The 72089-nt window shown below is 47.1% G+C and overlaps 1 protein-coding gene across 1 annotated transcript; it reads right to left on the bottom strand.

Annotated features, from left to right (window-relative positions):
* Window positions 1-43676: 43676 nt before the first annotated feature.
* Window positions 43677-71407, bottom strand: mtnr1ab (melatonin receptor 1A b). Its single transcript, XM_064972807.1, has 2 exons — window positions 70167-71407; window positions 43677-44559 (listed from the first exon to the last, which is right to left on the bottom strand). The coding sequence occupies exons 1-2, from the start codon at window positions 70351-70353 to the stop codon at window positions 43697-43699; spliced, it is 1050 nt and encodes a 349-aa protein (XP_064828879.1). The 5' UTR covers window positions 70354-71407; the 3' UTR covers window positions 43677-43696.
* Window positions 71408-72089: the final 682 nt, after the last annotated feature.

Genomic DNA, 72089 nt, shown 5'->3' with positions numbered 1-72089 from the left:
TTGGAGCGAGCGGTCGCATCTACACTTCGGTCCGCAGGTAGTATAACTTTTCATTACATTTCGTTATAGTACAACGGTTTGATTTGTCTAATCTTAGCAATTTCTTCTTAGCTAGCTACATAGCCGTCTTTGTATCAACGACAATTGCATAATTATCGTATTTCGTCGTCCTAACGTATCTGCCCAGCAGCTAGCTAAGCAGCTAGCTAACATCCACTGTCGACTAGCACTGTAGAAACTATTACACTCAACTGAACGACTCGATTAGCGTAGTGTCAGCTAGCTACATAGTTGTCTTCGCTGTCTTCGTATCCAAGATAATTGTGCAGTTTAGAGTGTGTAGACTTAGAGTGATTATCTTAATTTACCGAGGTTAGCTAGCCAGCTATTTGTCGTCCTTAACGTAGGAAATGCTGCTAGCTAGCTAGCCAACAGCTAGCCAACCTCTACCGAATTGAACTCCAACTACCCGGTCAACATTCCGCATCGCTCCACAGGTAGTATCACATTTTCATTTCACTTCATTACAGTACAACGGTTTGATTTGTTTGATCGTAGCTAGCCAGCTACATAGCCGTCTTTGTATCTAAGACAATTGTGTAGTCTAGAGCGATTTTCTAGGTTAGCTGGCCAGCTATTGTCGTTCTTTTAACGTAGCTAGCCAGCTAGCCCCCGAATAGCAGCACTGTAGTAACTATTACAGTACAACGGTTTGTTTTGTTTGATCGTAGCTAGCTAGCTACATAGCCGTCTTTGTATCTAAGACAATTGTGTAGCCTAGAGCGATTTTCTAGGTTAGCTAGCCAGCTATTGTCGTTCTTTTAAGGTAACGTAACGCAATCAACCTGCTAGCTAGCCAGCTAGCCCCCGAATAGCAGCACTGTAGAAACTATTACACTCGACGGAACGACTTGATTAGTGTAGTGTCAACATCGCAGCCACTACCAGCTAGCCTACTCCAGCAGTACTGTATCATTTCAATCATTTTAGTCAATAAGATTCTTGCTACGTAAGCTTAACTTTCTGAACATTCGAGACGTGTAGTCCACGTGTCATTCCAATCTCCTTTGCATTAGCGTAGCCTCTTCTGTACCCTGTCAACTATGTGTCTATCTATCCCTGTTCTCTCCTCTCTGCACAGACCATACAAACGCTCCACACCGCGTGGCCGCGGCCACCCTAATCTGGTGGTCCCAGCGCGCACGACCCACGTGGAGTTCCTGGTCTCCGGTAGCCTCTGGAACTGCCGATCTGCGGCCAACAAGGCAGAGTTCATCTCAGCCTATGCCTCCCTCCAGTCCCTCGACTTCCTGGCACTGACGGAAACATGGATCACCACAGATAACACTGCTACTCCTACTGCTCTCTCTTCGTCCGCCCACGTGTTCTCGCACACCCCGAGAGCTTCTGGTCAGCGGGGTGGTGGCACCGGGATCCTCATCTCTCCCAAGTGGTCATTCTCTCTCTCTCCCCTTACCCATCTATCTATCGCCTCCTTTGAAATCCATGCTGTCACAGTTACCAGCCCTTTCAAGCTTAACATCCTTATCATTTATCGCCCTCCAGGTTCCCTCGGAGAGTTCATCAATGAGCTTGATGCCTTGATAAGCTCCTTTCCTGAGGACGGCTCACCTCTCACAGTCCTGGGCGACTTTAACCTCCCCACGTCTACCTTTGACTCATTCCTCTCTGCCTCCTTCTTTCCACTCCTCTCCTCTTTTGACCTCACCCTCTCACCTTCCCCCTACTCACAAGGCAGGCAATACGCTTGACCTCATCTTTACTAGATGCTGTTCTTCCACTAACCTCATTGCAACTCCCCTCCAAGTCTCCGACCACTACCTTGTATCCTTTTCCCTCTCGCTCTCATCCAACACTTCCCACACTGCCCCTACTCGGATGGTATCGCGCCGTCCCAACCTTCGCTCTCTCTCCCCCGCTACTCTCTCCTCTTCCATCCTATCATCTCTTCCCTCTGCTCATACCTTCTCCAACCTTTCTCCTGATTCTGCCTCCTCAACCCTCCTCTCTTCCCTTTCTGCATCCTTTGACTCTCTATGTCCCCTATCCTCCAGGCCGGCTCGGTCCTCCCCTCCCGCTCCGTGGCTCGATGACTCATTGCGAGCTCACAGAACAGAGCTCCGGGCAGCCGAGCGGAAATGGAGGAAAACTCGCCTCCCTGCGGACCTGGCATCCTTTCACTCCCTCCTCTCTACATTTTCCTCCTCTGTCTCTGCTGCTAAAGCCACTTTCTACCACTCTAAATTCCAAGCATCTGCCTCTAACCCTAGGAAGCTCTTTGCCACCTTCTCCTCCCTCCTGAATCCTCCTCCCCCTCCCCCCCCTCCTCCCTCTCTGCAGATGACTTCGTCAACCATTTTGAAAAGAAGGTCGACGACATCCGATCCTCGTTTGCTAAGTCAAATGACACCGCTGGTTCTGCTCACACTGCCCTACCCTGTGCTCTGACCTCTTTCTCCCCTCTCTCCCAGATGAAATCTCGCTTCTTGTGACGGCCGGCCGCCCAACAACCTGCCCGCTTGACCCTATCCCCTCCTCTCTTCTCCAGACCATTTCCGGGGACCTTCTCCCTTACCTCACCTCGCTCATCAACTCATCCCTGACCGCTGGCTACGTCCCTTCTGTCTTCAAGAGAGCGAGAGTTGCACCCCTTCTGAAAAAACCTACACTCGATCCCTCCGATGTCAACAACTACAGACCAGTATCCCTTCTTTCTTTTCTTTCCAAAACTCTTGAACGTGCCGTCCTTGGCCAGCTCTCCCGCTATCTCTCTCAGAATGACCTTCTTGATCCAAATCAGTCAGGTTACAAGACTAGTCATTCAACTGAGACTGCTCTTCTCTGCATCACGGAGGCGCTCCGCACTGCTAAAGCTAACTCTCTCTCCTCTGCTCTCATCCTTCTAGACCTATCGGCTGCCTTCGATACTGTGAACCATCAGATCCTCCTCTCCACCCTCTCCGAGTTGGGCATCTCCGGCGCGGCCCACGCTTGGATTGCGTCCTACCTGACAGGTCGCTCCTACCAGGTGGCGTGGCGAGAATCTGTCTCCTCGCCACGCGCTCTCACCACTGGTGTCCCCCAGGGCTCTGTTCTAGGCCCTCTCCTATTCTCGCTATACACCAAGTCACTTGGCTCTGTCATAACCTCACATGGTCTCTCCTATCATTGCTATGCAGACGACACACAATTAATCTTCTCCTTTCCCCCTTCTGATGACCAGGTGGCGAATCGCATCTCTGCATGTCTGGCAGACATATCAGTGTGGATGACGGATCACCACCTCAAGCTGAACCTCGGCAAGACGGAGCTGCTCTTCCTCCCGGGGAAGGACTGCCCGTTCCATGATCTCACCATCACGGTTGACAACTCCATTGTGTCCTCCTCCCAGAGCGCTAAGAACCTTGGCGTGATCCTGGACAACACCCTGTCGTTCTCAACCAACATCATGGCGGTGGCCCGTTCCTGTAGGTTCATGCTCTACAACATCCGCAGAGTACGACCCTGCCTCACACAGGAAGCGGCGCAGGTCCTAATCCAGGCACTTGTCATCTCCCGTCTGGATTACTGCAACTCGCTGTTGGCTGGGCTCCCTGCCTGTGCCATTAAACCCCTACAACTCATCCAGAACGCCGCAGCCCGTCTGGTGTTCAACCTTCCCAAGTTCTCTCACGTCACCCCGCTCCTCCGCTCTCTCCACTGGCTTCCAGTTGAAGCTCGCATCCGCTACAAGACCATGGTGCTTGCCTACGGAGCTGTGAGGGGAACGGCACCGCAGTACCTCCAGTCTCTGATCAGGCCCTACACCCAAGCAAGGGCACTGCGTTCATCCACCTCTGGCCTGCTCGCCTCCCTACCATTGAGGGAGTACAGTTCCCGCTCAGCCCAGTCAAAACTGTTCGCTGCTCTGGCCCCCAATGGTGGAACAAACTCCCTCACGACGCCAGGAGAGCGGAGTCAATCACCACCTTCCGGAGACACCTGAAACCCCACCTCTTCAAGGAATACCTAGGATAGGATAAGTAATCCTTCTCACCACCCCCCTTAATGATTTAGATGCACTATTGTAAAGTGGCTGTTCCACTGGATGTCAGAAGGTGAATTCACCAATTTGTAAGTCGCTCTGGATAAGAGCGTCTGCTAAATGACTTAAATGTAATGTAAATGTATTTGGGCGAGCAGTGTCAGAGCGGCATAGACTAAGATACTGTAGAATAGGATAGAATACAGTACATGCATATGAGATGAATAATGCAAAATACTGTATGTAAACATTATTAAAGTGACTAGTGTTTCATTATTAAAGTGGCCAGTGATTTCAAGTCTATGTATATAGGGAAGCAGCCTCTAATGTGCTACTGATGGCTATTTAACAGTCTGATGGCCTTGAGATAGAAGCTGTTTTTCAGTCTCTCGGTCCCAGCTTTGATGCACCTGTACTGACCTCATCTTCTGGTTTGATAGTGGGATGAACAGGCAGTGGCTCTGGTGGTTATTGTCCTTGATGATGTTTTTGGCCTTCCTGTGACATCGGGTGCTGTAGGTGTCCTGGAGGTCAGGTAGTTTGCCCCCCCCCGGGCAGCCAGCATCACCCTCTGGAGGGCCCTGCGGTTGCGGGCGGTGCAGTTGCCGTACCAGGCGGTGATACAGCCTGACAGGATGCTCTCAAATGTGCATCTGTAAAAGTGTGTCAGGGTTTTAGGTGACAAGCCTAATTTCTTCAGCCTCCTGAGTTTGAAGAGGCACTGTTGTGCCTTCTTCACCACACTGTCTTTGTGAGTAGACCATTTCAATTTGTCAGTGATGTGTACGCCCAGGATCTTGAAGCTTTCCACCTTCTCCACTGCGGCCCTGTCGATGTGGATAGGGGGGTGCTCCCTCTGCTGTTACCTGAAGCTCCTTTGTTTTGTGGATGTTTGGTGAGAGGTTACTTTCCTGGCACCACACTCCCAGGGCCCTCACCTCCTCCCTGTAGGCTGTCTCGTCATTGTTGGTAATCAGGCCTACTACTGTTGTGTCATCTGCAAACTTGATGATTGAGTTGGAGGAGTGCGTGGCCACGCAGTCATGACTGAACAGGGAGTACATTAGGGGAATGAGCATTAATCCTTGTGGGGCCCCTGTGTTGAGGATCAGAGAAGTGAAGGTGTTGTATTCTGCCTTCACCACCTTGGGGTGGCCCGTCAGGAAGTCCAGGACCCAGTTGCACAGGGCGGGGTTCAGACCCAGGGCCTTGAGCTTAATGATGAGCTTGTAGGGTACTATGCTGTTGAATGCTGAGCTAGTGTCAATGAATAGCATTCTTACATAGGTATTCCTGTTGTCCAGATGGGATAGGGCAGTGTGTTGTGCGATGACAATTGCATCGTCTGTAGATCTATTGGGGCGATAAGCAAATTGAAGTGGGTCTAGGATGTCAGGTAGGGTAGAGGTGATATGATCCTTTACTAGTCTCTCAAAGCACTTCATGATGACAGAAGTTGACTGCTGCGGTGCAATAGTAATTTAGTTCAGTTACCTTTGCTTCCTTGGGTACAGGAACAATGGTGGACATGTAAAGCATGTGGGGACAGCAGACTGGGATAGGGAGATATTGAATACGTCCGTAAACACTCCAGCTGGTCTGCACATGCTCTGCGGACGCGGCTAGGGATGCCATCTGTAGTTACCTAAAAATAGTTAAACAAATCAAAATATATTTTAGATTCTTCAAAGTAGCCACCCTTTGCATTGATGACTTTGGACATTCCTGACTTTCTCTCAACAAGCTTCATGAGGAATGTTTTCCAACAGTCTTAAAGGAGTTCCCACATATGCTGAGCACTTGTTGGCTGCTTTTCCTTCACTCTGCGGTCCTACCCATCCCAAACCATCTCAATTGGGTTGAGGTCAGGTGACTGTGGAGGCCAGGTCATCTGATGCAGCACTCCATCACTCACCTTCTTGGTCAAATAACCCTTACACAGCCTGGAGGTGTATCTTGAGTCATTGTCCTGTTGATAAACAAATGATAGTCGCAAACCAGATGGGATGGCGTATCGCTGCAGAATGATGTGGTAGCCATGCTGGTTAAGTGTGCCTTGAATTCAAAATAAATCACAGACAGTGTCACCAGCAAAGCACCCCCACACCATCACACCTCCTCCTCCATGCGTCACGTGGGAACCACACATGCAGAGAATATCCGTTCACCTACCCTGCATCTCACAAAGACAAGGTAGTTGGAACCAAAAATCTCAAATTTGGACTCATCAGACCAAAGGACAGATTTCCACCAGTCTAATGTCCATTGCTCGTGTTTCTTGGCCCAGCAAGTCTCTTCTTATTGGTGTCATTTAGTAGTGGTTTCTTTCCAGCAATTTGACCATAAAGACCTGATTCATGCACTCTACTCTGAACAGTTGATGTCGAGATGTATCTGTTACCTGAAATCTGTGAAGCATTTATTTGGGCTGCAATCTGAGGCTGGTAACTCTAATGAACTTCTCCTCTGCAGCAGAGTAACTCTGAATCTTCCTTTCCTGTGGCGGTCCTCATGAGAGACAGTTTTATCATATGGCTGGATGGTTTTTGCAACTGCACTTGAAGAAACTCTTGAAAATTGACTGACCTTTATGTCTTAAAATTGACTGTCCTTCATGTCTTAAACAATTAAACAGTTATTTGAGCTGTTCTTGCCATAATATGGACTTGGTCTTTTACCAAATAGGTCTATCTTCTGTATACCACCCCTACCTTGTCACAACACAACTGATTGGCTCAAACGCATTAAGAAGGAAAGAAATTCCACAAATTAACTTTTAACAAGGCACATCTGTGACCTCAGACCATGATGGTTGTGGAATGGGATGGAATCTAATTGGATCCCTTACATTTCTTCAGATTGACCTCATCTGCCTCCCTGTGTCCCTGACAACAATATTGGACTCCTTTTCCTGATCCCATTTTAGGTGGCTGTTGTCTGCTTCACAAAAGGCATCCTATTTCATATATAGAGCACAACCCTATGGGCCCTGGTCAAATGATGTCCAGTATATAGGGAGCCATTTGCTACTCAACCGCGGGCTGCCCATGGCCTTTAGGAAGACTGGCCCCTGGTAATGGAATTACAAGACAAGGACTTAACAAATCAATATGGTTAATTTTGAAAAATTGGTCTGACCTCTTGCAGCAGGTGTCCAGGCTTCTTATTTTCTTTATTGCTTTTTTTGGTTACCTACAAACAAGCAAGATTTCTGGCTCTCACAGACCTGTGACTTCTTCTTTAAGAGGCTCCTCTGTACTCCACTCGTTACCTGTATTAATGGCACCTGTTTGAACTTGTTATCAGTATAAAAGACACCTGTCCACAACCTCAAACAGTCACACTCCAAACTCCACTATGGCCAAGACCAAAGAGCTGTCAAAGGACACCAGAAACTAAATTGTAGACGTGCACCAGGCTGGGAAGACTGAATCTGCAATAGGTAAGCAGCTTGGTTTGAAGAAATCAACTGTGATAGCAAATATTAGGAAATGGAAGACATACAAGACCACTGATAATCTCCCTCGATCTGGGGCTCCACGCAAGATCTCACCCCGTGGGGTCAAAATGATCACAAGAACGGTGAGTAAAAATCCCAGAACCACATGGGGGGACTTAGTGAATGACCTGCAGAGAGCTGGGACCAAAGTAACAAAGCCTACCATCAGTAAAACACAATGCCGCCAGGGACTCAAATCCTGCAGTGCCAGACGTGTCCCCCTGCTTAAGCCAGTACATGTCCAGGCCCATCTGAAGTTTGCTATAAAGCATTTGGAGGATAGAAGAAGATTGGGAGAATGTCATATGGTCAGATGAAACCAAAATATAACTTTTTGGTAAAAAAAACTCGTCGTGTTTGGAGGACAAAGAATGCTGAGTTGCATCCAAAGAACACCATACCTACTGTGAAGCATGGGGGTGGAAACATCATGCTTTGGGGCTGTTTTTCTGCAAAGGGACCAGGACGACTGATCCGTGTAAAGGAAAGAATGAATGGGGCCATGTATCATGAGATTTTGAGTGAAAACCTCCTTCCATCAGCAAGTGCATTGAAGATGAAACGTGGCTGGGTCTTTCAGCATGACAATGATCCCAAACACACCGCCCGGGCAACCAAGGAGTGGCTCCGTAAGAAGCATTTCAAGGTCCTGGAGTGGCCTAGCCAGTCTCCAGATCTCAACCCCATAGAAAATCTTTGGAGGGAGTTGAAAGTCTGTGTTGCCCAGCAACAGCCCCAAAACATCACTGCTCTAGAGTAGATCTACATGGAGGAATGGGCCAAAATACCAGCAACAGTGTGTGAAAACCTTGTGAAGACTTACAGAAAATGTTTGACCTCTGTCATTGCCAACAAAGGGTATATAACAGTATTGAGATAAACTTTTGTTATTGACCAAATACTTATTTTCCACCATAATGTGCAAATAAATTCATAAAAAATCCTACAATGTGATTTTCTGGAGAAAAAAAATCTCATTTTGGCTGTCATAGTTGAAATGTACCGATGATGAAAATTACAGGCCTCTCTCATATTTTTAAGTGGGAGAACTTGCACAATTGGTGGCTGACTAAATACTTTTTTGCCCCACTGTATATAGGACCATGTGACTTGCCCATGTGACCTGACCAATAAAACATCTGGGCTGTAGTTATTATACAGTATTTGCACATACCATAGTTTGTTGTACGGGGATCTGATAATTTTACTCATCGACTATGAAGAGCAGAAATCAGGGGTGAAGTTACTGGAGTAATCATGTCTCAGAATGCAGAGGGAGAGTGTGTGTGCGTTTGTGTGTTGAAGAGAACAGTGATGAGGATGGACATGATATCAACACAAGGAAATAGCTGTCTCACGACAACACCGTTAGACATGATAGAACAACAGCATGCTTTATATGAGGTTCCACAGAGACACTACTGCAAAAACTTGTTTACCAGATATTTCGGCTTCAGTTCTTTGAATTTCTTCAAACAAATCTTTCATATCTAACTATTCGCACTGAAACATAATCAAACACTGTTTGGGATTTTCACACATTGCAGCATTGGTACCGGTATTACATAAAACAAGAAACATTGAGTTAAAGCAAGCCTCTGCTGTGCAGAAGAGAAACAGTCCCCTGTGAACTAGGAGGCTCCTCTCTATATATATATCACTTCCCATTGAAAAGAGCATGTCTCAGATGAATGGCTTATAGGAAAGGAAAAACAAGGCTATTTTTAGACCTCACATTCATACATTTATGCATTTATATGAATCAGTTTGCTCTCCTGTCTTGCCTGTAGCAAATCTGCACATCCTTGGCTGGCTTGCCTACAATACATACAGGCTGATTGAATGGCAGTACATGTTTATTCGGATGAAAGGTAATCATTTGTGACAGGTTTAAGGACACCCGTGAACTGGGAGGGAGGAGGGCGGGGAGCAACATAGGCAGGCGCAGCAGGAAGTGTAACTGCCTCAGGGGCTTCTGAAACTATTAGGGGAAACCTGACAGACACTGGAGTCTATTCTCCAACATTAATTAGAGAGAGAGACTGCAGATCATGATGAGCAGAGAGATGCAAGGGATGAGAGAAGATGGTAATGCATACTTGTGGATGTGAATAGGTTCTCACATAAAATTAATCATATTTCTATTCAGAATTCATCAAAGAATGTGAATCTGTAACAGTTTCTTATCTACTAGCTTTTCATCTATATTTACTGATTGTCCATTGTAGTTTTAACAGAAGTACAGTATACACCCATGTACAACTAACAGCCAAAACAAAGGAAACAGCAAAATAAAGTGTCTTAATAGGCTGTTGGGCCACTATGAGCCAGAACAGCTTCAATGCACATGGCATAGATTCTACAAGTGTCTGGAACTCTATTGGAGGGATGAGACACCATTCTTCCATGAGAAATTCCATCATTTGGTGTGTTGTTGATGATGGTGGGAAACACTGTCTCAGGTGCCGCTCTAGAATCTCTCATAAGTGTTCAGTTGGTGAGAGATCTGGTCACTGAGACGGCCATGGCAGACACTGGAAGGCTTGCATAGTTTTCATGCTCATCAAACCATTCAGTGATTACTTCATGCCCTGTGGATGGGTCATTGCCATCCCATACCCATGGAAGCCAAAATAATGTCCTGCCCAGCATTTTTATACATGACCCTAAGCATGATGGGATGTTAATTGCTTAATTAACTCAGGAACCACACCTGTGTGGAAGCACCTGCTTTCAATATACTTTGTACCCCTCATTGTGTTTCCTTGATTTTGGCAGTTACATGTAAATTGTCTGTTATGATGTTGGATTGTTGGAATATGATCTCAGCTACACCATTGGTTTGGTTGCTAGGGATGAAGGGTGGTGGGGGTTCTATTTCTCGAATAAAGGTCTTTATCCAATCATGGAATGTTGCACTTCAACAGACACCCATCATAGAATTGTTTTTTTACCCGCTAAAATCTGTTTTTAACAACAAAAACATATTAAAAAATCTTAATAAAGGCTAACTGTTCTGAGGGTTAACCTGACTGGGAGCCAGATTGCAGCAGGGGGCAGTACACTGGCTGCTGGATCAGCTTGCATGGATGAGTGTTTTGTAACCACAGTGGAAAAGTTAATTCTCTGTGGGAGGGAATAACGTCCCATAGTGCCCTAACATGCAGTCATGAACTGTGATTTATTTAGATTCAGGTGATTGAAAAGTGATGGGCAATGATTTATTGAGACATGTACAGTGTGCTATACAGTAAATAAATTCAGTGTAATGGAAGGTATCTACAGTATATCAGTATAGCCCACAGAGTACAAACCTCTTCAGTTCTGGTCCCCTCCTCCTATAAGGCCAAAATCAAAGATTTGAAATTTCAGAGTCACACCGCCTCCCACTCCTCTCCCACACTGTTAACAGTTTGTCCATCCTCTGATCACTGAAAGGTATAGAAGTGCGTTGTGGGACTGGACAGGTACGGGTATGAGTATGGGTTCCCTCCCTTAGATGGATGATAACAATGAACCTCACCCACCCTGCATCACGTCTATCTGGATCCCCATATAATTTTTCAGTCACACACTAAACCTAAATATATTAGTAAGCAGCAGTTGACTTTGCAACAGGTGGAAATAAACTTGTCGATATAAGGCAGGAGGGAGGAATGACTGGGGTATGCTCTCCTCATTAAATGCACACCAACTTAATTTGCCATCCCAGAGGCCAGCGGATGGAGAGAGGCTGTGTCTCAGTTAATGGATGGAGAGAGGCTGTGTCTCAGTAAATGGATGGAGAGAGGCTGTGCCTCAGTTAGTGGATGGATGGATCAGTTAGTGGATGGAGAGGCTGTGTCTCAGTTAGTGGATGGAGAGAGGCTGTGGTTAGTGGATGGTCTCAGAGTGGATGGAGAGAGGCTGTGTCTCAGTGGATGGAGAGAGGCTGTGTCTCAGTGGATGGAGAGGGCTGTGTCTCAGTTAGTGGATGGAGAGAGGCTGTGTCTCAGTTAATGGATGGAGAGAGGCTGTGTCTCAGTATGGAGAGAGGCTGTGTATCAGTTAGTGGATGGAGAGAGGCTGTGTCTCAGTTAGTGGATGGAGAGAGGCTGTGTATGGAGAGAGAGGCTGTGTCTCAGTTAGGGATGGAGAGAGGCTGTCAGTTAGTGGATGGAGAGAGGCAGTTATGGATGGAGAGGGCTGTGTCTCAGTTAGTGGATGGAGAGAGGCTGTGTCTCAGTTAATGGATGGAGAGAGGCTGTGTCTCAGTTAGTGGATGGAGAGAGGCTGTGTCTCAGTTAGTGGATGGAGAGAGGCTGTGTCTCAGTTAGTGGATGGAGAGAGGCTGTGTATCAGTTAGTGGATGGAGAGAGGCTGTGTCAGTTAGTGGATGGAGAGAGGCTGTGTATCAGTTAGTGGATGGAGAGAGGCTGTGTATCAGTTAGTGGATGGAGAGAGGCTGTGTATCAGTTAGTGGATGGAGAGAGGCTGTGTCTCAGTTAGTGGATGGAGAGAGGCTGTGTCTCAGTTAATGGATGGAGAGAGGCTGTGTCTCAGTTAGTGGATGGAGAGAGGCTGTGTCTCAGTTAGTGGATGGAGAGAGGCTGTGTATCAGTTAGTGGATGGAGAGAGGCTGTGTATCAGTTAGTGGATGGAGAGAGGCTGTGTATCAGTTAGTGGATGGAGAGAGGCTGTGTCTCAGTTAGTGGATGGAGAGAGGCTGTGTATCAGTTAGTGGATGGAGAGAGGCTGTGTATCAGTTAGTGGATGGAGAGAGGCTGTGTCTCAGTTAGTGGATGGAGAGAGGCTGTGTATCAGTTAGTGGATGGAGAGAGGCTGTGTCTCAGTTAGTGGATGGAGAGAGGCTGTGTCTCAGTTAGTGGATGGAGAGAGGCTGTGTATCAGTTAGTGGATGGAGAGAGGCTGTGTATCAGTTAGTGGATGGAGAGAGGCTGTGTCTCAGTTAATGGATGGAGAGAGGCTGTGTCTCAGTTAGTGGATGGAGAGAGGCTGTGTCTCAGTTAATGGATGGAGAGAGGCTGTGTATCAGTTAGTGGATGGAGAGGATGGAGAGCTGTGTCTCAGTTAGTGGATGGAGAGAGGCTGTGTCTCAGTTAGTGGATGGAGAGAGGCTGTGTCTCAGTTAATGGATGGAGAGAGGCTGGTCTCAGTTAGTGGATGGAGAGAGGCTGTGTCTCAGTTAGTGGATGGAGAGAGGCTGTGTCTCAGTTAATGGATGGAGAGAGGCTGTGTCTCAGTTAGGATGGATGGAGAGTTAGGGATGGAGAGAGGCTGTGTCTCAGTTAGTGGATGGAGAGAGGCTGTGTCTCAGTTAGTGGATGGAGAGAGGCTGTGCCTCAGTTAATGGATGGAGAGAGGGTGTGTCTCAGTTAGTGGATGGACAGAGGCTGTGTCTCAGTTAGTGGATGGAGAGAGGCTGTGTCTCAGTTAGTGGATGGAGAGAGGCTGTGTCTCAGTTAGTGGATGGAGAGAGGCTGTGTCTCAGTTAGTGGATGGAGAGAGGCTGTGTATCAGTTAGTGGATGGAGAGAGGCTGTGTCTCAGTTAATGGATGGAGAGAGGCTGTGTCTCAGTTAGTGGATGGAGAGAGGCTGTGTATCAGTTAGTGGATGGAGAGAGGCTGTGTCTCAGTTAATGGATGGAGAGAGGCTGTGTCTCAGTTAATGGATGGAGAGAGGCTGTGTCTCAGTTAGTGGATGGAGAGAGGCTGTGTATCAGTTAGTGGATGGAGAGAGGCTGTGTCTCAGTTAATGGATGGAGAGAGGCTGTGTATCAGTTAGTAGATGGAGAGAGGCTGTGTCTCAGTTAGTGGATGGAGAGAGGCTGTGTATCAGTTAGTGGATGGAGAGAGGCTGTGTCTCAGTTAATGGATGGAGAGAGGCTGTGTATCAGTTAGTGGATGGAGAGAGGCTGTGTCTCAGTTAATGGATGGAGAGAGGCTGTGTCTCAGTTAATGGATGGAGAGAGGCTGTGTCTCAGTTAATGGATGGAGAGAGGCTGGATGGAGAGAGGCTGTGTCTCAGTTAATGGATGGAGAGAGGCTGTGTCTCAGTTAGTGGATGGAGAGAGGCTGTGTATCAGTTAGTGGATGGAGAGAGGCTGTGTCTCAGTTAGTGGATGGAGAGAGGCTGTGTCTCAGTTAGTGGATGGATATCAGTTAGTGGATGGAGAGAGGCTGTGTCTCAGTTAATGGATGGAGAGAGGCTGTGTCTCAGTTAATGGATGGAGAGAGGCTGTGTATCAGTTAGTGGATGAAGAGAGGCTGTGTCTCAGTTAATGGATGGAGAGAGGCTGTGTCTCAATTAATGGATGGAGAGAGGCTGTGTCTCAGTTAATGGATGGAGAGAGGCTGTGTCTCAGTTAATGGATGGAGAGAGGCTGTGTCTCAGTTAGTGGATGGACAGAGGCTGTGTATCAGTTAATGGATGGAGAGAGGCTGTGTATCAGTTAATGGATGGAGAGAGGCTGTGTCTCAGTTAGTGGATGGAGAGAGGCTGTGTCTCAGTTAGTGGATGGAGAGAGGCTGTGTCTCAGTTAGTGGATGGAGAGAGGCTGTGTATCAGTTAGTGGATGGAGAGAGGCTGTGTCTCAGTTAATGGATGGAGAGAGGCTGTGTATCAGTTAATGGATGGAGAGAGGCTGTGTCTCAGTTAATGGATGGAGAGAGGCTGTGTCTCAGTTAATGGATGGAGAGAGGCTGTGTCTCAGTTAATGGATGGAGAGATGCTGTGTATCAGTTAGTGGATGGAGAGAGGCTGTGTCTCAGTTAGTGGATGGAGAGAGGCTGTGTATCAGTTAGTGGATGAAGAGAGGCTGTGTCTCAGTTAATGGATGGAGAGAGGCTGTGTCTCAGTTAATGGATGGAGAGAGGCTGTGTCTCAGTTAATGGATGGAGAGAGGCTGTGTCTCAGTTAATGGATGGAGAGAGGCTGTGTCTCAGTTAGTGGATGGAGAGAGGCTGTGTATCAGTTAGTGGATGGAGAGAGGCTGTGTATCAGTCATGTGGATGGATGGAGAGGCTGTGTATCAGTTAGTGGATGGAGAGAGGTCTGTGTCTCAGTTAGTGGATGGAGAGAGGCTGTGTATCAGTTAGTGGATGGAGAGAGGCTGTGTCTCAGTTAATGGATGGAGAGAGGCTGTGTCTCAGTTAGTGGATGGAGAGAGGCTGTGTCTCAGTTAATGGATGGAGAGAGGCTGTGTCTCAGTTAGTGGATGGAGAGAGGCTGTGTCTCAGTTAATGGATGGAGAGAGGCTGTGTCTCAGTTAGTGGATGGAGAGAGGCTGTGTCTCAGTTAATGGATGGAGAGAGGCTGTGTCTCAGTTAGTGGATGGAGAGAGGCTGTGTCTCAGTTAATGGATGGAGAGAGGCTGTGTCTCAGTTAATGGATGGAGAGAGGCTGTGTATCAGTTAGTGGATGGAGAGAGGCTGTGTCTCAGTTAGTGGATGGAGAGAGGCTGTGTATCAGTTAGTGGATGGAGAGAGGCTGTGTATCAGTTAGTGGATGGAGAGAGGCTGTGTATCAGTTAGTGGATGGAGAGAGGCTGTGTCTCAGTTAATGGATGGAGAGAGGCTGTGTCTCAGTTAGTGGATGGAGAGAGGCTGTGTCTCAGTTAGTGGATGGAGAGAGGCTGTGTCTCAGTTAGTGGATGGAGAGAGGCTGTGTCTCAGTTAGTGGATGGAGAGAGGCTGTGTCTCAGTTAATGGATGGAGAGAGAATGTGTATCAGTTAGTGGATAGAGAGAGGCTGTGTCTCAGTTAGTGGATGGAGAGAGGCTGTGTCTCAGTTAGTGGATGGAGAGAGGCTGTGTATCAGTTAGTGGATGGAGAGAGGCTGTGTATCAGTCAGTGGATGGAGAGAGGCTGTGTCTCAGTTAATGGATGGAGAGAGGCTGTGTCTCAGTTAATGGATGGAGAGAGGCTGTGTATCAGTTAGTGGATGGAGAGAGGCTGTCTCAGTTAGTGGATGGAGAGAGGCTGTGTATCAGTTAATGGATGGAGAGAGGCTGTGTATCAGTTAATGGATGGAGAGAGGCTGTGTCTCAGTTAGTGGATGGAGAGAGGCTGTGTCTCAGTTAGTGGATGTAGAGAGGCTGTGTATCAGTTAGTGGATGGAGAGAGGCTGTGTATCAGTCAGTGGATGGAGAGAGGCTGTGTCTCAGTTGGAGTGTGTCTCAGATGGATGGAGAGGGCTGTGTCTCAGTTAGTGGATGTGGAGAGAGGCTGTGTCTCAGTTAGTGGATGGAGAGAGGCTGTGTCTCAGTTAGGATGGAGAGAGGCTGTGTCTCAGTTAGTGGATGGAGAGAGGCTGTGTCTCAGTTAGTGGATGGAGAGAGGCTGTGTATCAGTTAGTGGATGGAGAGAGGCTGTGTCTCAGTTAGTGGATGGAGAGAGGCTGTGTCTCAGTTAGTGGATGGAGAGAGGCTGTGTCTCAGTTAGTGGATGGAGAGAGGCTGTGTCTCAGTTAGTGGATGGAGAGAGGCTGTGTCTCAGTTAGTGGATGGAGAGAGGCTCAGTTAGTGGATGGAGAGAGGCTCAGTTAGTGGATGGAGAGAGGCTGTGTCTCAGTTAGTGGATGGAGAGAGGCTGTGTCTCAGTTAGTGGATGGAGAGATGCTGTGTCTCAGTTAGTGGATGGAGAGAGGCTGTGTCTCAGTTAGTGGATGGAGAGAGGCTGTGTATCAGTTAGTGGATGGAGAGAGGCTGTGTCTCAGTTAGTGGATGGAGAGAGGCTGTGTCTCAGTTAGTGGATGGAGAGAGGCTGTGTCTCAGTTAATGGATGGAGAGAGGCTGTGTCTCAGTTAGTGGATGGAGAGAGGCTGTGTATCAGTTAGTGGATGTAGAGAGGCTGTGTATCAGTTAGTGGATGGAGAGAGGCTGTGCCTCAGTTAATGGATGGAGAGAGGCTGTGTCTCAGTTAGTGGATGGAGAGAGGCTGTGTCTCAGTTAGTGGATGGAGAGAGGCTGTGCCTCAGTTAATGGATGGAGAGAGGCTGTGTATCAGTTAGTGGATGGAGAGAGGCTGTGTCTCAGTTAGTGGATGGAGAGAGGCTGTGTCTCAGTTAGTGGATGGAGAGAGGCTGTGTATCAGTTAGTGGATGGAGAGAGGCTGTGTCTCAGTTAATGGATGGAGAGAGGCTGTGTCTCAGTTAGTGGATGGAGAGAGGCTGTGTCTCAGTTAATGGATGGAGAGAGGCTGTGTCTCAGTTAATGGATGGAGAGAGGCTGTGTCTCAGTTAGTGGATGGACAGAGGCTGTGTATCAGTTAATGGATGGAGAGAGGCTGTGTATCAGGTTGGAGCGGGTTGGAGCGAGCGGTCGCATCTACACTTCGGTCCGCAGGTAGTATAACTTCGGTCCGCAGGTAGTATAACTTTTCATTACATTTCATTATAGTACAACGGTTTGATTTGTCTAATCTTAGCAATTTCTTCTTAGCTAGCTACATAGCCGTCTTTGTATCAAAGATAATTGCGTAATTATCGTATTTCGTCGTCCTAACGTAGTCTACACTGCTATCTGCCCAGCAGCTAGCTAACGTCCACTAGCACAGCAGCTAGCTAACGTCCACTAGCACTGTAGAAACTATTACACTCAACGACTCGATTAGTGTAGTGTTAGCTAGCTACATAGTTGTCTTTGCTGTCTTCGTATCCAAGGTAATTGTGTAGTTTAGAGTGTGTAGACTTAGAGTGATTATCTTAATTTACCGAGGTTAGCTAGCCAGCTATTTGTCGTCCTTAACGTAGGAGATACTGCTAGCTAGCTAGCCAACAGCTAGCCAACGTCTTCCGAATTGAACTTCAACAACCCGGTCAACATTCCGCCTCGCTCCACAGGTAGTATCACATTTTCATTTCACTTCATTACAGTACAACGGTTTGATTTGTTTGATCGTAGCTAGCTAGCTACATAGCCGTCTTTGTATCTAAGACAATTGTGTAGTCTGGAGCGATTTTCTAGGTTAGCTAGCCAGCTATTGTCGTTCTTTTAACGTAACGTTACGTAATCAACACTGCTAGCTAGCCAGCTAGCCCCCGAATAGCAGCACTGTAGAAACTATTACACTCAACGGAACGACTTGATTAGTTTGGTGTCAACAACGCAGCCACTGCCAGCTAGCCTACAAAGTCAACAACGTAGCCACTGCCGGCTAGCCTACTCCAGCAGTACTGTATCATTTCAATCATTTTAGTCAATAAGATTCTTGCTACGTAAGCTTAACTTTCTGAACATTCGATAAGTGTAGTCCACTTGTCATTCCAATCTCCTTTGCATTAGCGTAGCCTCTTCTGTAGCCTGTCAACTATGTGTCTATCTATCCCTGTTCTCTCCTCTCTGCACAGACCATACAAACGCTCCACACCGCGTGGCCGCGGCCACCCTAATCTGGTGGTCCCAGCGCGCACGACCCACGTGGAGTTCCAGGTCTCCGGTAGCCTCTGGAACTGCCGTTCTGCGGCCAACAAGGCAGAGTTCATCTCAGCCTATGCCTCCCTCCAGTCCCTCGACTTCTTGGCACTGACGGAAACATGGATCACCACAGACAACACTGCTACTCCTACTGCTCTCTCTTCGTCCGCCCACGTGTTCTCGCACACCCGAGAGCTTCTGGTCAGCGGGGTGGTGGCACCGGGATCCTCATCTCTCCCAAGTGGTCATTCTCTCTTTCTCCCCTTACCCATCTGTCTATCGCCTCCTTTGAATTCCATGCTGTCACAGTTACCAGCCCTTTCAAGCTTAACATCCTTATCATTTATCGCCCTCCAGGTTCCTCGGAGAGTTCATCAATGAGCTTGATGCCTTGATAAGCTCCTTTCCTGAGGACGGCTCACCTCTCACAGTCCTGGGCGACTTTAACCTCCCCACGTCTACCTTTGACTCATTCCTCTCTGCCTCCTTCTTTCCACTCCTCTCCTCTTTTGACCTCACCCTCTCACCTTCCCCCCTACTCACAAGGCAGGCAATACGCTCGACCTCATCTTTACTAGATGCTGTTCTTCCACTAACCTCATTGCAACTCCCCTCCAAGTCTCCGACCACTACCTTGTATCCTTTTCCCTCTCGCTCTCATCCAACACTTCCCACACTGCCCCTACTCGGATGGTATCGCGCCGTCCCAACCTTCGCTCTCTCTCCCCCGCTACTCTCTCCTCTTCCATCCTATCATCTCTTCCCTCTGCTCATACCTTCTCCAACCTATCTCCTGATTCTGCCTCCTCAACCCTCCTCTCTTCCCTTTCTGCATCCTTTGACTCTCTATGTCCCCTATCCTCCAGGCCGGCTCGGTCCTCCCCTCCCGCTCCGTGGCTCGACGACTCATTGCGAGCTCACAGAACAGTGCTCCGGGCAGCCGAGCGGAAATGGAGGAAAACTCGCCTCCCTGCGGACCTGGCATCCTTTCACTCCCTCCTCTCTACATTTTCCTCCTCTGTCTCTGCTGCTAAAGCCACTTTCTTCCACTCTAAATTCCAAGCATCTGCCTCTAACCCTAGGAAGCTCTTTGCCACCTTCTCCTCCCTCCTGAATCCTCCTCCCCCTCCCCCCCTCCCTCTCTGCAGATGACTTCGTCAACCATTTTGAAAAGAAGGTCGACGACATCCGATCCTCGTTTGCTAAGTCAAACGACACCGCTGGTTCTGCTCACACTGCCCTACCCTGTGCTCTGACCTCTTTCTCCCCTCTCTCTCCAGATGAAATCTCGCTTCTTGTGACGGCCGGCCGCCCAACAACCTGCCCGCTTGACCCTATCCCCTCCTCTCTTCTCCAGACCATTTCCGGAGACCTTCTCCCTTACCTCACCTCGCTCATCAACTCATCCCTGACCGCTGGCTACGTCCCTTCCGTCTTCAAGAGAGCGAGAGTTGCACCCCTTCTGAAAAAACCTACACTCGATCCCTCCGATGTCAACAACTACAGACCAGTATCCCTTCTTTCTTTTCTCTCCAAAACTCTTGAACGTGCCGTCCTTGGCCAGCTCTCCTTGGCTATCTCTCTCAGAATGACCTTCTTGATCCAAATCAGTCAGGTTTCAAGACTAGTCATTCAACTGAGACTGCTCTTCTCTGTATCACGGAGGCGCTCCGCACTGCTAAAGCTAACTCTCTCTCCTCTGCTCTCATCCTTCTAGACCTATCGGCTGCCTTCGACACTGTGAACCATCAGATCCTCCTCTCCACCCTCTCCGATTTGGGCATCTCCGGTGCGGCCCACGCTTGATTGCGTCCTACCTGACAGGTCGCTCCTACCAGGTGGCGTGGCGAGAATCTGTCTCCTCGCCACGCGCTCTCACCACTGGTGTCCCCCAGGGCTCTGTTCTAGGCCCTCTCCTATTCTCGCTATACACCAAGTCACTTGGCTCTGTCATAACCTCACATGGTCTCTCCTATCATTGCTATGCAGACGACACACAATTAATCTTCTCCTTTCCCCCTTCTGATGACCAGGTGGCGAATCGCATCTCTGCATGTCTGGCAGACATATCAGTGTGGATGACGGATCACCACCTCAAGCTGAACCTCGGCAAGACGGAGCTGCTCTTCCTCCCGGGGAAGGACTGCCCGTTCCATGATCTCGCCATCACGGTTGACAACTCCATTGTGTCCTCCTCCCAGAGCGCTAAGAACCTTGGCGTGATCCTGGACAACACCCTGTCGTTCTCAACTAACATCAAGGCGGTGGCCCGTTCCTGTAGGTTCATGCTCTACAACATCCGCAGAGTACGACCCTGCCTCACACAGGAAGCGGCGCAGGTCCTAATCCAGGCACTTGTCATCTCCCGTCTGGATTACTGCAACTCGCTGTTGGCTGGGCTCCCTGCCTGTGCCATTAAACCCCTACAACTCATCCAGAACGCCGCAGCCCGTCTGGTGTTCAACCTTCCCAAGTTCTCTCACGTCACCCCGCTCCTCCGCTCTCTCCACTGGCTTCCAGTTGAAGCTCGCATCCGCTACAAGACCATGGTGCTTGCCTACGGAGCTGTGAGGGGAACGGCACCGCAGTACCTCCAGGCTCTGATCAGGCCCTACACCCAAACAAGGGCACTGCGTTCATCCACCTCTGGCCTGCTCGCCTCCCTACCACTGAGGAAGTACAGTTCCCGCTCAGCCCAGTTAAAACTGTTCGCTGCTCTGGCCCCCCAATGGTGGAACAAACTCCCTCACGACGCCAGGACAGCGGAGTCAATCACCACCTTCCGGAGACACCTGAAACCCCACCTCTTCAAGGAATACCTAGGATAGGATAAAGTAATCCTTCTCACCCCCCCTTAAATGATTTAGATGCACTATTGTAAAGTGGCTGTTCCACTGATGTCAGAAGGTGAATTCACCAATTTGTAAGTCGCTCTGGATAAGAGCGTCTGCTAAATGACTTAAATGTAATGTAAATGTATCAGTTAGTGGATGGAGAGAGGCTGTGTATCAGTTAGTGGATGGAGAGAGGCTGTGTATCAGTTAGTGGATGGAGAGAGGCTGTGTCTCAGTTAATGGATGGAGAGAGGCTGTGTCTCATTTAGTGGTAATTGGGCAGAGCGGCTCTCTCTACTCACAGGTTTCCTCTGCTGCTCTAAGTGCTGTGTGTTCCTCATAGTGCCAAATCCTGGGTTGTGTCCAAAATGGCACATGTCATGGCTCTGGTCAAAAGTAGTGAACTATATAGGGAATAGGGTGCCATTTGAGATGCAGACCTAGGCCGGCTCCACTCATTACAGCTGGTCTGGAGGAGGAAGAGAAGGAAGGACAGAGGAGCAGCTCTTCAGGGTCAAAGCCTGGGACATCCTCCCTCACTCCCTTCCCTCCCAACCGCCCCTACTCCCTCCCTCCCTCACTCACTCCCTTCCCTCCCAACCGCCCCTACTCCCTCCCTCCCAACCCCTCACTCTCAACACCTTGCTCCCTCTCAACCCCTCCCTCCCTCCCAACCCTTCCCTTTCTCCAAACCCCTCCCTCCCAACACCTCCCTCCCAACCGACCCCGACAGGCACTGACGTTATACATCAGGTATAGCCGGGTAAATTTGGAGGAAGCAATTGGGCCTGGGTAGGGTAGGACCTGAACATTGCGGGCATGGGTAGGGCTCGGGCTTAAAATTCATGCCCGTGCAGGGCACTTACTCCCAACCCTTCCTCCCTAAAATTTAAGAGCACCAGAAAATAATAATTTTAAATTGATGGATATACAGCCTTTATTGGTACTCTTTATCGGTACTCTTCTGGGAAGGCCTTCCACTAGATGTTGGAACATTGCTGAGGGGACTTGCTTCCCTTCAGTCACAAGAACATTAGTGAAGTCGAGCACTGATGTTGGGTGATTAGGCCTGGCTTACAGTCGGCATTCCAATTCATCCTAAAGGTGTTCGATGGGGTTGAGGTCAGAGCTCTGTGCAGGCCAGTCAAGTTCTTCCACACCAATCTCGACAAATCTTTTCATGAAGCTCCCGACGAACAGTTATTGTGCTGACGTTGCTTCCTGAGGCAGTTTGGAACTCAGTAGTGAGTGTTGCAGGTAGCCTAGTGGTTAGAGCAGTAGGCCAGTAACTGTAAGGTTGTTGGATCAAATCCCTGAGCTGACAACAAACAAACAAAGCAGTTAACCCACTGTTCCCCGGTATGCTGTCATTGTAAATAAGAATTTGTTCTTAACTGACTTGCCTAGTTAAATAAAAATGTATTTTTACACGTTACTCGTTACTCCTTGCCGTGCCTGAATCCTGGCTTAGGAAGGCCACCAAAAATTCTGAGATTTCTATACCCAACTATAACATTTTCCGTAAAGATAGAACTGATAAAGGGGGAGGAGTTTCAGTCTACTGCAGAGATAGCCTGCAAAGTAATGTCATACTTTCCAGGTCCATACCCAAACAGTTCAAACTACTAATTTTAAAAATTACTCTCTCCAGAAATAAGTCTCTCACTGTTGCCGCCTGCTACCGACCCCCCACAGCTCCCAGCTGTGCCCTGGACACCAGTTGTGAATTGATCGCCCCCCATCTAGCTTCAGAGTTTGTTCTGTTAGGTGACCGAAACTGGGATATGCTTAACACCCCGGCAGTCCTACAATCTAAGCTAAATGCCCTCAATCTCACACAAATCATCAAGGAACCCACCAGGTACAACCCTAAATCTGTAAACAAGGGCACCCTCCATAGACGTTATCCTGACCAACTGGCCCTCCAAATACACCTCCGCTGTCTTCAACCAGGATCTCAGTGATCACTGCCTCATTGCCTGTATCCGCTACGGGTCCGCAGTCAAACGACCACCCCTCATCACTGTCAAACGCTCCCTAAAACACTTCTGCGAGCAGGCCTTTCTAATCGACCTGGCCCGGGTATCCTGGAAGGATATTGACCTCATCCCGTCAGTCGAGGATGCCTGGTCATTCTTTAAAAGTAACTTCCTCACCATTTTAGATAAGCATGCTCCGTTCAAAAAATGCAGAACTAAGAACAGATATAGCCCTTGGTTCACTCCAGACCTGATTGCCCTCGACCAGCACAAAAACATCCTGTGGAGGACTGCAATAGCATCGAATAGTCCCCGCGATATGCAACTGTTCAGGGAAGTCAGGAACCAATACACACAGTCAGTCAGGAGCTACTCGCCCAAGCCTCTCCAGCTTCTCCTTTACCCAAATCCAGATAGCAGATGTTCTGAAAGAGCTGCAAAACCTGGACCCGTACAAATCAGCTGGGCTTGACAATCTGGACCCTCTATTTCTGAAACTATCCGCCGCCATTGTCGCAAACCCTATTACCAGCCTGTTCAACCTCTCTTTCATATCATCTGAGAGGATTGGAAAGCTGCCGCAGTCATCCCCCTCTTCAAAGGGGGAGACACCCTGGACCCAAACTTTTACAGACCTATATCCATCCTTCCCTGCCTATCTAAGGTCTTCGAAAGCCAAGTCAACAAACAGATCACTGACCATCTCGAATCCCACCGTACCTTCTCCGCTGTGCATTCTGGTTTCCGAGCCGGTCACGGGTGCACCTCAGCCACGCTCAAGGTACTAAACGATATCATAACCGCCATCGATAAAAGACAGTACTGTGCAGCCGTCTTCATCGAACTGGCCAAGGCTTTCGACTCTGTCAATCACCATATTCTTATCGGCAGACTCGGTTTTTCTAATGACTGCCGCACCTGGTTCACCAACTACTTTGCAGACAGAGTTCAGTGTGTCAAATCGGAGGGCATGTTGTCCGGTCCTTTGGCAGTCTCTATGGGGGTGCCACAGGGTTCAATTCTCGGGCCGACTCTTTTCTCTGTATATATCAGTGATGTTGCTCTTGCTGCGGGCGATTCCCTGATCCACCTCTACGCAGATGACAACATTCTGTATACTTCTGGCCCTTCCTTGGACACTGTGTTATCTAACCTCCAAACGAGCTTCAATGCCATACAACACTCCTTCCGTGGCCTCCAACTGCTCTTAAACGCTAGTAAAACCAAATGCATGCTTTTCAACCGTTCGCTGCCTGCACCAGCACGCCCGACTAGCATCACCACCCTGGATGGTTCCGACCTAGAATATGTGGACATCTATAAGTACCTAGATGTCTGGCTAGACTGTAAACTCTCCTTCCAGACGCATATCAAACATCTCCAATCTAAAATCAAATCTAGAGCAGCTTACCGATCACTGCACCTTTACACAGCCCATCTGTAAATACCTCATCTGTCACGCCCTGACCGTAGATTGCTTTGTATGTTTCTTTTTTTTGTTTGGTCAGGGTGTGATGTGGGTGGGCATTCTATGTTTTTATGTCTAGGTTTTGTATTTCTAAGTTTTGGCCGGGTATGGTTCTCAATCAGGGACAGCTGTCTTTCGTTGTCTCTGATTGAGAACCATACTTAGGTAGCCTGTTTTCCCACTTTTAGTTGTGGGTGGTTATTTTCTGTTTAGTGTGTTTCACAACCGACGGAGCTGTTTTGGTTGTTCTTTTGTTGCTTGTTGTATAGTGTTCAGCTTTACCATTAAAATGACGAACACTTTCCACGCTGCACCTTGGTCCTCACCTTCTTCCACCAACAGCCGTTACATCATCCTCATATTGTTACTTATTTTTGCTCTTTTGCATCCCAGTATCTCTACTTCCACATCATCATCTGCACATCACTCCAGTGTTAATGCTAAATATGGCCTATTTATTGCCTTACCTCCCTAATCTTACTACATTTGCACACACTATATATAGATTTTTCTATTGTGTTATTGACTCTACGTTTGTTTATCCCATGTGTAACTCTATGTTGTTGTTTTTGTCGCACTGCTTTGCTTTGTCTTGACCAGGTCGCAGTTGTAAATGAGAACTTGTTCTCACCTGGCCTACCTGGTTAAATAAAGGTGAACTAAAAAAATAAAAATAAAAAAATGGAATTTTCTTGATTAGCTTGGTGAGGGCCTCGTCTCCGCGGTATGCTCCTCAGACCCAAATGCTGATGACAGGTTGCCCAGCTGGCATCGAACCCCCCACCCCCACCCCCCGCAAAAATAAAAAATAAGTTACTCACCAGGGAGAAGGGGGCAATGGTTGGATCTAAAGATTGAAGACAAGATAACTAGATGTAAAAGAGATGCATGCGAAGAATAGAACATAAGTGCAGTTATGCTGTAATGAAAAGTATTCTATGGAATGTTTATTAATGCAAGGTGCGCTGAGCGCAGGATGAAAATCGTGAGATGTGTATGATTGACCTGGAACACTAAGTGAGCGTTGAACCAAACAGTGTATGCCGAAATTCGGGAAGATGTGGGCACCTGTCCATGTCCCGGCCCAACGCTGACCTGCAGAGTGCCTCACATTGTTACACTGGTGTGTTGAGATGAAATGTTACACATGCTTGTAAGTAGAGCCCAACCACTCATGCAGTAATGCGAATAGTAAAATATGAGACATTTGATGCTTCAAACCCAGTCATGCATGTAAGGAAGCAATAGGGACACATGACAAGGAGTGTCTGACCCAAAACCAGATGTAATAATGAATGACCCGCCACACGCATGAGTGTCATTGGAACCTCGCCAACTAATGCAACTATTGATAGCTATGGTAAAGGGGCCATTGCTGAGAGGATGGCAAATAGATTGGGCCTGCCATATGAGGTGTAGTCGGAGCATGACCTAGTTGCTGGAGAGTGCGGACGGAATTATAGCTAATGTAGCTGCGCACCAGTTCTGAACGAAAGACCAGTCCAGCGTAGTGGAGAAGGATAACACCTTTATATTACTTGAGAAGTGAAAGAGATGAGGGTTAAAGAGGAAGGCTGAAAAGAGTGTGATGGGGAGCAGACCATCAGACCATGTAAAGCATGGGAAAGTATTACATGTACAGTTCATTGGGAAAGTGTTCAGACCCCTTCACTTTTTCCACATTTTGTTACGTTACTGCCTTATTCTAAAATGGCTTAAATTGTTTTTTCCCCTCATGAATCTACACACAATACACCATAATGACAAAGCAAAAACAGGGTTTTAGAAATGTTTGCAAATGTATTACAAATAAAAATTACATATCACAATTACATAAGTATTCAGACCCTTTACTCAGTACTTAGTTAAAGCACCTTTGGCAGCAATTACAGCCTTGATTCTTCTTGGGTATGACACTACAAGCTTGGCACACCTGTATTTCGGGAGTTTCTCCTATTCTTCTCTCCAGATCCTCTCAAGCTCCACAGCTATTTTCAGGTCTCTGCAGAGATGTTAGATCGGGTTCATGTCCGGGCTCTGGCTGGGCCGCTCAAGGACATTCAAATATAAAAATAAATATATCCCATTTAGCAGACGCTTTTGTCCAAAGCGACTTACAAGTCGGCTGGGGCCACTACTTTTACATATGGGTGACCCTAGCGGGAATCGAACCCACGACGCTTGGCGTTGCAAGCGCCATGCTCTACCGACTGAGCCACACAGGACTCCATTCAGGACTCCATTCAGAGACTTGTCCCGAAGCCGCTCCTGCGTTGTCTTGGCTGTGTAATTAGGGTCGTTGTCCTTATGGAAGGTGAACCTTCCCCCCGTGTCTGAGGTCCTGGGCACTCTGGAGCAGGATTTCATCAAGTATCTCTCTGTACTTTGCACCATTCATCTTTCATCCATCCTGACTTGTGTCCCAGTCTCTGCCGCTTGAAAAACATCCCCACAGCATGATGCTGCCACCACCATGCTTCACCGTAGGAATGGTGCCAGGTTTCCTCCAGACGTGACGCTTGGAATTCAGGCATTCAGGCTTCAGAGTTCAATCTTGGTTTCATCAGACCAGATAATCTTGTTTTCATGGTCTGCGAGTCCTTTAGGTGCCTTTAGGAAAACTCCTTGAGGAAACCTGGCACCGCCCCTATGGTGAAGCATGGTGATGGCATCGTCATGCTGTGTGGATGTTTTTCAGCAGCAGGGACCGGGAAACTAGTCAGGATCAAGGTACAGATGAACGAAGCAAAGTACAGAGAGATCCTTGATGAAAACCTGCTCCAGAGCGCTCAGGACCTCCGACTGGGGCGAAGGTTCACCTTCCAACACAACAACGGCCCTAATCACACAGCCAAGACAGCGCAGGAGTGGCTTTGGGACAAGTCTCTGAATATCCTTGAGTGGCCCAGCCAGAGCCCGGACTTGAACCCGATCTAACATCTCTGGAGAGACCTGAAAATAGCTGTGGAGTCGGACTTGAACATCTCTGGAGGGACATGAAAATAGCTGTGCAGTAACGTCCTCATCCAACCTGACAGAGCTTGCAGTATGCCGCTGCTACACCATTGTTGATGCTGTTTTTTGTAACTATGGTACTAGTTCCAGTTATGGTAAAGTCACAACCCAATTATAAATGTTAAATAAATCTCTAAATACCACCATACACAGTATACTGTATACAATTCTATTTGTCCTTGGGCCAGGGGACCTTATGTTCATACTTCATAGTTTCATACGCATTACATTTCATTTCAATTTCAATCAAGAAAGCCATTTGAATTGAAGGGTGTTTGATATTATCATAGAGAGGGAATGAAGGCCTACTGTTTGTGGTCCATATCATATAGATTATGTAACCTTCCATGCAAGCACTCCACAGACTAAACATAGAGTACCGCCTCTGTTAAAAGAACAATGACTGCGGCTGATTGTAAATAAGGCAATGTCCAGGATTGGATATCACATTATATCAATGCTGTACCACAAAACAACTGACTGACTGTCTCAGCAAAGGACAGTACAGGTGTAGTGTACTGACTGACAGACTCAGCAAAGGACAGTACAGGTGTAGTGTACTGACTGACAGACTCAGCAAAGGACAGTACAGGTGTAGTGTACTGACTGACTGACTCAGCAAATGACAGTACAGGTGTAGTGTACTGACTGACAGACTCAGCAAAGGACAGTACAGGGTGTAGTGTAGTGTACTGACTGACTGTCTCAGCAAAGGACAGTACAGGTGTAGTGTACTGACTGACAGACTCAGCAAAGGACAGTACAGGTGTAGTGTACTGACTGACAGACTCAGCAAAGGACAGTACAGGTGTAGTGTACTGACTGACAGACTCAGCAAAGGACAGTACAGGTGTAGTGTACTGACTGACAGACTCAGCAAAGGACAGTACAGGTGTAGTGTACTGACTGACAGACTCAGCAAAGGACAGTACAGGGTGTAGTGTACACTGACTGTCTCAGCAAAGGACAGTACAGGTAGTGTGTACTGACTGACAGACTGACTGTCTCAGCAAAGAGTGTACTGACTGACTGTCTCAGCAAAGAACAGTACAGGGTGTAGTGTAGTGTACTGACTGACTGACTCAGCAAAGGACAGTACAGGGTGTAGTGTAGTGTACTGACTGGCGGAAGGAGAAGATATCGATTTGGTCGAGGATATAATTATAATGCCATTCTCAAGACAAACCTTTCAAGAAGAGTTAGACATTGTCAGGAGAGGTAGACGCCGACGCTACAAAGCCGACGCTACAAAGACAGGCTCCGAGAAGCACTGCAAACTGTACTGCTGGGAATGCCTATTATTTGCAAGTGATCGATTTGGTGTTTGGAGCCACACTGGCTTTGCAAACCTGAGTTGTCTACCCAAGGCAGCAGCGAGACACCAAAGTACGGCTGGGCACTTACAAACAATGGTGCTTTTGAAAACTTTTGGGGACACCTGAGTGGATCTACAGCTCAACGAACAAGCTCGCAGGGCAACGAAGCTGCACAATGAAAAGGTATTGTACTCTTCCCCTGCAATTCTCTGAATAAAAATGCCAATTTCAAGGTGAAGCAACGCCTGGTTATACTGCGTTTCTGTCTAAATGTATAGTGTCTAGAGCCATGGCATCATAATGATGGTAATAAGAGGTGGATTAATTCGGGTGGGACTGTGTAGGACTTCACTGAAGGCCCAGGCCCCAGAACCACGGCACGCTACTGACCTTTACCCATAGTCCCATTTGTTCATACTCTTCCAGTTTCATGTTATGTCCCAAATGACACTCTATCCCCTATATAGTGCACTACTTTTGACCAGAGCCCTATGGTTCCTTGTCAAAAGGAGTGACCTATAAAGGGAATAGGCTGCCAATTGGGATACAGTCTATGTATCTACCAGAGCTGTAACATAAAGTTATAAAGATGTCCTTCTGGATAATTTTATAGCTAATAGAGCTTGTGCCCGTATACTCTGGATGACCATGATGTTCCAAACGGCTCCACAACGCCAAGCGATGCCGTGAAGGCAGGCACAGCAAGCACAGGTAATGTTTAATATCAGCCCCTGGGGACATAATGGCTCCAACAGTTATTTCCAGTCTCCCCGAGGCCACAGAGCAACTCCACTCTCAGGGCAAACAGGCCTCTGCTGAACACTAATGCCTCTAAGAGGGGTTGGAATGGAGATGGATCCACACACTCAACATGAAGCTTAAATTATAATTTTAGGGGGGCTCCCGGGTGGCAGTGGTTAAGGGCGCTGTACTGCAGCCCCAGCTGTCGCATCAGAGACTCTGGGTTCGCGCCCAGGCTCTGTCGTAACCGGCCGCGACCGGGAGGTCCGTGGGGCGACGCACAATTGGCCTACCGTCGTCCGGGATAGGGAGGGCTTGGCCAGCAGGGATGTCCTTGTCTCATCGCACACCAGCGACTCCTGTGGCATGCCGGGCGCAGTGTGCACTAACCAAGGTTGCCAGGTGCACGGTGTTTCCTCCGGCACATTGGTGCGGTTGGCTTCCCGGTTGGATGCACGCTGTGTTAAAAAGCAGTGCTGCTTAGTTGGGTTGTGTATCGGAGGACGCATGACTTTCAACCTTCGTCTCTCCCGAGCCCGTACGGGAGTTGTAGCGATGAGACAAGATAGTAGCTACTAAAATAATTGGATACCATGAAATTGGGGAGAAAACGGTGTAAAAATGTAAATAAAAAAATAATAATAATAAAAAAATGGATGCATGGTTGTAAAATTGTGAGGTGACCTTTTGGTATGGATGTTGTTTAATACAATTGTACAAATTGTGATAAAAGTAACACTTTTGCTCTCAATACCTTCCCCCCTATCTAAAAAACCCATACATAGGGCCAGTCTACTGTACATAAGGTCAGTCTAATTAACGCCAGTCTACATAGGGCCAGTCTACATAGGGCCAGTCTACATAGTGTCAAGTCTACATAAGGCCAGTCAACATAGGGCTAGTCTACATAGGTCCAGTATACATAAGGCCAGTCTATAAGTACAGTCTACATAGGGCCAATCTACTGTACATAGGACCAGTCTACATATGGCCAGTCTACATAGGGCCAGACTACATGAGGCCAGTCTACATAGGGCCTTACATAGGCTAGACCTACATAGGGCCAATCTACTGTACATACGGTCAGTCTTATTAACGCCAGTCTACATAGGGCCAGTCTACATAAGGCCAGTCTACATAGGGCCAGTCTACATAATACCAGTCTATAAGGCCAGTCTACATAGGGCCAGTCTATGTAAGGCCAGTTTACATTAGGCCAGTCTACATAGGGCCAGTTTAATTAAGGCCAATCTACATACAGCAATTCTACATAGGGTTAGTCTATATAGGGCCAGTCTATATATGGCCAGAATACATACGGCAAGTCTACATAGGGCCAGTCTACATAAGGTCAGTCTACATAAGACCAGTCTACATGGGGCCAGTCTACATAAGGTCAGTCTACATAAGACCAGTCTACATGGGGCCAGTCTACATAAGGTCAGTCTACATAGGGCCAGTCTACATAGGGCCAGTCTATATAAGGCCAGTCTACATGTGCATACATGTGCATAACATACTTTTAGTAACTTAAGTGTAGGTTATAATCAAAATATGAATTATGTGCTAATATAATATATGTTTCTTAGAACAATTGAATGCAAATTCCCCTTTGAGCATTTTGTTCTAAGTGATCATTTATTATAGAAATGTTAAGCCTGACTAAAGCGCACAGGGAATTTGTAATCATGTTTGTTTTCCAACTTGAATAACATTTTGTAAAACCCAAATGTAATAACATTTTGTAAAACAGACAATGCCAAAGTTGTGTGCTCAACAAATAAAGAGTATTTCAGCAGGAAATGTCACCAATTTATTTGACAGACAAATAATACAAGAAGGGTTATTGAATACCACCAAAGTGTGTTACACATTCCCAATGACAGATGGTATCTATGTCTCAGGGTTGGAAAAATGGGCATACTTTTAGTAGCTAGTAACCTAAGATAACCTCTCATGACACTGTTTTCCTAGCTAGACAAAAAGAACATGTAAATATTAGTTGTTTACGTTTTCCAGGACTCATAAAGGAAAACCATTGCTCTGAGTGTTGTGATATGGCCCCTGCTCTGAGTGTTGTGATATGGCCCCTGCTCTGAGTGTTGTGATATGGCCCCTGCTCAGAGTGTTGTGATATGGCCCCTGCTCTGAGTGTTGTGATATGGCCCCTGCTCTGAGTGTTGTGATATGGCCCCTGCTCAGAGTGTTGTGATATGGCCCCTGCTCTGAGTGTTGTGATATGGCACCTGCTCTGAGTGTTGTGATATGGCCCCTGCTCTGAGTGTTGTGATATGGCCCCTGCTCTGAGTGTTGTGATATGGCTCCTGCTCAGAGTGTTGTGATATGGCTCCTGCTCAGAGTGTTGTGATATGGCTCCTGCTCAGAGTGTTGTGATATGGCTCCTGCTCAGAGTGTTGTGATATGGCTCCTGCTCAGAGTGTTGTGATATGGCATCTCAAGTGTTATAATACCGCTGTCATCAGAGTGTTGTGAGGGCATCACAGCTAACACCGTGATATGGCTCCTGCTCAGAGAGTAGGGCATCGCAACGTTTATAACACCGCTGTCATCAGAGAGTAGGGCATCACAAGTTTATAACACCGCTGTCATCAGAGAGTAGGGCATCACAACGTTTATAACACCGCTGTCGTCAGAGAGTAGGGCATCACAACGTTTATAACACCGCTGTCATCAGAGAGTAGGGCATCACAACGTTTATAACACCGCTGTCGTCAGAGAGTAGGGCATCACAACGTTTATAACACCGCTGTCATCAGAGAGTAGGGCATCACAACGTTTATAACACCGCTGTCGTCAGAGAGTAGGGCATCACAACGTTTATAACACCGCTGTCGTCAGAGAGTAGGGCATCACAACGTTATAACACCGCTGTCATCAGAGAGTAGGGCATCACAACGTTGATAACACCGCTGTCATCCGGTTCCGGGTTGGAGCGAGCGGTCGCATCTACACTTCGGTCCGCAGGTAGTATAACTTTTCATTACATTTTCATTACATTTCATTATAGTTCAACGGTTTGATTTGTCTAATCTTAGCAATTTCTTCTTAGCTAGCTACATAGCCGTCTTTGTATCAAAGATAATTGCGTAATTATCGTATTTCGTCGCCCTAACGTAGTCTACACTGCTATCTGCCCAGCAGCTAGCTAACGTCCACCGTCTACTAGCACTGTAGAAACTATTACACTCAACTGAACGACTCGATTAGTGTAGTGTTAGCTAGCTACATAGCTGTCTTTGCTGTCTTCGTATCCAAGATAATTGTGTAGTTTAGAGTGTGTAGACTTAGAGTGATTATCTTAATTTACCGAGGTTAGCTAGCCAGCTATTTGTCGTCCTTAACGTAGGAGATACTGCTAGCTAGCTAGCCAACAGCTAGCCAACGTCTACTGAATAGAACTTCAACAACCCGGTCAACATTCCGCTTCGCTCCACAGGTAGTATCACATTTTCATTTCACTTCATTACAGTACAACGGTTCGATTTGTTTGATCGTAGCTAGCTAGCTACATAGCCGTCTTTGTATCTAAGACAATTGTGTAGTCTAGAGCGATTTTCTAGGTTAGCTAGCCAGCTATTGTCGTTCTTTTAACGTAACGTAACGTAATCAACACTGCTAGCTAGCCAGCTAGCCCCCGAATAGCAGCACTGTAGAAACTATTACACTCGACGGAACGACTTGATTAGTGTAGTGTCAACAACGCAGCCACTGCCAGCTAGCCTACAAAGTCAACAACGCAGCCACTGCCAGCTAGCCTACTCCAGCAGTACTGTATCATTTCAATCATTCTAGTCAATAAGATTCTTGCTACGTAAGCTTAACTTTCTGAACATTTGAGACGTGTAGTCCACTTGTCATTCCAATCTCCTTTGCATTAGCGTAGCCTCTTCTGTAGCCTGTCAACTATGTGTCTATCTATCCCTGTTCTCTCCTCTCTGCACAGACCATACAAACGCTCCACACCGCGTGGCCGCGGCCACCCTAATCTGGTGGTCCCAGCGCGCACGACCCACGTGGAGTTCCAGGTCTCCGGTAGCCTCTGGAACTGCCGATCTGCGGCCAACAAGGCAGACTTCATCTCAGCCTATGCCTCCCTCCAGTCCCTCGACTTCTTGGCACTGACGGAAACATGGATCACCACAGATAACACTGCTACTCCTACTGCTCTCTCTTCGTCCGCCCACGTGTTTTCGCACACCCCGAGAGCTTCTGGTCAGCGGGGTGGTGGCACCGGGATCCTCATCTCTCCCAAGTGGTCATTCTCTCTTTCTCCCCTTACCCATCTGTCTATCGTCTCCTTTGAATTCCATGCTGTCACAGTTACCAGCCCTTTCAAGCTTAACATCCTTATCATTTATCGCCCTCCAGGTTCCCTCTGAGAGTTCATCAATGAGCTTGATGCCTTGATAAGCTCCTTTGCTGAGGACGGCTCACCTCTCACAGTCCTGGGCGACTTTAACCTCCCCACGTCTACCTTTGACTCATTCCTCTCTGCCTCCTTCTTTCCACTCCTCTACTCTTTTGACCTCACCCTCTCACCTTCCCCCCCTACTCACAAGGCAGGCAATACGCTCGACCTCATCTTTACTAGATGCTGTTCTTCCACTAACCTCATTGCAACTCCCCTCCAAGTCTCCGACCACTACCTTGTATCCTTTTCCCTCTCGCTCTCATCCAACACTTCCCACACTGCCCCTACTCGGATGGTATCGCGCCGTCCCAACCTTCGCTCTCTCTCCCCCGCTACTCTCTCCTCTTCCATCCTATCATCTCTTCCCTCTGCTCAAACCTTCTCCAACCTATCTCCTGATTCTGCCTCCTCAACCCTCCTCTCTTCCCTTTCTGCATCCTTTGACTCTCTATGTCCCCTATCCTCCAGGCCGGCTCGGACCTCCCCTCCCGCTCCGTGGCTCGACGACTCATTGCGAGCTCACAGAACAGGGCTCCGGGCAGCCAAGCAGAAATGGAGGAAAACTCGCCTCCCTGCGGACCTGGCATCCTTTCACTCCCTCCTCTCTACATTTTCCTCCTCTGTCTCTGCTGCTAAAGCCACTTTCTACCACTCTAAATTCCAAGCATCTGCCTCTAACCCTAGGAAGCTCTTTGCCACCTTCTCCTCCCTCCTGAATCCTCCTCCCCCTCCCCCCCCTCCTCCCTCTCCGCAAATGACTTCGTCAACCATTTTGAAAAGAAGGTCGACGACATCCGATCCTCGTTTGCTAAGTCAAACGACACCGCTGGTTCTGCTCACACTGCCCTACCCTGTGCTCTGACCTCTTTCTCCCCTCTCTCTCCAGATGAAATCTCGCTTCTTGTGACGGCCGGCCGCCCAACAACCTGCCCGCTTGACCCTATCCCCTCCTCTCTTCTCCAGACCATTTCCGGAGACCTTCTCCCTTACCTCACCTCGCTCATCAACTCATCCCTGACCGCTGGCTACGTCCCTTCCGTCTTCAAGAGAGCGAGAGTTGCACCCCTTCTGAAAAAACCTACACTCAATCCCTCCGATGTCAACAACTACAGACCAGTATCCCTTCTTTCTTTTCTCTCCAAAACTCTTGAACGTGCCGTCCTTGGCCAGCTCTCCCGCTATCTCTCTCAGAATGACCTTCTTGATCCAAATCAGTCAGGTTTCAAGACTAGTCATTCAACTGAGACTGCTCTTCTCTGTATCACGGAGGCGCTCCGCACTGCTAAAGCTAACTCTCTCTCCTCTGCTCTCATCCTTCTAGACCTATCGGCTGCCTTCGATACTGTGAACCATCAGATCCTCCTCTCCACCCTCTCCGAGTTGGGCATCTCCGGCGCGGCCCACGCTTGGATTGCATCCTACCTGACAGGTCGCTCCTACCAGGTGGCGTGGCGAGAATCTGTCTCCTCGCCACGCGCTCTCACCACTGGTGTCCCCCAGGGCTCTGTTCTAGGCCCTCTCCTATTCTCGCTATACACCAAGTCACTTGGCTCTGTCATAACCTCACATGGTCTCTCCTATCATTGCTATGCAGACGACACACAATTAATCTTCTCCTTTCCCCCTTCTGATGACCAGGTGGCGAATCGCATCTCTGCATGTCTGGCAGACATATCAGTGTGGATGACGGATCACCACCTCAAGCTGAACCTCGGCAAGACGGAGCTGCTCCTCCTCCCGGGGAAGGACTGCCCGTTCCATGATCTCGCCATCACGGTTGACAACTCCATTGTGTCCTCCTCCCAGAGCGCCACCTCTGGCCTGCTCGCCTCCCTACCACTGAGGAAGTACAGTTCCCGCTCAGCCCAGTCAAAACTGTTCGCTGCTCTGGCCCCCCAATGGTGGAACAAACTCCCTCACGACGCCAGGACAGCGGAGTCAATCACCACCTTCCGGAGACACCTGAAACCCCACCTCTTCAAAGAATACCTAGGATAGGATAAAGTAATCCTTCTCACCCCCCCCTTAAATGATTTAGATGCACTATTGTAAAGTGGCTGTTCCACTGGATGTCAGAAGGTGAATTCACCAATTTGTAAGTCGCTCTGGATAAGAGCGTCTGCTAAATGACTTAAATGTAAATGTAAAGAGTAGGGCATCACAATGTTTATAACACCGCTGTCATTAGAGAGTAGGGCATCACAACGTTATAACACCGCTGTCGTCAGAGAGTAGGGCTCACAACGTTATAACACCGCTGTCATCAGAGAGTAGGGCATCACAACGTTTATAACACCGCTGTCGTCAGAGAGTAGGGCATCACAACGTTTATAACACCGCTGTCATCAGAGAGTAGGGCATCACAACGTTTATAACACCGCTGTCGTCAGAGAGTAGGGCATCACAACGTTTATAACACCGCTGTCGTCAGAGAGTAGGGCATCACAACGTTATAACACCGCTGTCGTCAGAGAGTAGGGCATCACAACGTTTATAACACCGCTGTCATCAGAGAGTAGGGCTCACAACGTTATAACACCGCTGTCATCAGAGAGTAGGGCATCACAACGTTTATAACACCTCTGTCGTCAGAGAGTAGGGCATCACAACGTTATAACACCGCTGTCATCAGAGAGTAGGGCATCACAACGCTTATAACACCGCTGTCATCAGAGAGTAGGGCTCACAACGTTATAACACCGCTGTCATCAGAGAGTAGGGCATCACAATGTTATAACACCGCTGTCGTCAGAGAGTAGGGCTCACAACGTTATAACACCGCTGTCATCAGAGAGTAGGGCATCACAACGTTATAACACCGCTGTCGTCAGAGAGTAGGGCTCACAACGTTATAACACCGCTGTCATCAGAGAGTAGGGCATCACAACGTTATAACACCGCTGTCGTCAGAGAGTAGGGCATCACAACGTTATAACACCGCTGTCATCAGTCATCAGAGAGTAGGGCATCACAACGTTATAACACCGCTGTCATCAGAGAGTAGGGCATCACAACGTTATAACACCGCTGTCGTCAGAGAGTAGGGCATCACAACGTTATAACACCGCTGTCATCAGAGAGTAGGGCATCACAATGTTATAACACCGCTGTCATCAGAGAGTAGGGCATCACAACGTTATAACACCGCTGTCGTCAGAGAGTAGGGCTCACAACGTTATAACACCGCTGTCATCAGAGAGTAGGGCATCACAACGTTATAACACCGCTGTCGTCAGAGAGTAGGGCATCACAACGTTTATAACACCGCTGTCGTCAGAGAGTAGGGCATCACAACGTTTATAACACCGCTGTCGTCAGAGAGTAGGGCTCACAACGTTTATAACACCGTTTGGCTGTTACTGTTTTCATGTTTTGCCATTTGGAATCACTTCCGGTCCTGAGTATTTCCAAAGACTCATGTCCCAGCTGTTGGAGGGGCTGAGTGGCGTCATAGTCCACGTAGACGATGTGCTCGTGTGCGGAAGGGACAGAGCAGAACATGATGTAAGGCTTACAGCAGTTCTGACCCGACTCCAGGAGACTGGCCTGACACTCAATGAAAAATGCACATTTGCAATCAGAGGTCTTGTTCTTGGGACACAAAATCAGTGCAGCTGGAATAGAGCCGGACCCAGAGAAGATCAGCGCCATCACAGATATGCCCAGACCCCAGAATGTGGCTGAAGTCAGGACCTTCTTAGGCATGGCCACATATGTGGGTAAGTTCCTCCCACAGTTCTCAGATACAACCAAACCTCTGAGAGACTTACTAGCCAAAGAGAATGACTGGTCATGGGGTCACATGCAACAGGTAGCGTTTGACAAAATCAAAGGAGATCTGGCCTCACAGAGAGTGCTGGCCCAGTACTGTCCCCACACTAAGACAAAAGTATCAGCAGATGCATCATCCTTTGGGCTAGGGGCGGTCCTCACACAGATGCAGGACAACATGGAGTGGCGTCCAATAGCATACATCTCCCGAAGCTTATCCGACACAGAGCAAAGATATGCTCAAGTGGAGAAGGAGGCGTCGGCTATCACATGGGCATGTGAAAGGCTCAGCCAATACCTTATTGGCCTGCAGTTTACAGCAGAGACTAACCACAAACCACTGTTGGCTCTGTTAGGGACAAAAGCACTGGACGACTTGCCTCCCAGAGTTCTGCGCTTTCGCCTCAGATTACTGAGGTTCACCTACAAGATGGTGTATGTGCCAGGGAAGGCACTGATCACAGCAGATGCACTCTCCAGGGCCCCAATTAAACGTCCATTATCAGAGGAGGAGCAATGTCTAGAGGGTGAGGTACAGGTGTCCATTAATACAATAAGGGACAGTCTACCTGCATCTCAGACCAAACTGCAGCAGATTGCAGAGGAGCAACAACGAGACCACATCTGCCAACAGATAGTTCAGCAGTGCAAAAAGGGATGGCCCAGGCAGGAGGAACTGCCTCAGCTGCTGAAGCCCTATTGGGTTCACCAAAGTGACTTCCACTGTAATGGAGACCTTCTCATGAAAGGACAACGGATAGTTATCCCAGAGACTCTACAACCAGAAATGCTAGACAGAGTGCACGAGGGACACATGGGAATAACCAAATGCAGACTGAGGGCTCAACAGTCAGTGTGGTGGCTTGGTCTGAGTACTCAGATTGCCAAGCTAGTGGCCCAGTGTGAGGTCTGTACAAAATGTCAACCTTGTCATCCGGAGCCAATGATGGAAACGGAGCTGCCAAAACAGCCATGGCAAAAGGTAGGGGCGGATATGTTCTATTGGAAAAATGACACTTATCTGCTAGTGGTAGATTACTACTCAAGATACATTGAAATAGCAAAGACACCCATAACCACATCAGCTGGTGTTATCAATGGATTAAAGTCATTTTTTTCCAGGCAAGGGGTCGCTGAGGTCCTGGTTACAGATAACGCTCCTCGGTTCTCTGCCAGCTCCTTTTCTGCTTTTGCCACAGAATATGACTTCATACATGTGACCAGTAGCCTCTACCATGCACAGAGTAATGGTGAGGCAGAGAGAGCTGTGAAAACAGTCAAGGGACTGCTGAAAAAGAACAAGGATCCATGCAGGGCTCTGTTAGCTTACAGAGTTACACCACTGCATCATGGGCCGTCGCCTACCGAGCTCCTGATGGGCAGTAGGCTGCGTTCCCCATTGCCTGTCTCGCCGGCTCAGCTTAAACCCCGATGGCATAACAGAAAGGCCTTCGCTGAGAGGGACAAACGTCTGAAACAAACACAAACTGGAGACTTTAATCTGAGACACCGTGCTAAGGAGAGGCCAGAGCTGACCGAAGGTCAACGCGTGTGGATTACAAACTCAAAGACACCAGCAATAGTGCTGAGGAAAGCGGAAGCCTCACGCTCCTATGTGGTGGACACAGGCTCAGGAGAGGTATGAAGGAACAAAACACACCTCAGAGCTCTTCCAGATCTACCAGCCACACAGACTGAGGCCACACAGATCTACCAGCCACACAGATCTACCAGCCACACAGACTGAGGCCACACTGATCTACCAGCCACACAGACCTACCAGCCACACAGACCTACCAGCCACACAGACCTACCAGCCACACAGAACTACCAGCCACACAGACCTACCAGCCACACAGATCTACCAGCCACACAGATCTACCAGCCACACAGACCGAGGCCACAGAAAATGCACAAAAAGAGGGTGAAGGAGAGAGAATGCTCACAGAGCCACAAGCTCGCCCAAAAAGGGATGTGAAGCCACCAGAGTGTCTGAAAGACTATGTTACGTGAAGAGAAAACCTACTGCTGGGGAACATACCCAGCAAAAAGAGACTGTACCTAAGTTAATGTTCATACTGTGTGATTGAATGCTTTCATACTGTTTCAGGATGGGAAGTAGCATGTTAGAGAATAATACTGGTTTCCAAATTGCATTTCAGTTATGCTTCAGTGGTTATGCATGTTGAGTTCTTGTTCATGGGAGAGTGGAAGGTGTAGTAGGATGTCCCTTGGGGGCATCCGTACCTATGTAGGACATGCAAGGGTTAGGTTAATAAACAGGCTGGAGCTAGAACCTCGTGGTCGCACGTCTTTATTTTACATCATACTACACACCATACCCCACCAATTGACCAGAGAAACCCCATATGGCCAAACCTAGAGAGCACATTGCCCATGCATGAGTAGGTCTTTTGGAATGATGTTTCTCTACATGTGTTGCCATGGTGATCAATAACATTCACAGCTCGTCAGCTGTGTGCTGTTCTGACATGGACGCAGCAGGCTTACATGGTAACATGGTTGCAATCTAATGGTTCAGGGTGTATGTAGTACAACAATGGGCCATTTTGTCCCAGAGTGAGTTAGTGTCAGTTTGTTTGGCTCATTTCTACAAAGCGTCCATTCTCAAAGCTTTAGGTTTATACCAATAGGAGATGCAGCAGCGTAGAGAATGGGCCCTGTCTAATGTGGATGAGGACGGTACTGGAAGATAGAGTTGCTTAGTGGAACAATAATCCTTCCTACATTACAGTATAGATGACTCAAGATTCGATTGCTTTCATCATCACTCTATCAAGAAAAAAGAGAAACAGAAAACAGCCTGGCTGCTGCACAATACAGGTCTCCACAGGACATTCTGGGGTTGCCGTGACGGAGGAACGTGACGGAGGAACGTTTCACTGTATATGGCGGCTCATCCTCCTATTCAAGTTCATTGAAAAAACACACCCACTACAGGCAGCTAGTTATAGAGAGGGGTGGCTGCTAGTTATCCGAATAGCCATGATCCTTTGTGAAGCCATTTTAGAAGAGACAAACACAATTACTGCAGCCTACTCAGTTCTCTACAACACCTTTTCATCTGAAAATCCAGAAATAACCAATTGTGGGCATGAAAGCAGTTCAATTTATAGAACCACTGCAATGTGTTGTATTTAAATATAGCACAACGGAATTGTACAAGCTGTGTACAGTCGTGGGCAAATGTTTTGAGAATGACACAAATATTAATTTTCACAGTCTGCTGCCTCAGTTTGTATGATGGCAATTTGCATATACTCCAGAATGTTATGAAGAGTGATCAGATGAATTGCAATTAATTGCAAAGTCCCTCTTTGCTATGCAAATGAAATGAATCCCCCCAAAAAACATTTCCACTGCATTTCAGCCCCACCACAAAAGGACCAGCTGACATCATGTCAGTTAACACAGGTGTGAGTGTTGACGAGGACAAGGCTGGAGATCACTCTGTCATGCTGATTGAGTTCGAATAACAGACTGGAAGCTTCAAAAGGAGGGTGGTGCTTGGAATCATTGTTCTTCCTCTGTCATCAGTGGTTACCTGCAAGGAAACACGTGCCGTCATCTTTGCTTTGCACAAAAAGTGCATCACAGGCAAGGATATTGCTGCCGGTAAGATTGCACCTAAATCAACCATTTATTGGATCATCAAGAACTTCAAGGAGAGCGTATCAATTGTTGTGAAGAAGGCTTCAGGTTGCCCAAGAAAGTCCAGCAAGCGCCAGGCCCGTCTCCTAAAGTTGATTCAGCTGCGGGATCGGGGCACCACCAGTACAGAGCTTGCTCAGGAATGGCAGCAGGCAGGTGTGAGTGCATCTGCACACACAGTGAGGCGAAGACTTTTGGAGGATGGCCTGGTGTCAAGAAGGGCAGCAAAGAAGCCACTTCTCTCCAGGAAAAACATCAGGGACAGACTGATATTCTGCAAAAGGTACATGGATTGGACTGCTGAGGACTGGGGTTAAGTCATTTTCTCTGATGAATAGGAGAAGACAAGGTGAGCGCTACCATCAGTCCTGTGTCATGCCAACAGTAAAGCATCCTGAGACCATTCATGTGTGGGGTTGCTTCTCAGCCAAGGGAGTGGGCTCACTCACAATTTTGCCTAAGAATTGAAGCCATGAATAAAGAATGGCACCAACACTTCCTCAGAGAGTAACTTCTCCCAACCATCTGGGAAAAGTTTGGTGACAAACAATGCCTTTTCCAGCATGATGGAGCACCTTGCAATAAGGCAAAAGTGGTAACTAAGTGGCTCGGGGAACAAAACATCAATATTTTGGGTCCATGGCCAGGAAACTCCCCAGACCTTAATCCCATTGAGAACTTGTGGTCAATCCTCAAAAGGCGGGTGGACAAACAAAAACCCACAAATTCTGACAAACTCCAAGCATTGATTATGCAAGAATGGGCTGCCATCAGGCTCTGGCATTGTCAATAAAACCCTTTGACACTTATGAAATGCTTGTAATTATACTTCAGTATTCCATAGTAACATCTGACAAAAATATCTAAAGACACTGAAGCAGAAAACTTTGTGGAAATTAATATTTGTGTCTATACTCAAATATTTGTCTCTAAACTTTTGGCCATATATTATCAAAATGTATGAGTCACAATATAAAACATGTATGTATGGGAATGTGTCCAGTATTTGAAGCATCAAACATTTCTGCTGCACTCAATATCAGTCTTAATGTGTTTATATGCCAATGATGTTCAAGCTGCCCTTTATCTTAGGATTGTCACGCCTTGGTCTTAGTATTTTGTGTTTTAGTTTATTAGTTAGTCAGACCAGGGTGTGACATGGGTTATTGTATTGTATTTTCTTATTGGGGTTTGTAGTGTTTGGGATTGTAGTTGATTAGGGGTGTGTGTGTGTTAAATAGGTTGGCTGCCTGAGGCGGTTCTCAATCAGAGTCAGGTGATTCTCATTGTCGCTGATTGGGAACCGTATTTAGGTAGCCTGGTTTTTGCTTTGATTTCGTGGGTGATTGTTCCTGTCTCTGTGTAGTGTGCACCAGTCAGGCTGTAATAGGTTTCACGTTCTGTTTGTTCTGTTTGTTATTTTTGTGTTTATTAGTTATTCATGTATAGTTCGTTTGTTTGTCTTCACTATTAAACATGAGTAACTTACACGCTGCATTTCGGTCCGACTCTCCTTCAACTAAAGAAGAACGGCGTTACAAGGATACTTTGTCATCAGTTTTTGAGACTAAATACATACTGATTTAAAAATAGCACAGTATATAGATGTAGACTGAAACATACTGTACATTGCTATTATACATGTAAGTGTATATATAGTATAAAATATATGATTTGGACTTTAAATGTCTTTTACACACAGATCTACAGCACATCACCTCAGATAGACGTATATGACAATTACAGTAAAGAGATTGACAGTTGTTGTCAGTTTTAACAGTTTATATTCCCTCTGGCCCTGAATTCTTGAAACCCACCTGTAGCACATATTATTTACTTCCTTATTTATTTCAGTACATACTAGTCACATTTCACTACTCTAAAATTAAACAAGCAAGCACTTTTGTTGTAAACAATGTGTTAACACTATTTAAACGATTGGTCTTATGGCAATGGTTTATTTGGAGTTTTTCTTCATATAGTCCTGACTAGAGCCGAGCCCATCTGTGGAATGTGAATGTTACCACGTTTGTGTCACATTTCCCAGTGCATGTGAAACACTTCACAACAAACATATTGCTTTTCAAGCTTCTGAATTTCATTTACATCAGCAACCTATGGTATGTAATACAACTTTGATGTTATAGTCAGAAGTAACAATGTTATTTCTCATACAGATACACATAAAGTACTGTAGACTGGTAAAGATTGCATAACGTAAGAAACCCTTTCAACTCTATTCTGTGAAATGATGCCATACTATCCATTGTCAATATAAAATAAATACATACATCTATAGTTCATTATTGTAAACAATTAGACAGAGGGGAACATACAGCTACTGTAATGCACCTTGACTGAGTAGAATCTGTTTAAAAACTGCATACACGCTGTTAGAGTCATTGACTTCAGTTCAGTACATTATACATCATTAATAAGCCTGCAGTCTGGAAGCAGTAGAGATGTGTTTTTAGTATGTCTTTGCTCACAGTGCTCCCTTCATGACCTCTCACACACAGTCTACTTTCACTTGGTTGTTGTTGGTTATTAAAGGGGATGGCTTGACTCTCTCCGCAGCGTCGTTGGAACTGTCAGGGAACAACAACGTCACAGTGCAAAGCGAGACAACTATCCGTTTGTACTCCCTCCGGAAGTTCTGGTTGAGCAGTCCATAGACGATGGCATTAAGGCAGCTGTTGAAGTAGGCCATGAAGTAGCTGAACACGAATAGCCACTCTGGAATCATGGGTATTACTGCGGCGGGGTTGACGGCCACTGCCAGTCCGATGAAGTTCAGCGGTGCCCAGCACACAGCAAACAGGACAAACACCACAAACATGGTGACAAAGTTCCTCACGTCATGCGGCGTGAGCCTCGGCCTGAACTCGGGCTTCACCCTCCGCCTCACCTGGATGACCAGGATCCAGATCCTCAGGTAGCAGTAGGTGACGATCATGATGGGCAGGATGAAGTGGAAGAAGACCACGGCGATGGTGTATGCTGAATTGGCCGACTGGACGAACGTACACGAATACACCCTGGGATCGTACTGCAGCGAGCCCACAAAGAAGTTGGGCACCAGGGCCACCACAGTCAACAGCCAGATGAGCAGGACATAACACAGGGAGTTCTTGTCACTGTACAGCTTGTGGTATTTAAGACTGTGACATATATAGCAGTAGCGGTTGATTGCGATGCCGGTGATATTGAAGATGGAGCCGATGACGCTGAGTCCCATAAGGAAGCCGCTGACCTGACAGTGAATGAAGCCCAGGTTCCAGCCGTTGTTGAAGATGGAGGAGAGGACCAGAGGGTAGGGGTAGAAGGCTACCACCAGGTCTGCTACAGCCAGGCTCACCACAAACACGTTGCCTGGAAAACAAAGGAACGCTCTGTTTATTTATTTAAAAAAAATCTGCCTAATATCCTTATCTGAAAGGATCAGCATCTTATACCCCTCGAAACCAGTACTGTTTTGATATTTCAAGAGCTGTGTACAAGTGTTGAAGTGTACATGTTGATTCCCAAAGCTTTCATTTAGGATTTGAAGGGATTTGAAATGACATAAAAAACAAATCAATGGATCATATTCCCCAGTCTATACTCCCCAATGGTAACAGGTTGACTGAAATGGAATGACCTTTACTGCTCTCTCTCTTTTAGAGGGGATTTAACCACACATGGTGCTGAATCTCTGGGAAAAGTTTATCTCCTGCTTGCCCCCCCCTCGACACACACACACACACACACACACACACACACACACACACACACACACACACACACACACACACACACACACACACACACACACACACACACACACACACACACATCATTTAAGCTATTACGATCAAATAAATGTATTAGGTTATGTCATAACTGGCACCATATTTCCTGTACCCTATTCTTTATTGGCCCTTGTCAAAAGTAGTGCACTATATAGGGAATAGGGTGCCATTTTGGACGCCACCATATTATGACCTGTCCACTGGTGACCTGGACTGGAACTTGTTTTGTTATGTCTAGCCTCATTAATGTTAATCCTGGGTAACAGTGTGCCTCTCTGTTAGCAATGGTTTGGAACCATGACGCACTGTGGGGAATACATTTATAAAAGGTCCCAAAATGTGAGGTATGCCCTAGGCCCCTTAAACTCAACTCTGGACCTCGAAGCCAGTTCCACTGCCTTTTTAATTGTTCCCTTCAAATCAGGAACTGATTTAGACCTGGGACACCAGGTGGGTGCAATAATGATCAGGTAGAACAGAAAACCAGCAGGCTCCGGACCTAGTAGGGTAAGAGTTTAGTACCCCTGGCTAGTCTTGGCTCAGGCTATTGGCTCTGTTGCAGAATTACTTGCCTTAATATAGATACTGTACTAGCTAGTCTTCATAGTGTTGAGAACTGTTATGACCAGTCTGTGGTGACTAGTCTGTGGTGACCAGCATGTGGTGACCAGCTTACAGGAATGTCTCTTCTTTGAGCCACTCCACTTATTCATTGTGGTTTCAAAAACAACAATGTTCATTTGTTCAAGTAGGACTAACTAGATCTCCGACCTACAACTTATGATATAAGAATATGACATATTTTTGGAAATCGAACTCAAATGTTACTGCTGGCAATGTCATAAGAATCTTCCCTACCACCCCCCCCCATAGAGGCCATAAATCAATAAATCATGCACTATGGTTATATTCATAGAATGTGCAATGTAGGTCAAGTTACCAAAAATGCAAACATTTAGTATGGTGGAAAGGGTCCACCCTGATGGTCATTGTAAAGCAATGCATTTCCTTCTCCATCTACATTACCTTGCATGCATCCTCCTATGCACCATTGAGCTCATCATTTACAATTGGAAAAGTAAATGGGAAAATGAGTTTGAAGTTTCCTCACCTGTCTGTTGTTTTTGCTTTTTTTTTTACTCCATCACTTGAAAGCCCTGATCTCTAAAATAAATGCAATATGTCAGGCTTGAAAATTCGTTCAGCCATTTTGGCACATTGACTCTCAACCCAAAGCACACTCCACTGGTTTCTAGTGGTAAGAAATGTCATATGATCACCTTTTGCCATCTAGTGGACGATCTGGGAATCAGTTGGGGGATATAATTACATCAATGATAGGTAGAATAGGTATTTCAGCTTTCTCCTCATGTGTATATCATTCCTGTAAGATGACAAATGAAGGCATGGCATGTTGGACAGGCCTTGCACTTTTAAAATTCATCTTCCTATGTGAATTTGTGCATGTTTTGAGCATCACCATCATCCCCCACATTCACCCACCGACATCAACACCCACATCAACACGTGCATCAACCATCCCACATCAGACCTCCCACTTCAACCACCGCATCAAACCCCACAGCAAGACCCCCACATCAACCCCCAAACAACCCCCAACATCAAACCCCCACGTCAACCCCCACATCAACACCAAAGCTCCACATATCAAGCCCCATATTCATTTCCCCAATCAACACCCACATCAAACCCCAAATAAACCCCCCACATCAACTCACATATCAACCCCAGACATCAACCCCCACATTGACATCAAAGCTCCACATATCAACCCCCACATCAACCACTAAACATCAACCCCCATATCAACTCCCATACCTAAACCGCCCCCACATCAACCCCTCCACATCAACCCCCACATCACTCCCCTACATCAACCCCCTATCAACCCATCTACATCAGCCCCCACATCAACCCCCCAAATAATCCCCACACATCAACGCCCACATCAACCCCCAAATCCCCCCTCCAACATCCACCCCCCCCCCATCAACACCCCAAATTCAGCCCCCACATCAATTCCCCAAATCAACCCCACCACATCAACCCACACATCAACCCCCCAAATAAACCCTCCCACATCAACCCCCACATCAACCCTCTCCACATCAACCCCCACAACAAGCCCCTCCACAACAGTCCCCACATCAACCTTCTCCACATCACCCCCCACACCTCAACCCCCTCATCAACCCCTCCACATAAATGCCCCCAACATCAACCCCCCACATCAATACAATACTTTGTAGCGCCACCTTTTGCTGCGATTACAGCTGTAAGTCGCTTGGGGTATGTCTATCAGTTTTGCACATCGAGAGACTGAAATTTTTTCCAATTCCTCCTTACAAAACAGCTCGAGCTCAGTGAGGTTGGATGGAGAGCATTTGTGAGTTTTCAGTTCTTTCCACAGATTCTCGATTGGATTCAGGTCTGGACATTGACTTGGCCATTCTAACACCTGGATATGTTTATTTTTTAACCATTCCATTGTAGATTTTGCTTTATGTTTTGGATCATTGTCTTGTTGGAAGACAAATCTCCGTCCCAGTCTCAGGTCTTTTGCAGACTCCATCAGGTTTTCTTCCAGAATGGTCCTGTATTTGGCTCCATCCATCTTCTCATCAATTTTAACCATCTTCCCTGTCCCTGCTGAAGAAAAGCAGGCCCAAACCATGATGCTGCCACCACCATGTTTGACAGTGGAGATGGTATGTTCAGGGTGATGAGCTGTGTTGCTTTTACGCCAAACATAACGTTTTGCATTGTTGCCAAAAAGTTCAATTTTGGTTTCATCTGACCAGAGCACCTTCTTCCACATGTTTGGTGTGTCTCCCAGGTGGCTTGTGGCTAACTTTAAATGACACTTTTTATGGATATCTTTAAGAAATGGCTTTCTTCTTGCCACTCTTCCATAAAGGCCAGATTTGTGCAATATACGACTGATTGTTGTCCTATGGACAGAGTCTCCCACCTCAGCTGTAGATCTCTGCAGTTCATCCAGAGTGATCATGGGCCTCTTGGCTGCATCTCTGATCAGTCTTCTCCTTGTATGAGCTGAAAGTTTAGAGGGACGGCCAGGTCTTGGTAGATTTGCAGTGGTCTGATACTCCTTCCATTTCAATATTATCGCTTGCACAGTGCTCCTTGGGATGTTTAAAGCTTGGGAAATCTTTTTGTATCCAAATCCGGCTTTAAACTTCTTCACAACAGTATCTCGGACCTGCCTGGTGTGTTCCTTGTTCTTCATTATGCTCTCTGTGCTTTTAACGGACCTCTGAGACTATCACAGTGCAGGTGCATTTATACGGAGACTTGATTACACACAGGTGGATTGTATTTATCATCATTAGTCATTTAGGTCAACATTGGATCATTCAGAGATCCTCACTGAACTTCTGGAGAGAGTTTGCTGCACTGAAAGTAAAGGGGCTGAATAATTTTGCACGCCCAATTTTTCAGTTTTTGATTTGTTAAAAAAGTTTGAAATATCCAATAAATGTCGTTCCACTTCATGATTGTGTCCCACTTGTTGTTGATTCTTCACAAAAAAATAAAATTTTATATCTTTATGTTTGAAGCCTGAAATGTGGCAAAAGGTTGCAAAGTTCAAGGGGGCCGAATACTTTCGCAAGGCACTGTACAAATCTGTCATCTGCCCCTGAACAGGCAGTTAACCCACTGTTCCTAGGCCGTCATTGAAAATAAGAATTTGTTCTTAACTGACTTGCCTGGTTAAATAAAGGTAAAAAAAACAAAAAACACCCCCACATAAAAACCCCCAAAATCACCCCCCCACACATCAACTCCCCCACACCAACCCCTTCAAATCAACCCCCCACATCAATCGCCACCAACATCAACCTCCACACCAACCACCATATCAACCCCCCCACATCAACCCCACACCAATCCCCCCACCTCAGCCCCCACATCAACCCCTCCACAGAAACGCCCCCAACATCAACCTCCACACCAACCACCATATCACCCCCCCACATCAACCCTGCTACATCTACCACTCCACATCAACTCCTTCATATCAACCCCCCACATAAAACCCCCTCATCAAGCCCCCCACATCAACCCTGCTACATCTACCACTTCATATCAACCCCCCAACATCAACCCCCCACCTCAGCCCCCTCATCAACCTCCACATCAACCCCCCACGTTATCCCCCCACATCAACCCTGCTACATCTACCACTCCCCATCAACCCCCTACCTCAGCCCCCTCATCAACCCCCCACATCAACCCCCACATCAACCCCCCCACATCACCCCTGCTACATCTACCACTCCCCATCAACCCCCACATCAACCCCTACCTCAGCCCCCTCATCACCCCCCCCACATCAACCCACCACATCAACCTCCACATTAACCAATAACATCAACCCCCCCACATCAGCCCTGCTACATATACCACTCCACGTCAACCTCCCCACATCAACCCGTCCCACATCAACCCCCCCACATCAACTCCCCCACATCAACACTGCTACATCAACCACTCCATATCAAGCCCCCCACATAATTGTGTGTTCATTTTTTTTTACACCTGTCAGCAACGGGTGTGGCTGAAATAGCCGAATCCACTAATTTGAAAGTGTGTCCACATACAAATATATATAAACACACTCATCATTTGAACTACTGGTCATCTCTGTTTCATGCTCTACCATGATGAAGAAGACTCATACTCTCAAACATCAACAGGCCGAAAACAGATACCATGATAATAACTCTGCAGTTGCTTTGCTACAGATACAGTAAATAACAAAATATTTCTACAACATGATAAAACAAGTGGCATGATACAGAATATGATGTCTTCGAACCTCCTATGGAGACAATCTAGATGTCTTTTCCCTAAAATTCATGAGGGATTGTTTTGTTTGGAAATAATCATTCAATATTTGATATCTTTATGACACATTACTTTGGAAAGAATCATTAAATGTTTTACATCTTCATGATAAATTATATAAATTGGATTTAATGATCAGTTGTCCTCATTTGACAACCTCTTTTTGACGCTGCAATGAAAGTGAGTGAAAGAGAGGCTTAAGGGCTGGGTTCAATCTGTACCGCGGAAGTATCGCTTAAGATGTGCATTAAAATGTCATGGTAATTTCTGATTAAGTCGACATATGCAGTGTTTACTGTGATAGCAGTCTCCGCAAACGTGGGATCATTGCCTTTACATTTAAATCGAGCTTTTACAGGGATAAACAAACATAACAAAAATATACAGAAATAAAAACAACAAGAAATGAAGAAATGTTGGAAACAGTATTTATATACAAAGTACAAAATCCAATGGCAAAATTGATGGAATTGCAAGAAATTAACACCCATAATAACAAAGCAAAAACAGTTATTCATACATTTTTGCACAGTCATAAAAACAGTCATAAAAAAAGAAAACAGAAATTTACATTTACATAAGTATTTAGACCCTTTACTCAGTACTTTGTTGAAGCACCTTTGGCAGGGATTACAGCCTCAAGTCTTCTTGGGTATGACGCTGCAAGCTTGACACACCTGCATTTGGTGGGTTTCTCCCATTCTTCTCTGCAGATCCTCTAAGCTCTGTCAGGCTGGATGGGGCATGTCGCTGCACAGCTATTTTCAGGTCTCTCCAGAAATGTTCGATCAGGTTCAAGTCCAGGCTCTGGCTGGGCCACTCAAAGACAGAGACTTGTTCCAAAGCCGCTCCTGCATTGTCTTGGCTGTGTGTTTAGGTTTGTTGTCCTTATGGAAGGTGAACCTTCCAACACCCCAGTCTGAGGTCCTAAGAGCTCTGGAGCAGATTTTCATTAAAAAAACGGTACTTTGCTCTGTTCATCTTTCCCTTGATCCTGTCTAGTCTCCCAGTTCTGGCTGCTGAAAAACATCCCCACAGCATGATGCTGACACCACCATGCTTCACCTTAGGGATGGTGCCATGTTTCCTCCAGACCTACCGCTTTGCATCCAGGCCAAAAAGTTCAATCTTGGTTTCATCAGACTAGAGAATCTTGTTTCTCATGGTCTGAGAGTCTTTAGGTGCCTTTTGGCTAACTCCAAGCGTGCTGTCATGTTCCTTTTACTGAGGAGTGTCTTCTGTCTGGCCACTCTACCATAATGGCCTGAATGGTGGAGTGCTTCAGAGATGGTTGTCCTTCTGGAAGGTTCTCCCATCACCCCAAAGGAACTCTGGAGCTTTGTCAGAGTGACCATCGGGTTCCTGGTCACCTCCCTGACCAAGGCCCTTCTCTCCCTGATTGCTCAGTTTGGCCAGGCAGCCAGCTCTAGGAAGAGTCTTGGTGGTTCCAAACATTCCTCCATTTAAGAATGAAAAAGGCCACTGTGTTCTTGGGGTCCTTCAATGCTGCAGAAGTTTTTGGTACCCTTCCCCAGATCTGTGCCTCAACACAACCCTGTCTCGGAGCTCTACCTTCAACCTCATTGCTTGGTTTTTGCTCTGACATGCACTGTGAGACCTTATATAGACAGGTGTGTGCCTTTCTAAATCATGTCCAATCAATTGAATTTACCACCGGTGGACTCCCAAGTTGTAGAAACAACTCAAGGATGATCAATGGGAACAGGATGCACCTGAGTTCAATTTCGAGTGTCATAGCAAAGGGTCTGAATACTTATGTAAATAAGGTATTTCTGTTTTTTATTTGTAATGAATTTGCAAAAAAATGACTGTTTTTGCTTTGTCATTATGGGGTATTGTGTGTAGATTGTTGAGTAAAATTCTTTACTTATTAATCATTTTTAGAATAAGGCTGTAAAGTAACAAAATGTGGAAAAGGGGAAGGGGTCTGAAAATTTTCTGAATACACTGTAAATATGTGAATGGTGTGAATGGATAGTACGTGCACTATGGGAATAGAAAATGTGTTTACAGCAGTAGTTATATAATATGAACCTTGACTAGAATACAGTATATACATATGAAATGGGTAAAACAGTATGTAAACATTATTAAAGTGACCAGTGTTCCATGACTATGTACATAAGGCAGCAGTCTCTAAGGTACAGGGTAGAGTACCTGGTGTTAGCCTGCTAGTAACAGTGTCTAAGGTTCAGGGCAGGGTGCTGGGCCGAGGCTGACTAGTGATGACTATTTGACAGTCTGGTGGCCTGGAGATAGAAGCTGTTTTTCAGTCTCTTAGTCCCAGCTTTGATGCACCTGTATTGTCTCCGCCTTCTAGATGGTAACGGGGTGAACAGGCCGTGGCTCTGGAGGCTGAGGTCCTTGATGATCTTCTTGGCTTTCCTGTGACACTGGGTGCTGTAGTTCGGCAGGTTGCCCCCGGTGATGCATTGGTTGTGACCGCACCACTCCCTAGAGAGCCCTGCGGTTGCGGGTGGTGCAGTTGCCATACCATGCCGTGCTACAGGATCTGTAGAAGTTTGTGAGGGTCTTAGAAGATGTCCAGCAGAACAGCAGTAATCTCGTCTACATAACAATGACTCTCAACATTCAGCAGAGCCTAAATCATTCATTTGGATATTCAGTACCAGACAAAAGTTTGGAAACACCTACTCATTCAAGGGTTTTTCTTTATGCCAAGAGTGTGCAAGCTGTCATCAAGGCAAAGGGTGGCTACTTTGAAGAATCTCAATATATAAAATATATTTAGATTTGTTTAAGACTTTTTTGGTTACTACATGATTCCATATGTGTTATTTCATAGTTTTGACGTCTTCACTATTATTCTACAATGTAGAAAAAAGTAAAAGAAAAGAAAAACCCTTGAATGAGTCGGTGTGTCCAAACTGTTGACTGCTACTGTACATGTTATTCAATCGTTGCACCCACACTGCCCGCGCACGTCAACGAGCATCTGCGTAGCCAGGCACTAAAATAGAACTTGGTTCTTTTTGTGATGCTTGACGCGCTGCAAGTCCCGCCTCTCCCATCTTCTCATTGGGTTTCAGGAGCATATACCCACATGGGTGATTGAAAGATGAAGTGAGGTTCATACTCAGTCCAGTTGGTGGTGGTAATGCACCTTAAAGTTGGTTGCCAACCGCCATATAACGTCCAAAGAAGAAGAAGACTGAAGGAGGAGAGACGACCAGAAACAAACTCGGTTTACCCTTTTATCTGTGGATTCATTGTCGGAGTAAAGGACCTTGTGCATTTCAGGTATTATAACAACCCAATGTTTATATCCCAGGACAAATTAGCTAGCAACAGCAAGCTAGCTTGCTAAATTGTTATAAATGTTTAATGCTTTTCGACCTGTCCGCAAATTAATACAATTGGTTCAGAGTTCGCTGTTATATTTCAACATGCGTGTCCTGATCACATCTGGTGTGGGTGGACAAAATCCACATGCGCGCAATGACGCACGTGACGCACGTGGACACGTGCGCAAGCAGTCTGGTCAGCATGTTAGCCTCAACAGTTTTGGCTCCAGGACACTGCAGGCTTGCCAGACTAATCATAATGCATTGTATCCCTAACAGATGCATCACATACACTGTACTTAACTACTTCCTTGTTCTTCTTGTACTGCAGAGACAAGATAGTTCATAGATTAAAGTCATGAAACGTTTTTTGGGTAAATTTCCTTAAAAAAAAAACAGGAACAATAATAAGAAATCAATAGTAGTCGGACAAAAATGATAATCTATAATAATCATACCGAATAAGATGCAACAGTTTGACAGAGAGCTCAACAGGCCATGTGAGTGTGGAATGGAAACAAGGATTCTAGGTCCTCCACTGTAATAGAGGTGGCATGGTGCTGGAGTCCCACTCCAATCACATCAAGTGGAGCTGGAGTCCCACTCTATTTAACATAAACTGTAGATGTGTAATGTGTAACAGAGTTCCCCTTGAATGAGCAGTGAGCTTCAGTTGATATGACTGCCCCAGGCACCCAATTCACATCAGACCCACTAAGAGAGACTGTGAGAGAAGAAAGCAGTAGAGAACAGCTCTACTCTACACTGCTCTGCTCTACTCTACTCTACACTACTCTATGCTCTACTCTGCTGCACTTTACACTACTCTGCTCTACACTACTCTGTTCTATTCTGCACTACACTACTCTGCTCTACACTACTCTGCTCTACACTACTCTGCTCTACACTACTCTGCTCTACACTACTCTATGCTCTACTCTGCTGCACTTTACACTACTCTGCTCTACACTACTCTGTTCTATTCTGCACTACACTACTCTGCTCTACACTACTCTGCTCTACACTACTCTACACTACTCTGTTCTATTCTGCACTACACTACTCTGCTCTACACTACTCTGCTCTACACTACTCTATGCTCTACTCTGCTGTACTCTACTCTGCTCTATTCTGCCCTACACTACTCTGCTCTACACTACTCTGCTCTACACTACTCTGCTCTACTCTGCGCTCTACTCTGCTGTACTTTACTCTACACTACTCTGCTCTGCTCTATTCTGCTCTACACTACTCTGCTCTACACTACTCTATGCTCTACTCTGCTGTACTCTACTCTGCTCTATTCTGCCCTACACTACTCTGCTCTATTCTGCTCTACACTACTCTGCTCTACACTACTCTGCTCTACACTACTCTGCTCTACTCTGCTCTACACTACTCTACTCTACTTTTCTCTGCTCTACACTACACTACTCTACTTTTCTCTGCTCTACTCAGATACTTTTGTGTTTTGTTGTTTTGCTCAGTGCAAAACAAAACAGATGCTCAGTTCTGCTATCTTGATCTCAAATGACATGTAACATTTCCAAGGTCTCTCCCTTGGTTGTGGCACTGTATACAGAGGAGCAGCAGAACCTTAAGCTGCATATTAGTTCCATAAGCGGACGGTGGGTGAGGTGAGCTGATGCACTGGTTATTGTCAGAGTGACGCTGTAGTTACCCAGGGTGTGTTAAGATCATTCTCACCAAGCAGCCCATGCTGACTAATGCAAACAGACAGTGGTGGCACAGTATACAGAGTCTCACGAGCTTCATTTGTTTAATAGAAAAAAGAGACAGCGTGGGGCGCGGGCGGAGCAACTGTGGCGTGTCATTCAGGAACAATGAGAGTGCAATTAGGTTCTAAATACATGCTTGGTTGGGGCTTTGTTGGAGATATTATGTGGCTGTGGCAGGGTGTGTGTTTTGAGTCTAATGGGAGGGAGTGTCTGCTCTGGTCATTACGTATTCCTCTGTGGACCAGGGGGACAGTTTCACAGCACACTGGACAAACAGAATGAACAGGAGGCTAATGGGAGTGTTGGTGGGGAGGGGGGCCCCAGAACATACAGTAGATACTGGAGGAAGAGATGGTGGTGGAGACAGAACGATAGCGGTACGTACCAACTACCTTATATGGTGGATCTTTAGAATGAAACATCACAGGCCAAAGTAAAGATAGTGCCTAAAAAAAGAAAAACAAAGGCCTACTCATCCTGAGAAAATAACATTGTCTTATAAAAGGTCTCATTCAGTTAATGAAGTGTAGCTGTCCAGATGGGAAATACTGCTAGACCTTACCTCCAAGTCTAATGTCACATGGCCACGGGATCGATGAATGGATCAATGAAATACATGCAAAGACACAATAACAAAACCATAATGACCTCTACCACTCCTTGTCTCTCATATGCAGAGAAAGAGAGAGAATTTGTGAATTTTTATGAGGATCCCCATTAGCTAATGCCTTAACGTTAGCTAATCTTCCTGGGGTCCAACACCAATTAATAAGACATTACAAACAATTACAAATTATGACTTTACAAACATTTAACAAGTAGACAATACAGACAATTAAAATACCTGACAGGAAACACATTTAACATTCAGTTGATACTTTCTATTTCCTGTCCAGTCATATGGTCTGTCTCATTAGATGTTCTTTCTATTTCCTGTCCAGTCATATGGTCTGTCTCATTAGATGTTCTTTCTATTTCCTGTCCAGTCATATGGTCTGTCTCATTAGATGTTCTTTCTCATTAGTCATATTCTGTCTCATTAGATGTTATTTCTATTTCCTGCCCAGTAATATGGTCTGTCTCATTAGATGTTATATCTATTTCCTGCCCAGTCATATGGTCTGTCTCATTAGATGTTATTTCTATTTCCTGCCCAGTCATATGGTCTGTCTCATTAGATGTTATTTCTATTTCCTGCCCAGTCATATGGTCTGTCTCATTAGATGTTATTTCTATTTCCTGCCCAGTCATATGGTCTATCTCATTAGATGTTCTTTTATTTTTTTCTTAATGGTTGATGTACTTTTTTACCTGAGAAATATGGATTGGTAAAGAGTTCCATTCAGCTATGGCTCTATATAAAACTGTAGATTTAAGATGATTTGTCCTTGGCTTGGGTTGTCTTAGATGCCCTTTACCTGTCTGGTTTGGTGGTTATGCATGTTTATTTTTTTTATTTAACCTTTATACAGATAGAGCAATGAAGAGCTAATCTGGCAGCCCTGTTTCGGGAGATTTTGAGTTTTTTTTATATTTCTTTGCTGCAGATGACCATGTAACCAGACAGTACTCTAAGTGTGACAGGACCAGGGATTGACCATATAACCAGACAGTACTCTAAGTGTGACAGGACCAGGAATTAACCATATAACTAGACAGTACTCTAAGTGTGATAGGACCAGGGATTAACCATATAACTAGACAGTACTCTAAGTGTGGTAGGACCAGGGATTGACCATATAACCAGACAGTACTCTAAGTGTGATAGGACCAGGGATTGACCATATAACCAAACAGTACTCTAAGTGTGATAGGACCAGGGATTGACCATATAACCAGACAGTACTCTAAGTGTGATAGGACCAGGGATTGACCATATAACTGGACAGTACTCTAGTTGTGATAGGACCAGGGATTGACCATATAACCAGACAGTACTCTAAGTGTGATAGGACCAGGGATTAACCATATAACTAGACAGTACTCTAAGTGTGATAGGACCAGGGATTGACCATATAACCAGACAGTACTCTAAGTGTGATAGGACCAGGGATTAACCATATAACTAGACAGTACTCTAAGTGTGATAGGGCCAGGGATTGAATCACCTGATTCAATCAGTTAGATGTTACATACTCTGAACATTTTCTTGTAACAGCAATTCCCTTACCCATCTAAATAACAATATTATGTATGTGTTCTGACCATGATAAAGCTGCATCCAACATGTCAACTAGTAGTTAAATGTTTTCGTTTACTCTACATGCATTCTATTCATCAACAAATTCAATTGGGATCATCAGCAAGCAAATATCTTCAACCAAATACAATACATTTAGTTTTAGAAATGTTCAACATCAATTTGTTCATATCAACCCACCATTCTTAGTTCACTACTCAGTACATCTTTTAGCGCATTACATTCGGAAGTAATGAGGATGCATTGTAGAGTCCTCAGCATACATTACCACTCTTGCTTTGTTCATTACTGAAGGTAAATTATTAGTAAAGATAGAGTAGAGAAGTGGGCCTAGGCAGCTTCCTTGAGGAACACCGCAGTGTATATCTTTACTTTTTGAAAAGCTACCATTAAATAACAGTTTTTATCTTCTCCTGGATAGATAGAGTTCCATCCAGGATAGAGCTGCAGACTTAAAACCATAACGTTTGAGTTTATCTAGTGACAGTTTATGATCAATTACATCAAAAGCAGCACTGAAATCTAGTAACACAGCAACAACTAACTTCCTGTTATCCATACTATTTAACCAATCATCTGGCATTTGTGCTAAGGCCGTACTCGTAGAATGCCCTTCTTTGTATGCATGCTGGAAACCTGTGTCATGACTGTCCTGATCAGGTACGGTTACAGGAGACCACAACCCTACAGATTATATCTCAACCTCAACAGACCAGTGAATGCAGATTTTTATTCTTAGGTAGTGGAATAACCTTTGACTCTTTCCAGACTTCTGGGCCCACCCCATACATCAAGCACTTATTCAAAAATATAGATATTTGGTTAGCTGTAACTGTAAGCAATTTGGCGTCAAGATTATCTGTACCAGGTGACTTGTCATCGGAAAGAGACAACCGCATCCTTTCTACCTTCCCTTTCTACTTGGTGAAATTCCAACATGCATTGCCTCTCCTTCATGATATAATCTTTTATAAGGGTATATGACATGGAGCCATCAGCTGGAATCATAGCATTCCTGGACTTTTCCGCTTTGCCTGTAAAATATTAATTAAAGTAGTTTTGCGATGTCGTTTGATTTTGTAATAAATATAGCCTCTGATTCAACAAAAGAACCGGACATGTTTGAATTCCTACCCATAATCACGTTCAACGTTCTCCACAGTTCGTTTCATCACCCTTTACTTCATACATTTTAAACAAACTTAGTGACATATCAGGATCATCCTTACTACACGTTGCACATTATTAATCTCATCCACAAATGAGTCCTGATTGAACCCTCTGTAGGACCTCGCTAGATTATTTTAGGGGCAGCCTTTGTTATTTTAGTTTTCCTAGTGAGTGCAACCAAGTTATGATCACTGTAACCTAGTGCCACTGATACAGCTTTAGAACAATGTTCAGCCATGTTAGTAAAGATGTGATCGATACAAGTTGATGATGTGATACCGGACCTATTTGTGAACGTTCTGGAAAGAGAAAGGGAGAGCGAAAGAGAAAGAGAGAGAGAGACATGGGAGACAGAGAGTGATAGAGAGACAGACAAACCGAGACAGAAAAAGGAGAGGGTGAGAGAGAGAGACAGACAGAGAGGGAGAGCAAGGTGTGGAGGGAGAGACAGAGAGAGAGACAGAGAGAAAGAGCGAGGCATGGGAGAGAGAGAGGGAGACAGAGAGTGAGTGATGTGTAGGAGCGAGAGAGGAAGAGAGACAGAGACAGAGAGAGAGAGAGGTGTGGGGGATAGAGCGAGGTGTGGGAGACAGAAAGAGAGAGAGGTGTGGGGGAGAGAGAGAGGGGCGTGGGGGGAGAGAGTGGCATTGGGGGAGAGAGAGGCGTGGGGGAGAGAGAGCAGCGTGGGGGAGACAGAGTGAGGCGTGGGGGAGACAGAGTGAGGCGTGGGTGGAGAGAGAGAGTGGCGTGGGGGAGACGGAGCGAGGCGTGGGGGGATAGAGAGGCGTGGGGGAGACAGAGAGAGTGCGAGGCATGGGGGAGAGAGAAGGAGAGAGAGAGAGGGGCGTGGGGAGAGAGAGCGATGCGTGGAGAGAGAGAGAGGCGTGGGACGCAGAGAGAGAGCGAGGCGTGGGAGGCAGAGAGAGGGAGCGAGAGAGGGAGGCATTGGGAGAGAGAGCGAGGCGTGGGGAGAGAGAGGTGTGGGGAGAGAGAGCGAGGTGTGGGGAGAGAGAGGAATGGGGAGAAAGAGCTAGGTGTGGGGAGAGAGAGGTGTGGGGAGAGAGAGCGAGGTGTGGTGAGAGAGAGGCGTGGGAGGCAGAGAGAGTGAGGCGTGGGGGAGGGAGAGGGAGAGAGAGAGGCGTGGGGAGAGAGACCGAGGCGTGGGGAGAGAGAGAGGCGTGGGGGAGTGAGAGAGGCGTGGGGGAGAGAGAGAGAGAGGCATGGGGGAGAGACCGAGGCGTGGGAGAGAGACCGAGGCGTGGGAGAGAGAGAGAGAGAGAGCGAGGTGTGGGAGGCAGAGAGAGGGAGAGAGAGGGAGGCATTGGGAGAGAGAGCGAGGCTTGGGGGCGAGAGAGAGGCGTGGGGAGAGAGAGGGAGAGAGAGGGAGGCATTGGGAGAGAGAGAGAGGCGTGGGGAGAGAGAGAAGCGTGGGGAGAGAGAGAGGCGTAGGGGAGAGAGAGAGGCATGGGGAGAGAGCGAGGCGTGGCAGGCAGAGAGAGAGAGGCGTGGGGGAGAGAGAGGCGTGGGGGAGAGAGAGAGAAAGAGGCATGGGGGAGAGAGAGCGAGGCGTGGGGGGGCAGAGAGAGGGAGAGAGAGGGAGGCATTGGGAGAGAGAGCGAGGCTTGGAGGCGAGAGAGAGGCGTGGGGAGAGAGAGGGAGAGAGAGGGAGGCATTGGGAGAGAGAGAGAGGCGTGGGGAGAGAGAGAAGCGTGGGGAGAGAGAGAGGGCGTAGGGGAGAGAGAGCAAGGCGTGGGGGAGAGAGAGCGAGGCGTGGGGGAGAGAGAGCGAGGCGTGGGGGAGAGAGAGAGCGAGGCGTGGGGGAGAGAGGCGTGGGGGAGAGAGAGAGGGAGGCGTGGGAGGCAGAGAGTGAGAGGTGTGGGAGGCAGAGAGAGGCGTGGGAGGCAGAGAGAGAGGCGTGGGAGGCAGAGAGAGAGGCATGGGGGAGAGAGAGGCGTGGGGGAGAGAGAGAGGAGTGGGGGAGAGAGAGAGGCGTGTGGGAGAGAGAGAGGCGTGGGGAGAGAGGTGTGGGGAGAGAGAGAGAGGGAGGCGTGGGAGGCAGAGAGAGAAGAGCGTGGGGGAAAGAGAGAGAGGCGTGGGGGAGAGAGAGGGAGGCGTGGGGGAGAGAGAGAGGCATGGGGGAGAGACCGAGGCGTGGGAGAGAGACCGAGGCGTGGGAGAGAGACCGAGTCGTGGGAGAGAGAGAGAGAGAGAGCGAGGTGTGGGAGGCAGAGAGAGGGAGAGAGAGGGAGGCATTGGGAGAGAGAGCGAGGCTTGGGGGCGAGAGAGAGGCGTGGGGAGAGAGAGGGAGAGAGAGGGAGGCATTGGGAGAGAGAGAGGCGTGGGGAGAGAGAGAAGCGTGGGGAGAGAGAGAGGGCGTAGGGGAGAGAGAGAGGCATGGGGAGAGAGCGAGGCGTGGCAGGCAGAGAGGGAGAGGCGTGGGGGAGAGAGAGAGGCGTGGGGGAGAGAGAGAGAAAGAGGCATGGGGGAGAGAGAGCGAGGCGTGGGGGGCAGAGAGAGGGAGAGAGAGGGAGGCATTGGGAGAGCGAGGCTTGGGGGCGAGAGAGAGGCGTGGGGAGAGAGGGAGAGAGGGGAGGCATTGGGAGAGAGAGCGAGGCGTGGGGGAGAGAGAGCAAGGCGTGGGGGAGAGAGAGCGAGGCGTGGGGGAGAGAGAGCGAGGCGTGGGGGAGAGAGAGCGAGGTGTGGGGGAGAGAGAGAGCGAGGCGTGGGGGAGAGAGAGGCGTGGGGGAGAGAGAGAGAGGAGGCGTGGGAGGCAGAGAGAGAGAGGTGTGGGAGGCAGAGAGAGAGGCGTGGGAGGCAGAGAGAGAGGCGTGGGAGGCAGAGAGAGAGGCATGAGGGTGAGAGAGGCGTGGGGGAGAGAGAGAGGAGTGGGGGAGAGAGAGAGGCGTGTGGGAGAGAGAGAGGCGTGGGGGAGAGAGGTGTGGGGAGAGAGAGAGAGGGAGGCGTGGGAGGCAGAGAGAGAAGAGCGTGGGGGAGAGAGAGAGAGGCGTGGGGGAGAGAGAGAGGCGTGGGAGGCAGAGAAAGAGAGAGGCGTGGGGGAGAGAGAGGCGTGGGGAGAGAGAGAGCGGGGTGTGGGGGAGAGAGAGAGGAGTGTGGGATGCAGAGAGAGAGGCGTGGGAGGCAGAGAGAGAGAGGCGTGGGGGAGAGAGAGAGGCGTGGGGGAGAGAGAGAGGTGTGGGGGAGAGAGAAGCGTGGGGAGAGAGAGAGGCGCGTGGGAGGCAGAGAGAGAGGCGTGGGGGAGAGAGAGAGGTGTGGGGGAGAGAGAGAAGCGTGGGGAGAGAGAGAGAGGCGTGGGGAGAGAGAGAGTGTGGGGGAGAGAGAGGTGTGGGGAGAGAGAGAGAGGGAGGCGTGGGAGGCAGAGAGAGAGGGAGGCGTGGGAGGCAGAGAGAGGGGGGCATGGGGGAGAGAGAGAGGCGTGGGGGAGAGAGAGAGGCGTGGGGGAGAGAGAGAGAGGTGTGGGATGCAGAGAGAGAGGCGTGGGAGGCAGAGAGAGAGAGGCGTGGGGGAGAGAGAGAGGCGTGGGGGAGAGAGGGGGGGGGGGAGAGAGAGAAGCGTGGGGAGAGAGAGAGAGGCATTGGGAGAGAGAGGGGCGTGGGAGGCAGAGAGAGAGGCGTGGGGGAGAGAGAGGTGTGGGGGGAGAGAGAGAAGCGTGGGGAGAGAGAGGTGTGGGGGAGAGAGAGGTGTGGGGGGAGAGAGAGAGAGGGGGAGGGTGGGAGGCAGAGAGAGAGGGAGGCGTGGGAGGCAGAGAGAGGGGGCATGGGGGAGAGAGAGAGGCGTGGGGGAAAGAGAGAGAGGCGTGGGGGAGAGAGAGAGAGGTGTGGGATGCAGAGAGAGAGGCGTGGGAGGCAGAGAGAGAGAGGCGTGGGGGAGAGAGAGAGGCGTGGGGGAGAGAGAGAGGTGTGGGGGAGAGAGAGAAGCGTGGGGAGAGAGAGAGAGGCATGGGGAGAGAGAGGGGCGTGGGAGGCAGAGAGAGAGGCGTGGGGGAGAGAGAGAGGTGTGGGGGAGAGAGAGAAGCGTGGGGAGAGAGAGAGAGGCGTGGGGAGAGAGAGGTGTGGGGGAGAGAGAGGTGTGGGGAGAGAGAGAGAGGGAGAGGGCGTGGGAGGCAGAGAGAGAGGGAGGCGTGGGAGGCAGAGAGACGGGGGCGTGGGGGGAGAGAGAGAGCGTGGGGAGAGAGAGAGAGAGAGGCGTGGGGGGAGAGAGAGGTGTGGGATGCAGAGAGAGAGGCGTGGGAGGCAGAGAGAGAGAGAGGGGTGGGGGAGAGAGAGGTGTGGGGGAGAGAGAGAGGTGGGGGAGAGAGAGAAGCGTGGGGAGAGAGAGAGAGAGAGAGAGAGGCGTGGGGAGAGAGAGGGGCGGGGAGGCAGAGGGGAGAGAGGCGTGGGGGAGAGAGAGAGAGGTGTGGGGGAGAGAGAGAGGGGAGCGTGGGGAGAGAGAGAGAGGCGTGGGGAGAGAGAGAGGCGTGGGGGAGAGAGAGAGGTGTGGGGAGAGAGAGAGTGGGAGGCGTGGGAGGCAGAGAGAGAGGGAGGCGTGGGGGCAGAGAGAGGGGCGTGGGGGAGAGAGAGAGGCGTGGGGGAGAGAGAGAGGTGTGGGGAGAGAGAGAGAGGGAGGCGTGGGAGGCAGAGAGACGGGGCGTGGGGGAGAGAGAGAGGCGTGGGGGAGAGAGAGGGAGAGAGAGAGTGGGGGATGAGAGAGAGAGGCGTGGGGGAGAGAGAGAGAGGCGTGGGGGAGAGAGAGAGGCGAGAGAGAGGGAGTGGGGGAGAGAGAGAGGGGCGGGGGCAGAGAGAGAGGCGTGGGGAGAGAGAGGGGGGAGAGAGAGCGTGGGGGGAGGAGAGAGAGGGGAGAGTGGGGGGAGAGAGAGGGTGTGGGGGAGAGAGAGGAGGCGTGGGAGGCAGAGAGAGAGGGAGGCGTGGGGGCAGAGAGAGGGCGTGGGGGAGAGAGAGAGGCGTGGGGGAGAGAGAGAGAGCGTGGGGAGAGAGAGAGGTGGGGATGAGAGAGAGCGTGGGGAGAGAGAGAGGGCGTGGGGGAGAGAGAGAGCGTGGGGGAGAGAGAGAGGCGTGGGGAGAGAGAGAGGCGTGGGGGAGAGAGAGAGGCGTGGGGAGAGGAGAGGCGTGGGGGAGAGAGAGAGGTGTGGGGGAGAGAGAGAGGTGGGGAGAGGCGTGAGAGGGAGAGAGAGAGGTGGGGGAGAGAGGGAGGTGTGGGAGGCAGAGAGAGAGGGAGGCGTGGGAGGCAGAGAGAGAGGGGGCGTGGGGGAGAGAGAGAGAGCGTGGGGGAAAGAGAGAGGTGTGGGGAGAGAGAGAGAGGGAGGCGTGGGGGAGAGAGAGAGGCGTGGGGGCAGAGAGAGAGGGGCGTGGGGGAGAGAGAGAGGGAGCGTGGGAGGCAGAGAGAGAGGCGTGGGGGAGAGAGAGGTGAGGGAGGCAGAGAGAGAGGCGTGGGGGAGATAGGAGGTGAGGGAGGCAGAGAGAGGCGTGGGGGAGAGAGAGCGTGGGGGCAGAGAGAGAGGGAGGCGTGGGAGGCAGAGAGAGAGAGAGGCGTGGGGGAGAGAGAGGGGGTGGGGGAGAGAGAGAGGCGTGGGGGAGAGAGAGAGGCGTGGGGGAGAGAGAGAGGCGTGGGAGGCAGAGAGAGAGGCGTGGGAGGCAGAGAGAGGCGTGGGGAGAGAGAGAGGCATGGGGAGAGGCGTGGGGGAGAGAGAGGCGTGACGTGGGGGAGAGAGGCGTGGGGGAGAGAGAGAGAGGCAGAGAAAGAGGCGTGGGAGGCAGAGAGAGAGCGAGGCGTGGGAGGCAGAGAGAGAGGCGTGGGAGGCAGAGAGAGAGCGAGGCATGGGGGAGAGAGAAATAGGCGTGGGAGGCATAGAGAGAGCGAGGCGTGGGGGAGAGAGAGAGAGGTGTGGGGGAGAGAGAGAGGTGTGGGGGGAGAGAGAGAGGTGTGGGGAGAGAGAGAGGCGTGGGGAGAGAGAGTGGCGTGGGGAGAGAGAGAGAGAGGCGTGGGGAGAGAGAGAGTGAGGCGTGGGGAGAGAGAGCGAGGTGTGGGGAGAGAGAGAGAGCGTGGGGAGAGAGAGCGAGGTGTGGGGAGAGAGAGCGAGGTGTGGGGAGAGAGAGCGAGGTGTGGGGAGAGAGAGTCGTGGGGAGAGAGAGAGAGGCATGGGGAGAGAAAGAGAGAGAGGCATGGGAGGCAGAGAGAGGGAGGCATTGGGAGAGAGAGTGATGTGTGGGGGAGAGAGAGAGAGGTGTGGGGGAGAGAGAGAGGTGTGGGGAGAGAGAGGCGTAGGGAGAGAGAGTGAGGCATGGGGAGAGAGAGTGAGGCGTGGGGAGAGAGAGAGAGAGAGGGGTGGGAGGCAGAGAGAGGGAGGCATTGGGAGAGAGAGCGATGTGTGGGGAGAGAGAGGCGTGGGGAGAGAGACAGGGGAGTGGGGAGAGAGAGGCGTGGGAGGCAGAGAGAGGGAGGCACTGGGAGAGAGAGCGAGGCGTGGGGGAGGGAGAGAGACGTGGGGGAGAGAGAGAGAGGCGTGGGGGGAGAGGGAGAGACGTGGGTTAGGGAGAGAGATGTGAAGGAGATGTTCAAACTGTAACATTTGCAATAATTTAATTTCCAAAGCAAAGTTTTTTTAAACATGAGGCTACTACTGCACTCCCTCCTGCATTAAATTTACAAACACTTCTAAAATTGCTGACAATAATTTTTACAATATCAGAAAATATTTAGCTGACTTTAAACAGGCAATGAAATTTTCTCTGTGCTTATCAGTACGTTATATTTAAGCACTTAACTTTATGGTAATTGGCAACAATTTATATTCAGTCCAGGTAAGTACTGTATAAGCATTGGTTGCATATATATTAGGGATCATAGCATTGAACTGGACTCACCTGGTCAGTCTATGTCATGGAGAGCTGGTGTTTCAGTGTCCAGGAGTCACAGTCAGACTTAACTGCATGTAGGCTCTACAATGCATTATGCACATATACTGTATATTCTCCTAAATAAATAAACCATAAAGTGACTATATTTATATCTAAACGTTATGTTATAAAGCACTCATGAATAATCTGGAGGCTGCCATTCCCCCTTTGGTGCAGATTAAAGAATGCAATATGAATACATTTATAGATTAAACTATGACTGTACTTTGTAGCAAAGCTGATTCCCCAGGCCAGAAAATGATCAACACGAAGCCATCCTGTCTAACTGGCAGAGGAGGAGGGTACCAGAAGCTTTGGTGGTAGCACCAGCGATAACCCCTCCACGAACACGACACAAGAGAAACTATTGGCTGGGTCCAATGTTGCTTGTTATGATGTTGCTCGTTCGGAGGTCTTTATCCCTTTTTCTTTTTATGTATTATGTGTGTATTGTTATTGTATTGTTATTGTATTGTTATTGTTATCAAATTGCTATTGTTATTGTGTTGTTATTGTTATTGTTATCAAATTGCTATTGTTATTGTGGTGTTTTTGTATTGTTATTGTATTGTTATTGTGGTGTTTTTGTATTGTTATTGTATTGTTATTGTATTGTTATTGTGTTGTTATTGTGTTGTTATTGTTATTGTATTGTTATTGTGGTGTTTTTGTATTGTTATTGTATTGTTATTGTATTGTTATTGTATTGTTATTGTATTGTTATTGTGGTGTTTTTGTGTTGTTATTGTATTGTTATTGTATTGTTATTGTGGTGTTTTTGTATTGTTATTGTATTGTTATTGTATTGTTATTGTTATTGTGTTGTTATTGTATTGTTATTGTATTGCTATTGTTATTGTATTGTTATTGTAGTGTTTTGTAGTGTTATTGTTATTGTATTGTTATTGTATTGTTATTGTAGTGTTATTGTATTGTTATTGTTATTGTATTGTTATTGTATTATGTTATTGTTATTGTAGTGTTATTGTTATTGTAGTGTTATTGTATTGTTATTGTATTGTATGGTTATTGTATTGCTAGATATTGCTGAGCTACAAACATAAGCATTTTGCTGCAACTGCAATAACATGTGTACGCGACCAATACATTTAGATTTTATTGATCTGTTTGATAAGGAGCCAATTACCTGCTGCTGCTAAAAATAGTGGCCTTAAGCAGCAATAGGATTGTGTTCCGCCCATGTGGTAATCCAAGGTTCCAACAATGAAGGTTAACGCAAATGTAAAGCACTTCATGGACTAAAATAACAGCATCTCTACAGAATAAATGTTGGCTTTACAACTAGGGTTACAATCTTTCAGGAACTTTCAATAAATTACCTGGTTTACCAGAAATCAACCCACCAAGATTTCTGGAAAACCAGTGATTTTTTTGAAAGTTCTCGGAATTTTGCAACCCTACTCATGACACTTACAGCACTACAGTACCTGCACCAATACCAGTCAATGTTGCCCTTCTGCAAAGTGATTTTTAATCTAGAGGATCATTAAATTGCCACTTGAGCCTCCACAACAACACACACCTGTCTGTATAATGCAGTGTGACCGTACACAGCAGCTAGCCTGTTTCACACATCATTCATATCTTCTCTGTGATTTAGAACAGAATAAGGTTACAGTAATGAGGATAAATCTACTCTGTGATCAATGTTCCCTCTAAGCTGTCCACACGGGCGCACAGCTCCCCCGGGACTGCCGCGCAGAAGAAATATCAGCCTGCACAGAGAATTATGAGGTTGAACTTCACTTAACTTTCTAGAGTTTTCCCCATTAGTTAGCACTATCAATGTTTCCTTTTACTGTGGGAATTGTGATCGATTCAACGCAATATTAGCCACTTTCAATGCAACATACCAAAACAAAATGCCATAACCAATCAAAGCTGCAGGAGGCATATATGCAAATAGACCATTGCCATATATGGATCTGTGGCCATTCACTTTGAACTGGACTGTGTTTACAGCATAAGCATAAGAGCTGCATGTGGCCACCTGTGCACATTTCTTCATATCCTTTGCTAGTTAGTGAGTTATTAGCCCAGTTATAGATCATTTGCAATCAGCAATGGGGGAGTGATTGCTCCTTCAAGAGCACAAAACATGTTCACTTCTAGACATCTTTGAAATGCGAGTCAGGTAAAGAGGTTTTTTTTGTCTTAAAGGGGCAGTGTTGTATTTTGAGACAAGCTTGAATAAGCTAAGTAGCCAATAGGCAGAGGGTAGCATAATTTCTCTGATTCTCTGAGACAATGGTATGGGAATAATTATGCATTTTATTTTGTAAAGTGTTTCTTGCATCAAACAACAGAACAACATTGTCAGTAACCTCCTTATATGAAGAACAAGTGGATAAACAGGTTAATCTCAAGCCCTGTATGTTGTTTTTTTCAAAAGTGTCATGGAATGTTACCTGAATGATATAACAGCTATTTACATGTTAAAATGCTATGGGATGCATTTTCTCCATTGTAGGCCTACCAGCCACTCCGGCCTACCAGCCACTACATTATGATAAAATAGCTACAGTAGCCTACTTGACTACTGTTCAAACTGTAACTTAAAGCGGGTACAGCTTCAGTGTTCAAAGTAAACGCATGCTGGAAGTTGCACAGAATTTTCACACTGTTCGAGTTTGCGCTCAGCAGACCTAACATTTTCTCAGTACCAACATTTTTTTGAGGGAACATTGTCTGTGATGCTGAACAGAATGAGGTTACAGTAATGAGGATAGATTTTCTCTGTGAAGCTGAACAGAATAAAGTGACAGTAATGAGGATAGATTTTCTCTGTGAAGCTGAACAGAATGAGGTTACAGTAATGAGGATAGATTTTCTCTGTGAAGCTGAACAGAATAAAGTGACAGTAATGAGGATAGATTTTCTCTGTGAAGCTGAACAGAATAAAGTGACAGTAATGAGGATAGATTTTCTCTGTGAAGCTGAACAGAATAAAGTGACAGTACTGAGGATAGATTTTCTCTGTGAAGCTGAACAGAATGAAGTGACAGTAATGAGGATAGATTTTCTCTGTGAAGCTGAACAGAAGCAGTAATGAACAGAATAAAGTGACAGTAATGAGGATAGATTTTCTCTGTGAAGCTGAACAGAATAAAGTGACAGTAATGAGGATAGATTTTCTCTGTGATGCTGAACAGAATGAGGTTACAGTAATGAGGATAGATTTTCTCTGTGAAGCTGAACAGAATAAAGTGACCGTAATGAGGATAGATCTACTCTGTGATGCTGAACAGAATGAGGTTACAGTAATGAGGATAGATCGACTCTGTGATGCTGAACAGAATAAAGTGACAGTAATGAGGATAGATCTACTCTGTGATGCTGAACAGAATAAAGTGACAGTAATGAGGATAGATCTACTCTGTGAAGCTGAACAGAATGAGGTTACAGTAATGAGGAGAGATTGACTCCGTGATGCTGAACAGAATAAAGTGACAGTAATGAGGATAGATTTACTCCGTGATGCTGAACAGAATAAAGTGACAGTAATGAGGATAGATTTACTCCGTGATGCTGAACAGAATAAAGTGACAGTAATGCTGATAGATCGACTCTGTGATGCTGAACAGAATGAGGTTACAGTAATGAGGATAGATCTACTCTGTGATGCTGAACAGAATGAGGTTACAGTAATGAGGATAGATCGACTCTGTGATGCTGAACAGAATGAGGTTACAGTAATGAGGATAGATTTTCTCTGTGAAGGTGAACAGAATGAGGTTACAGTAATGATGATAGATTTTCTCTGTGATGTTGAACACACAGGACATCGGGCTCCCGAGTGGCACATTGGTCTAAGACACCGCATCTCAGTGCAAGACCTGCAGTACCTGGTTCGAATCTTGGCTGCATTACATCTGGCTGTGATTGAGAGTCCCATAGGGCGGTGCACAACTGGCCTGGCGTTGCCAGGGTAGGCAGTCAATATAAATAAGAATTTGTTCTTAACTGACTTGCCTAGTTCAATAAATAAACATATTTAAAACATCTGCTCTGTGATGCTGAACAGAATGAGGTTACAATAATGAGAAGAGAATGAAAGGTCACTCTGAATCAGATATCATATTAACATGGCATAAGCCATGGCAAAATGTGTAGAATTTGAGGAAAGTTGCTTTAAAACTGCAACATTTTCTCTACACCCCATTGTAAAATGTGTAGCATTGCAGGAAATTAATTTTAGAACATAGAGGACCGGGCCATTGATACGCTCCTGGTCAGAAATTCGGCCATGATTACTACAAGTTTAGATAGCTGGGGAGTCTGGATAAGAGCGTCTGCTAAATGACTTAAATGTAATGTAAATGAGACTAATTTACCAATCTAATTTTTTTTGCTGACATGGGCTAATTGAGTATAACACGAGGAACACTGCTGATGAAATTGCACCTTATGTATTCTACTATTCTCACGCTCAACAGACCCCGACTGAGTTCCTAAGTGAGGGTCTATCGAGGGCCCTCTGCGACCGCCTATGTCGCTTATGCCCAGGGCCAGCAAGGCAGGACATCCACAGGACATCTCTGTGGCTTGTACTTATGCAGAATACAGATGTAGGATCTTAATTTGAGCCAGTTTGCTAAAGCAAGAAAATAATCCTGCAGCAAAAGGAAGTGTGGGTTATGTGAATTATAATGAATTTACGAAGAATGTAGCAAACCCAACAAAAGAGTAAGAGAAAATCATGTCTGAAATATCAAAGGGGAAATTACAAACTTCAGAAGCCTTTTTAAACCTTAAATACACTACAAGTTTTACATTTCCTGCATTACAGGAAAGTTATCCTGCAACAGGGTGATGCAACCAAGAAATGAAGATAGACTAATAAGTTTAATTTTGTTGTAAAAGACTACAGCAAATGGCAGCATGCTTTTCAAAATACATACGTTTTATTGGGTTAGGCTACTTTGACTTACCTGCGTTTCTGAGTTTTTTGTTTCTGTACACGGAGATAATGACCAAGAGGTTGCCCAAAATATCTACGACAATGGTGAAAATCAGAAAGCATCCCAAAGTTGTCGCAACCCATGGAGGGCGATTCAGGTTAGTGTCGTTGGGGGCCACTGAAGAACCGTTCGTCAGACCGCTTTCATTTCTTATCATTTTATCGTATCTCTTCACCTTCTCTCAGTCTCGTAATACATCTCAGGTTTGCGCTCCATAGTAGCCGTCTTTGCGCAGCTGAAACTTCTATTTCACCTGTTGTAGCTTGGTCCTCTTCTGAGTGCCCAAGTTCAATTATTCTGCCACGACACGCAGCTACACTTTTATAGCCCTGCATCGTCTTCCATCACTTTGCGCGTCTGTCACATTCCGCGGCAACTTCAGTGCCGGATTCCAAGACTAAACTGTAGCCTAAGTGATGAAAATACTGACACCTAGTGGTCAAACGTGGTAAGCACTTCTCCACTCCATGTTTGACTGCTGGTGCGCAATTCATATCAAGTCTTCACGACGCTTTTCACTCGCACGAGTCTATAACCTATTAATGTGTTCATAAATTACTGTCAGTCATTCATGCTTTATTTATACCAAACCATAGATTTTATTAGAAGAGTGTATTACACTGTATTTATACTATCGTTTCCTTCTGTAATCTGCAGTGACCCTTTATTTTATAAAACCCCGCCACTGTTTCGGTAAACAGCTGAGGAATAGGGCTGGGGAAATGTGACCCCTTATCCAATTCATAGACAGCGCTATGGATGCAAGGACGGACTGTCCATTACATCACAATTATAGTCTTAACCGTGTTTTGTGGGTATACAGTGATGGTTGACTTTACAATAACATTGCTTACAAACAGAATAATAAAACAACGTAATATGTTAGGTTCTGATGGGGTAAGACAGTTGAACTGATCTCATGAGGTTAAGTTTGATTCTTCAAGAATATATGGCTATACAGAACACAGCGTACAAAACATTATGAACACGGACATGGACTGACCAGGTGAACCCAGAAGAAAGCTATGATCCCTTATTGATGTAACTTGTTAAATCCACTTCAACCAGTGTAGTTGAAGGGTAGGCGACAGGTTAAAGAAGGTTTTTATGCTTTGTGACAATTGAGACGTGGATTGTGTATATGTGCCACTCAGAGGGTGAATGGGTGTGTTAGTAGATGCCAGGCTCACCAGTTTGAGTGCGTCAAGAACTGCAACAGTGCTGGGTTTTTTTAACGCTCAACAGTTTCAAGAGTGGTCCACCACCCAAAAGACATCCAGCAAACTTAACACAACTGTGGGAAGCATTGGAGTCAACATGGGCCAGCATCCCTGTGGAACACTTTTGACACCTTGTAGAGTCCATGCCCCAACGGATTGCGGCTGTTTGGAGGGCGAAAGGGGGTGCAGCTCAATATTAGGAAGGTGTGCCTAATGTTTCAGACACTCAGTGTTCATTTCAAAGTAAAGAAATGTAATCACAGATTGCCCCTTTAAAGGCAGAGTAGAAAAACAGATATTTCCTCTTTTCAAATATGTCAAAGTTTTCAATACAAAGTAATCTAAAGTAGGTTTCATGACCATGTCTTTAAAACCAAGGTCCTCAATATTGCAGCTATACGAATATCTTACAGTCCGTTTCTTATTGTTGCAACTCTGTTTATAACCAAAGGTTGAACAGTGAGATTCTTGGAAAAAAGGAACAGAAAAGTGTTTTTTGTTACCAGTGTTCTTACCTGCAGATAAATGAGCCAACAATCTAATGAAGAAGAATTCAATGCTACTTTGCATTTGGTAATTTATCAAGATAATGTCCCACCCCACATATTGATTGCCCCTCCTACTTGACCTCAGCAAGCCTTAGTAATGGTTTTTATCACTGTGTGTATCTACG

This window comes from Oncorhynchus masou, chromosome 9, assembly GCF_036934945.1.
Source record: "Oncorhynchus masou masou isolate Uvic2021 chromosome 9, UVic_Omas_1.1, whole genome shotgun sequence".
Classification (NCBI taxonomy): Eukaryota; Metazoa; Chordata; class Actinopteri; order Salmoniformes; family Salmonidae; genus Oncorhynchus; species Oncorhynchus masou.
The sequence above is the reverse complement of the archived record's forward strand: the minus strand, read 5'-3'. Positions and strand labels throughout refer to the sequence as shown.

Excerpts from the sequence above, each read along its gene's own strand:
- mtnr1ab (XM_064972807.1), bottom strand. The coding sequence starts at position 70,353 with ATGATAAGAAATGAAAGCGGTCTGACGAACGGTTCTTCAGTGGCCCCC. Across the intron at positions 44,560-70,166 it reads CAAAAAACTCAGAAACGCAG|GCAACGTGTTTGTGGTGAGC; the intron begins GTAAGTCAAAGT and ends TTTGTTTTCCAG.